This window comes from Topomyia yanbarensis, chromosome 3, assembly GCF_030247195.1.
Source record: "Topomyia yanbarensis strain Yona2022 chromosome 3, ASM3024719v1, whole genome shotgun sequence".
Taxonomy (NCBI): domain Eukaryota; kingdom Metazoa; phylum Arthropoda; class Insecta; order Diptera; family Culicidae; genus Topomyia; species Topomyia yanbarensis.
The window spans coordinates 386,474,690-386,546,778 of record NC_080672.1 but is presented as its reverse complement, the minus strand read 5'-3'; the positions used below and the strand labels follow the sequence as shown (position 1 = coordinate 386,546,778).

Genomic DNA, 72,089 nt, shown 5'->3' with positions numbered 1-72,089 from the left:
TTTTGTCTGCTACCGTAGGAGTCAAGATCTTTTGGAATTAGAAATGCGAATCACACAGAAGGCAAAGAATTCTTCACATTCCCTTTCGATCATGTCTATGTGAGCCTGCCTAGTCCTAGTTTTCCGTTCTAAGTTTATAACTGATTCACTCTAGAATACCTATCCGTCTTTCAATTTCATTGCTTTCGTTTCTCTTAGTCTTAAATTTGCCGAAAATAGCCAACAAAATCGACACAGTATCTTCATCGTTGTTGGCCTCTCCTCGCATTTTTGTACGCAGGGCATTTGAAGCCGCCCGTCGTGTGGTCATTTCCGACCTCCGGTTTGCATATTATGCACCTTGGTTCCTTCGTGCAGTTTCGAGCAACGTGCTCCTTTTCTCCGCATTTTCTACACAGTGCAGACCTGTCCTCGCCTGATGTGCAAACTCCAAGAACCTGAAGCATCGCTCCATCTGCTTGGTAACTGGCGGAACGACTCTCAAAGAGCACATCGACCATCCGACTTTTATATTGCCGGTCTCCGCCAGTTGGATGACAATCGCCGGATACGGTTTCCAAATCCGGATAGTCACTCTTCGGCTTTTTTGGGTCCTCTTGCTCTACCGGCGTGTCCCTCTCTCTTTTCTTCGAACGAGTATTGTGGTGACTCTTCGGTGTCACCTCAGTTTCTGCCGTCGCATGTTCTGTGGCTTCCATCAGAGTTTTTTCGGCTGATACAGTTCCCGTAACAGCTTAGCTCGCATTCAGCAGCTGTTACGGCCGATTTGATACTCGTCACTAGCTGCTTGACTTTGATGTTGTGCTTATCCCTCACGAACTCATAGAGCTCGTTGACCTTTTTTCCTCACCTCCGTCAAGTACGACTTCCCAAGATGTGAGTTATTCTGGGTGGTGTCGCTACCTGAACTCGGGGTGAACACTGGATTCGGTAACCCCGTCTCACGTTGGTTTCCTCGTGGCTGACTCTGTACCAATCCGCTGCTGGTGCTCGCTGCGGCTATCAGTGGCGTAACCGGTGATCTTTGCAGCTTACCGCTTCTTGCAAACGCAATCGCGTCCTCCTCATTTGATATGTGTGTATGTGTCAAAAATGTCGCTCAGTTTTCTCAGAGATGGCTGAACCGATTTACCCAAACCTAGTCTCAAATGAAAGGTACAACTTTCCCATCGGCTGTTATTGAATTTTGTGTGGATTCGAATTCCTGTTCCGGAGTTACGGGTTTAAGAGTGCGACCACGTAGAAATTTACCATATAAATATATATTTTTAAAATGGGTACAAAATTACAGTCTAGATCACCAATGCCAACCCAAAGTCGCTTTGAGATTGACCACCTACGATGTTTTGGAGTTGATAGAAGCAGGAACTGAATATTGTTCAAAGGGGGAAGTAAAGGAACATGTAAAAATCGGATTTTTATTTTTGATGTTCAAATGTCTTTACAATGCATGAAACGTCGGGATTTTATGTAAGCATTGTCTTATGAAAAATCAACACAAATTCCTTTTCATAAGATAACCTTCGGATTTAAATAAATTCTTTCAAAATTTGCCACATTTTTTGGCTGAGTCAGAAATAAGATATAGACAATTTAATTTAGTGCAAAAATACCGTTAAATAGGAAACGGTACGACAAGTTTCGTTGTGATTTTGACCACCCACAGATACTATGCTCATATTTGGGTGATACATCTTTAAAATAGCTCGTACAACAAAAACAACACTTAAAGTGTCGATCCCAATTTTTCCATATTCCTATTATTTCTACGCCTTTGAAACGCCTAGAGCAGCATCTGGTATCCCTGTCCGCATTATAGACGCAACTAAACGGGTTAAATTAAGCGACGTTCTATTCGAAGTCTCGTTTTACTCGAACGTAAATTAATAGTACTACTGACCCACGGTTTTCTACGATACTGTTTCTTCAAAAAGGGAATTATTGTTATATGCATCAATCTGCTCGCAATCCATCGACTAATTAATACCAACCTAGTAGGTCTAAAATTGGCAAACTACCATATTCATCGAGCTCTTTTTTTCGCGTCTGGAAATCAATTGCGTCCTATTGGACGTCCTACAAATTGCGTTGCACTTCCAAATACTTCTCCAGACATCTTGCCTCGTTTCTGCAATCTGCATCAGCAGCAGCAGCCAGCCACGAAATAAACCGTCGCTTCCAGTCGTCACTCGTTCTATAGTTCCTTGATTGCATAATCGTAAAGCATTCGTTTAGAATTGTATAATACTAACACACATTTCAGCAGCAAATTGGTTCAAATCGTTTATGCAACCGACGTTGGCGACGCGGCTCCTAATGCTTCCCAAATGAATAATAACGATGCATTTTTGCCCGGCCGGGCTTCCCGCTTGCGTTTAGTCTGCACCGGGCAGTTCCAGTATTTTTAGAACGCGCCTTCCATTGCATTGTTAGGGTATCAGTAGCACACAGCAGGGGTCCATCAATTCGGCTGATGTCTGTGCTATGGCAGTGAGATTCCCCCTACGATGCGATGGGGTACGACGGTATGGTAGCGCGAGGGGGTGCATCTGTTCCATTCCCGGTGCTGATCGAACAATTCAGCTGAATATGCAACTGTTTCCTACTTGCACAGACCTACATATGCAAATACATTTGCACCGTCTCCGTTGACTGTCTGTGCAGTCTCAAAATCTTGCATATGCGGATGTTATAATATGTGCATCTGCAATCTCAGTCTTCAGAGACAGGTCTTCCAGCCGGTGGTGGATGGAGAGCATTATTCCAAGAGTGCACTCTATCGTTGCAGGACGAACACCTTTACGGCCGCTGAAAACAATAAGTCGCCCGTCGAACTTCCTTCCCTTTTGCACCAATGAACGACTGTATATTTACGGGTTTCGAATAACACTGGATCAGAAGGTATCCTGAGAACTGAATATGGAACATCTATAATAGGTACGTTTGCATTGGTAGTTACTTCACGGATGAGACAGTCGTAAACGGTTCCTAGATGGAGGGACCTATCTTGTTATTTCTTAAACCAGTATTTTGCTTCCTTCTATGGGCTTGGAGTTTTTTGCACGCTAAATTCTTCCTACTTTTAACAGTCAGGACATTTGTTCAAATAAACCAGAACTGATATTTTTAATAATCCAGCTTCGATCTGGTACATACAAGGAATGGTAGAAACGATCAATCGAAAATTACAACAATACATTAATATTGAGAATAAACGAGAGTAATTTTTTCATGTTTTACTGAATAGAAATAGTTTTATCTATTTATTTATTTATTTATTTATTTATTTATTTATTTATTTATTTATTTATTTATTTATTTATTTATTTATTTATTTATTTATTTATTTATTTATTTATTTATTTATTTATTTATTTATTTATTTATTTATTTATTTATTTATTTATTTATTTATTCTTATTTTTATCGTGACCTATGTATACAGGAAACGTTGTTAAATGGGAAAACTCAATTTATGGATACACTTCATAGATCCTGAGATCCTCAAATGCTGTATCGAGCAAATGATAGCGATCGATGTACGGTAGTAGTTTTGCTGGGTTACGTCAAGTTCTAAGTGAAATTCGGAGGAATCTTGTATCCACTGCTTCTACTCGGTTGATCCAAATGGGTGCTGAAGCTTCCAGAACAAGTGAAAAATAGAGTTCTCGCAAACAGTATGGCTTAGTTAACTCTTTGGCGATTCTTGTAATGAAGCCGAGATTTCTATTTGCCTGTGCTATAATATAAGAGTAATGCTTTTTGAATGTCAATTGTGAGCCCAGGAGTACTCCAAGTTCTCTGACACCTGCCATTCTTTCTAGCGATTCCCCGGAGCTGGTGTAGCTTCAGAGTATTGGATTTTTTTCTGTGTGTAAAAGATATTATAGAGCATTTGGATACGCTGAGAGCCAGCAAGTTACGGTGACACCAATTGCAAAAAGCATCTAAGTGTGGCTGTAGTTCCATGCAATCTTCTATTGACCGAACAATGAGAAATAGATGGAAATCACCGTCGTATATACCTGAATATATAACATAGCAAACATCATTGAAGAACAACGAGAAAAGCAATGGTTCAAGATTAATTCCTTGAGGCACTCCCGACAAGTTGATGAAGCTGCTTGAATCCTAATCTAACAGTTAGAGAGCGATTTACGAGAAATGATTTAAGCCACCCTACAAAATGTGACGAACTGCGCAGCCGCTTTAGCTTTGACAGTGATCTACACGCAATGAAGTATATATAGGTGTGGCAGAACACACTGTTTGCTAGTGTTGGCAACCAAAAATATATAAACAATCCAGAAGCACAACGGGTCGACGTCATAGCGGTCACACGATTCAATGGGAGCGGAACGACCGCTATGATGAAAGCAAGTCGATTTATACTGTGATCACTCACACCACTCATATAAGATTCATCTTACGAATACCAAAGCACCATTTTCGCCAGACCTATATATACGACATTGATCTACACGATCGAATGCAGCTTTGAGATACATGTATACATATTTCTATCAGACTTGTTATTTGCTCGCACCAGTGGCGTAGTAAGAAAATTTTTCGGGGGGGGGGGGGATATAATATTTTTTTGCATGTATATGAAAAAATGTTCAAAAACATTCTGAGCAGGAAAAAAAGTTCAAAAACCAACACCTCAGGGAACGGGTTTGGGTAGTCAAGGTATGAAAAGCTAGCTGTCGGTAAAATATAAATGCTCTTCCCCTACGAGGACAAGCTGGGCGGCAAACTTCAGACTGTCTAATTTACTGAGCCCTTTAGTTCCCTTGTGCTATTCAGTACCACTTCCTCGTTGAGCTTCCGACTGGTTCGCAAACTACTCGGTCTAGTCCCCGACGATAGATCTAGCCTACTCCGACGAAAAGTTCCCCGGCGAGAGAAGTTCGAGCCAACCAGCCAGGTGCTGCGGTCAGTTCGGCGATTCCGATAGAGTAGGGCATCCGGTTTGCTGGAGCCCCGGCGCGACTGGTGGTGTATCGTCGCGGTCTACGCGGTCTCGTTCCCGGCGGTGCATCTGACTGTAAGCTGACGGAGAGGTCCCAAACGAAAAATGTTCTCCCGATACCGATTCTTATTTGGTTTCAGTACCACAACTGCTTGAGCCCTTTGACTCCGTAACCGGTGACATTTAGCACCGCAACTCCTTTAAGCCATTTAGTTCTCTTCTTGGGCCATTTAGCACTACTTCCTTGATGGTCCATTCAGTCCTCGACTTGTTCGCGAACAACTCGGTCTAGTCCCCGACGATGGACCTGACCTACTCCGACAGAGAATTCCCCGGCGAGAGAAGTTCTCCCGAGATCGAGCCAATCAGCTAGGTGCCGAGGTCAGTTCAGCGATTCTGGTGAAGCAGGGTATTCGGTGCACTGGTGCGTTGATGACCCGCGACTAGTGATGTCTCGTTGCTGTCTACTTAGTCTAGTCCCCAGCGGTGAATCTAGCTTGCGCTGACGGAGAGTTCCCTGGCGAAAAAAGTTCTCCCAATATCGATTCATCTTTGGTTTTCGCTATTTTTCTATCGGAACAACCGGTGGGGTGTCGTGGTCGGTCTGGCGAATCCGCATGGAGCGTGACGTCCGGTTCGCTGGCGTTTCGACGACTCATATCCGATGCTCTGTTGCAGTCTATTCGACTAGTCCTCGGCGGTGGATCTAGCTTATACATGCGGAGAGTTCCATGGCGGTGATTGCTCTCCCGAAACCGTTGTTCGATGTCCATTCCGCTGTAAGACGGTCATGATAGATATCACACTGGGTTGCTGCGGACCCCCACAGATAAACATCAATTTTGTGTATTATCAATATGTTATTTTCAATTTGTTAGGAAACAAGATTTGAAATTTCAATATGCACTAGGATAATATATTTTTCTTCGCGGACTCCCAGCAATGACTTCACGGCCCTCTAGTGGCCCGCGGACCCCAGGTTGAGAATCACTGATCTACATCATATCTCTGTTTACTGCGTTCCATGTATCTACGTCGCTTGACATTATTCGGGTTGATGTCCGGTCCTCCCGTTTTAAGTAGCTCCCTGCACGTCACTTCAAACCTCGGACATTCAAAGACTTCAAACCTCGGACATTCAAAGACGCTCCAGGCACAGTGTTGAAGTTGCGTACCCACACCGATGAAGATACTCCTTAAGCAGCCGTGGCTCGGTAGGAGCTATCTCTCCGTGCTTTCTATTGACCCACGTCGACAGGTTTGTATGAGCCGGTAGGTCCACTTGCCTTTCTCCGTATTATCTCATTCCTGCTGCTACGTCACCATCGAATCGATTGTCATCATCTTCCTCCCTCACGTTTCTGACGTTTCATTGATTGTAGCACTTGATATCCTCCGTCAGGGTAATGCAGATGGGGATCATCTCGGCGTCAAGGCATACTGCCTCCGGTACGCTATCGCAACTCGTACGACCAGCAGTCGAAGCGTTCTGTTCAGCTTTTCGCGGTTTCACTTGGTTTTCAGCGCCGCACCTCCACCAAGAGCCCCATATCGCAGTATCGATTACGAAACACAAGATAAAGACCAGAAATTTCGCGTGTGCATTCAACGTTGTTGTTTAAGCTCAATCAGTCGTCGATTATCACTCCCAATTGCTTCAGTGCACGCTTCACCTGCCCTTCGATGGTGATCTGTATCCGATGAACCGCTTTGCAGTTGCTGTCCAACAACAAATCCGTCTTGTAGTAAGCTATTTGCAGCTTGACCCGTTCATCCAGCACTCGATCGCATCGATTGTCTCCGTCACCGACACCTCCATTTCTTCAAGTGCCTCACCGTTAGTGACACATTGTCCACAAAACCAACGATTTTCAACGAGTTCTATCGAAACACTTTTATTTTTTTTCTGGGAGCTACACATTTGCATAGTCGAGCTATTTTTTATTACGAGTTTTTCATGAAAACCACAAAATGACTTTCATTGGCTTATTACGAAACAGCTTCATTCAGCAAACGAGTCGTTCGCTGTTATATACGAATATCTTTATAATATTTACGATCACCATTCGTCAAACCGTCCACGTCAAAAGAGCAATATGGAGCCATTGTTGCTATACGTCAGATAATTGTTGTTGTCTGACTATTTAGTAGTCGTATCCGTGTCCGCCCGTTGCAGGAAGATTTCCTGAACCTCTTTCGCTTCCAGTTGATTCAGAATCTGGAGCAGTACAGAATCAGTTGAGCCGTCGCGAACTACTCGTTGATTTTGTATGAATAATTTTGAGTTTTTCTCTGCCGGAGCAATATCGGTGCTGTCAAACATCGATCCTAAAAGATCGAATGCGACCAACGAAATCGTTTGTAATATACATAAACGTTTATTAAAATAAACGAAACATTTCGAAAAATAATGTCGATAACTTTCGTGCAATGTAAAAGAAATAAGTAAAATTTATGAAAGCTTTCGTTCATCAAGCGGCCATTTCTTCGTACCAAAATAAAATCGATTTGGCCACATCGATTTTTTTAAATAAAAAAACGATGTTATCAAACATCGATCCCAAAAGATCGACTGAAAACAATAAGAGGTTAAAATACGAAAACTTTTCTAAGATAAACGAAAAGATTTCGTGCGACCAATGAAATCGTTCGTAATATATACAAACGTTTATTAAAATAAACAAAACATTTCATTTCATTCACGAAAAATAATGTCGTTATCAACGATAACATTCGTGCAGTGTACATTAAATGTGTACAATTTACGAAAGCTTTCGTTCACCATACGGCCATTCTTGTTCATGAAATGAACGAAACTTACTATTTACAATGCACGAAAATACTTCGTTGCAGAAAACGACGAATGAATTCGTGCATTGGATGATTCATTATATTCACGAATTTATATTATCAGTGCATCGTACATCCCATTCCAAAGTGTTGGACAGAGAATGGAGCCCTGAGTAACACCCGCTGCGACTCGCGTTGCCTTCTGCCTTTTTGTTCGTCTGGTACAGCAGTGTTCTACTCTGGAAGTAGCTCTTCAGGATCTGGCTCATTCTTTTATGCCACGCTGCGGCATTGGTCTATACGAGGCTGGATGGCCCGGTGACTTCCCTGACTTTGGCAGCAACATCAGCTTCTGCACCTTCCTCATTTCGGGGATTAGCATCGTCTAAAGACTTCAGCAGTAGCATCCTGAACATGTCCAGATATGCCAGGATCGCAGCTTTCAGCGCCACGGTTGGTATTCCATCCGGACCGGGGGTTTTCTTTGATTTTAGTCACATCGACGCGTCTTTGAGCTCGTCGTTAGTCACTTGCCATTCGACTGTGTTACCTGCTCCTTCTTCGCCGTACGGTGTCGGTGACCAGGTTGTTGAATCGTGATTCGGGAAGAGACCCTCAACGATTATCTTTAGCTTACCCGGGCATATTTCAGCTGGAGTCGACGGACCCTCGTCTTCGTTATGTCGACTCAGTACGCATCCCCCAGGGATTGGCGTTTATTTCTCAGCACAGCTACTTATGGCAATTGGCTTGCTAAGCTTGATCTCCTGTTTTAAAGAGTCCTTCTAGATACATCGCTTGCGCTCCTCTCTCACTCTCCGATCTTGCGCTCTGAGCCCGCCATCTGGCTCTAAGACAAACAGCGTGTAGCGTACTGAGTTGCTCATTTAACCAGTAAGCTGCACGCCGTCTACTGCATGGCTGCATGGTTTTCGTGACATTGTAACGTCACAAGCCGTCACAATCCTTCTTGTTAGGCGTCAGCCGTATCAACGTACTTGATTCCGTTGTTCGCCGAAGTAATTCAACAAAGAGGTTTTCGTTAAAGGCTTTCGTCTTCCACTTTAGCTTGCTGCCCGTCCTTCTTCGTGCTGCAGCAGGGTTCCATTGACCAATGCGGTAGCGAATCGCCTGGTGGTCGCTAAGGGGATACTTCTCGCACACTCTCCAGTCCATGTTCGCCATCAGTCAAGGACAACAGAATGTGGCGAAATTTTTCTCGGTACCGATATCCGTTTCGTGAACCATTAAGCTACTAGCTCCTCGCTTCGCCGCGATCTACTTATTATAGTCCTCGGCGGTTGAGCTAGCCTCCACAACTTGCCGACAGATAGGTGTCGAGTCTGCAGTCAATTTTCACTACAATGAAATATTTTCACAAGATAACTTTTGCAAATGAAACTTTGAGAACTTTATTTAAAATATTAGGCATATTTTTGTTTAACATATTCAATTTTTTCAAATTTCTCCAAAATTTTTCGGGGGGGGGTTTCGTCCCCAAACCCCCCCCCCCCCGCTACTACGCCACTGGCTCACACAATGTGTCACAAAGAGCGAAATACACCGATGAAAAATAGAGCAGCACAAAAACACAGTGATGCACGGTGGCAGATTTACCTAAAACCCTGGCCAAAAGTCGAAAATGGTTTTGATTGACCTGCAAAGGTACATACCACGGTTTTTTGCGACGCAGATTACGATTTTGATGTCAGAATTCCAAAAAATCAAAATGGTGTATACAAAATGGTCGACATTTTAATCTAAATATAAGTAAATTTTCACGAAAGAAGATTTAATGGTTCCAATGTATGCCAATAATGTTATTAATGTGTCGAATTTTGCATGGTGTGTAGTTAAATGATAAAATTTGTTGATATGCACGCATAAAGCCGTTTGGGTCTCTTTATGATGTACCTATTATGAGAATTGATGTTATTAGTCATTTCAAACTATGTATTTTGAAATATTATACAACATAGTTACAAAACTTTTAAACTCTCCGTGTGATTATTATTCATTCTGTATAATTTTTATTCAATTGCTGTCCGAGGCACATATTTTTAAAAAAACGAAAAATAGTATTTTTCTAAATTATAGAAAATAAGCCGATTCTGCAAAGAAATGCATGGAGTGAAAATTGACAACAAGTTTGCATGCAAATTGCAGTAACTAAAAAATGAATATGACAAAAATACGAAAGCAAGTGAAATTCACTAAGATTCATAGTATTATTTAAATTGTTAGACCGAGGATTTGTCCAAAGTCCATTATTACGATGAAGCGTCCATTTAAATTCATGGGTTACGCTTGCTCTGAACATGCTTGTACTGCTTCCTGGTATAGTTTTGAGCAACCACGTTTTGTTGTCATACTTGCCGACACACTACGACTGACAACCTTCTCGCAAACAAATTCGCCAAGCTGGAGTATACGCCAAAGTGAGCTTTTTGGCCAAATCACGGTCGGAATTCCCAATATTCTTTTTCACTATTCTACTGAAATTCGCACGTTGTATCCTGTCATATATTCCTCCTCTAGATTTGTTTTGCTTTGCATGATCAAACGTCATAGTTTCCTGGTAACGTTTAAGCATGGTATTCAAAATCGATTTTTGAAATTTGGAACCTTTGGCGATCACTTCTGTTGACCTCGTTGGTTTTCAATATGAACGACCAGAATTATTTACGTCTTTTTCATTCCAGTTTTGATAACTTTTGAATATGTTTATGAATCTTGATGAAATTTTCATCACTAAATTCACAATTCTTTCTGATCAAAATGCAGTATTGTGTGACTCGCTATGACAACCAGAGGTGCAGCAGTAATTGAAAGTACGAGTCCAAATTTTAAACTGAAAATCTTATAATCAGTCTCCGTCTCCACTCAATCAATAATTACTCAAAAATGGGCGAATTCGGGCAAGAATTCTATAATGTTCCAAATGGAGAATCGTTCATGGAACATAAATTGCCTTGAAACATAGTGGACATATGTGGACAAAAAAAGTATTTCAATAATTCAACAAAAATGTGTGTTAAAACCGTCTGCAACAAAAGCGTGAAAATTATTGCCATTTTCTATAAACAAACAAAATAATATCTTTTGCATTGAATACATATAAATAAAGTACATACCGTCAGCATAACTTTCCATTATTCCACATTAGAAACCGGCACTTTTATCAAAATCCAGCTGCACTTGAATAATACTGATATTTCGAACTCTCGATAAAAAAATATGAGCAAATCGCGATGGTTTAAACTGTTTGGATGTGCCAACACCTCTAATATGGTAATTTTGGAGCGTTTCACTTAAAATAGTATGAAACAGCACCATCTGAAGGAGAAACATATGTACTAGGACCCAAAGTACTACCATGTCATTTTCGACTTTTGGCACGGTTTTTAGGCAAATCCGCCACTGTGCGATGTGCAGAACGACCGCACAAAGAGAAACTTGGAAACGAAAAAGAGAAAGATCTGTGCACCAAGAGCTGCACAATTTCACGCAAAGAGTCACCTTGAAGAGCCACTTTGTTGTGCCTCCCCTCACTGGCAAGCAGGTAGGAAGGCGAATCGAACTACAATTCAGATAAAATTTGATCGGAAGAACGCTTTAAAAATGTTTTTTGATTGCCTTCTCTGCTTCCGTGCGCGTGTGACCAAGACTCACACTAAAGAGCCTATTTAGTTCTACTCTTTGAGGTGTGCAGTCATGGAGTAGAATACACGTATGGGAGCAACATACATCGGCGTGAAGAGGTTTATTGTGAAAGAGAAGAGCGGTGGTTCGCATGAAAAGTGCAAAGAGCATTTTTTATTCTTCTCTTACATCCATGATTTCTATCTACAAACGCTAGAAATAACCACCGAACAATTCAAAGTTGTCTTGATCATCGGTGCAAAAATTTTCATTTGCGCGAACCTGCAAATTTTCTAACTTATAATTATCGGATCGAAAAGCGATACATTGAAGACCCGATTTTACCAGCACCCGATTTTATCAGCCCCCGATTTGATCAACCCCCGATTTTATCAGCATCATATGAAAATCGAAAGTTGGTAGTTTGATGGGCTCTAGACGACGAACCAAGTTGAATTCGAGTAAATCCTTTCTTGAACATATTTTTCTTATTTTAGAGAACCGAAATAGGCAAACAATTTTTTTTTTATTTTTCACTGTCAGAACTCCTTAAGGGAAATTTAAGCTATATAATCAGGAAAGGTTATGTTGCTATATCTAGGTACTAAAAAAAGAATATTTTAAGAGCTTCGGTTTCTTAAAAAGAAAGAAAAATATATGTCCCGATTTTGTCAATGTCCCCGTTTTATCAGCCTAAAATTCAACAAGGGACTGATAAAAACGGGTCTTCACTGTACCTCAAACTCGTTTTCAAAGCACCCAGTTGATCACCGGAAGGGCCGATAACACTAGTTTACAACATTTCTGAACTAAATAAGCAGTGGTCATTTTCAATGTAATATCGTGTGCTGAATCCGAAAATGAGGTCCAATAAATTTACAGTAGAACAGTTTTCGAGTTACAGTGAAAAAATGAATTTTACCTATAAAATTAAAAGTACGTTTGGTAAAATCCAAATATCTTCGGTTGTAGTGCATCGATATGAAATATTATTATGTTGAATTGAAGGTAATTGAATGCACATTCGATCGTTAGAACATTATGTTTTAGTGAGACTACTGGTTCTGACGTTATTTATGAATCTATTGAACTTTTTCTTAATTTTTCGTTATTTTTTGAAGAAAAATGAGTGTGTGCTCAATATTTTCGCCAAGATAAAGCAACCCTAAAAATTATATTTTTATGGGAAATTAAAGCCTACCAATGGAAATAAGCACTTATTAGTTTAAATCGGATGGAAATTGTGAAAGTTATTCAATTTTTGTAGAATGGAGATTTTTGAGTTTCTCGGTCAACTTATTGAACCGTCTCGATTCCATTTTTTCTAGGGATAGTTTAATCATATATGAGGAACTCTCTGTCAGAATTCTGTTAAACGAGTAAATGGAATAATTTTGAAAGAATTAAATGTGGGGTAATATTCGAACTCGTTTATCCAAATGATTAAAGATTTCTGATAACAATAATTTCAGGCTCAATGGAGTAATCTCATCAAAAATTTGGCATTAAAAAATACGCATAATATTTACATGTGTCATACGGAATCGTTAATGTACAGAATACGTTATAAACTGCACGGTTCACAATGCCTTGATACATACATCGGAAGCTTATGACGGTGCAAAATGCTAAATTCGGGCACTAGCTTCACGAATGATGACTTATCCATCTCTTTCATCACGTTTTGTTCTACTAACAATTTATTTCACATTATTAAAACTTCTAGAAGTTTATAATTTAAAATTATATTGGATTCACATTGGTTTCTATAATGCACCGATTTTACTGTACCGGTTCACAAAACTTTAACATACTACTATTGCGTAAAACATCTAAGCTCAATTACAAAATATTCTACGTTCCTCAAATCATTCTTAAGTTCAGATTTTGAGATTTTAAACCCAAAATAAGTCTTATTCGATGTCCTGCATAATTTCAAAACACCAACTGCTAGATGTTCTGTGGAAGATAACAAATTAAAAGTTTTACAAATTATTAATTTTATAATACTTGACGTATGTAGTATCACATATTTCGACGGATTCGTATAGTTTGTAATAACATTGTACAAAACCCAGTTGAGCAGCTAGCGTTTCAAAATATGAATTTTAAAACGTGTGCGGGTTTAGTTTATAACGAATTTCGTATCATAAGCGTGTTATTTTATGTAATACACTAGTAAATATTACACGCAGTATTGCATGCCAATCACTCGATGACATAATTTCATTGAGCCTGAAATTATTGTTATCAGAAGTCTTTAATCATTCGGATAAACGAGTTCGAATATTTCCCTACATTAAATTCTTTCAAAACTCTTCCATTTACTTGTTTAACAGAATTCTGATAGAGTCCCTCATATATTAGGAAACAAGCCCTAGAAAAAAATTGGAATCGAGAGGGTTCAATAAGTTGAGAAACACGAAAATTGCCATTTTACAAAAAATTTAATAACTTTCGCAATTTTCATCGGATTCAAACTAACAAGTGCTTATTTTCATTTGTTATTAGTAGGTTTTAATTTCTCATACGAATATAATTTTTAGGATTGCTTTATCTTGCAGAAAACGTTGACCACACGGTCATTTTTCTTCAAAAAATGACGAAAAGTTAAGTTCAATAGATTCGTAAATGACGTCAGTCGCTTCAAAACAAAAATGTTCTAACGATCAAAAGTGCATTCAAATACCTTTAATTCAACATAATAATATTTCATATCGATGCACTGCCGCTCTAAGCATAATTGTCCCATGTATATAGGGAATCCCATAGAACATGGGACAAATATGCTTATATCGGCAGTGCACTACAACCGAAGATATTTAGATTTTACTGAACGTACTTTTAATATTGAAGGTAAAATTCATTTTTTCACTGTAGCTCGAAAACTGTTCTACTGTAAATTGGACTTCATTTTCGGATTCAGCGAGCAATTTTACATCAGAAATGGTGATCGAATATTGAAGTTCAGATTTTTATTTTTATTTTGTAAACTAGTGTAATAGTAGGTAGGTACTGAAAAAATTGGTTTGGTTTGAAAAGCTTTTGTTCGGTTAAAAACTTAAAATCTACCAACGAAATTTTAACATCCAGACGAGTATGAACAATGCTGTCACATGGTTTGTTTCAATTTTTATGACATTCGACGTACTAACGTTAATCCAAATTGTTTTCAAATGCTCTACATAATCGTACTAATAATAACCTGTCATTATGAAATAAATAAAAATTTGATTTCTAGGGAAAGTTGTGGGGTGTCGGTTTTACCCACAGTTTCGGTTTTACCCATAATTCCCCATTCAAATAACAGATTAAATTGTTCAGCAATGTTGAAGTTTATACAATTTTACACAAACTTCTCGCTTACTGTGTATGTATCAATATTTTGCTTTTAAAAAGAGTTATAGTAAATTTTCCGAATTATGTACACATGATAAAACACTAACGTAAATGGTTTTGTGGGGTACATTTGTACCATAGACAAACTTTAAGCGGGCACTGTTAAGTTGGTCAAGTGAAACAAATAGGTTGAATCTGCTTTAATGGAAGTTTAATAATCAAATCGATTTATAATAAAGATTGCTTGCAGTTAAAATAAACCGTAACAGGGATTGCAAATAGCTCTGGGATACAAATGAACTCCACAAAACCGTTCTAGGGTAAAGGCCTTTCCTTTCTTATGCAAGACACTTTTTAGGCATCAATTACACTCAAGTTTTTTTTACGCGGTTTTTTTTTGCGCGGTATTTTTTTACGCGGTTTTTTTACGCGGATTTTGAAATTTACGCGGTTTTCATTTACGCGGATTTTGAAATTTACGCGGTTTTCATTTTCGCGGATTTTGAAATTTACGCGGTTTCCATTTACGCGGATTTTGAAATTTACGCGGTTTTCATTTACGCGGATTTTGGAATTTACGCGGTATCCATCAATGAGGTTCCCTTTATCGCGGATTTTTAAATTTAAGTGGTCTTCATTTACGCGGATTTTGAAATTTACGCGGTTTTCATTTACGCGGATTTTGAAATTTACGCGGTTTTCATTTACGCGGATTTTGAAATTTACGCGGTTTTCATTTACGCGGCTTGTATCCCCCGCGTAAAAAAACCTGAGTGTACTACCATAGTTAAAGGTCATGAGCGCGGATCGGATATGAACGGAGTCGTAGCGTCACTTTATGCGGGGAAATTAATGCGCAACACTGCGGCCAGGTCCGTTTTGTCAATTTGAATCGGTTAATTCCAAATTGCTGGAAAAGAAAAGGAAACGCCGTCACTTTAATTTGGCCCTTGGTTAAGTTTTTCCTACAATTTCTTTTCTTCATTATCATATTTCAATTCAAGACAAATTTTAATAAATCAATTTCAGGCAAGTTCAACATATTTTCATCAAATATTGATAGTGAAATGTTTCATATGAATAGGTGAAAATAATCGAACTCTTTTAAAAATTAATCATGAAAGGGGCGCTAAATTTAACTTTTGGCCTCGATCGGCAAAAAAAACCTCGCGCCGCCATTAAGTCCTTTGGATCCGCCCTGAACGATTGTGAACCACTTTTTTAGATTTGGACAATGAAAACCAGCTAGATCGACATTCAAATAATGTACACATCAGAAGCGTGCCTAATGCCTAATGCCGATTTGATCGATTTTTTCTCAGAGGGAAACTTTTCAACAATCGCCTAGATCGTATGCAACAAGCACATCACTGTGAATGGTCTGGGACAAAGAGAATAGGGAAAGAGACGAATAGTGTGAAGCCAAAAATACCTTATTGAGTAGACCAATCGTGCAATGTAAATAAACATTACTCATGCCTGAATTGGAGGAGATAAGTATTGTACATCTATCAAAAAAGAAATTAGATTTTCGTCAGAATTTAGTTCAATCGTGATTGTGTAAGGTCCATTCTAGAGTATATGTATGAGTAAAACAAGCTTTAGAATTATTTCATCTCTTTGTTTCGAAATGCACATCGTTTGATAAACAAATCCAACGATCGACATAGCGTTTGTTTTCAGAATATAATAGGAGTCATTTAAAGTGCTGCCTGTGGAAGCGGTTGCCAAAATTCTAGTGTTGAAATCATCATAAAGAGAGTGTTGCCGTTTTGACTGATTTTCACTCTTCGTCTCTTTCACTATTCTCTTTGGTCTGGGAAAGACAAATTCTTGAGCGTTTTTTCAAAACGACATATCTGCAATGAGTTACTCTCTTTGTTTACTTTCTCTTCTGTTAATAATTCGGTCACTTTAACATTTATCCCTCAACTCTTTGCATAATATGCTAGTTAAAACCACCGTTTTTCGATCTGTACTGTAAAATAAGTGAAAAGTGTTATAGGAGGCCATGCATAAATGACGTAGCATTTTGGGGGGTAGGGTATACCAAATTTGTGACGAAGTGTGACGAGGGGGAGGGTAGGGTCAAAAGTTGTGCGACGTAGCATTAATTTTAAAACCCATTGTTTAGAGAAAACAATTTATTGATCCTCCATTCCCAAGAGAAATGAATTTAAATTCAAACAAGTTACTTTTGATGCGGTTTTTCATGAGGTAAATTTTACGATTCGCGGAATCACAATAATACGAAAAGATTTTGTATGCGGATTTAACTTGCTGCATTAGTTAGCTAATGTTGCTAACTTGTCTTCATGCTCTCTTTGACATATAAAATTCAAAACAAAACTATCAACACTATATTCGTTATGAAATGGGTTTATTTTACATGAAATTTGCTGTTATAATGAAAATGTTGATAAAAATCGTCAAACATTTTGAAAGGACATGAATTTAAAATAATTGCAAAACATATAATTTTTTTTCATCACCCGGGCGCTGTGCATGGAACGAGGGGGACGGGGTAAGTAAATGCAACGTTATTTACAAAGGCGAGGTTAGAATTTTGTGACCAAATGCTACGAGGGGGGAGAGAGGGGTCAAAAATCGCAAAAAAAAGCTACGCCATTTGTGTACGGCCCCTAGTGACGCCGTAAAAATCGAAAGAGAAAGTAAACGAAGAGAGTAACTCATTGCAGATATGACGTTTTGAAAAAACGCTCAAGAAATCTCGAGATTAAGCTTTGTTGGATTTTATTTCTAGAATTTTATGAAGCTTGAAGTGATTTTCTCGTTATTTTAGTTTTACTAAACTTGAGTGATACATGAATAACTAATCAGTGGGAGCTTATTTGAAGATCACTAATATAATTACTATTGGGGAGCTTGTTTAACATCGGAACACCAACAATGACGAGACAGCACGAATATCGTTTTTTTCGCAATAAACAGTAAATGTTGTTTCTTAGATGTCTGGTTTGTTTGTCAGAAACATGTTTTGGAGCGCTCTGACGCACTGCTAAATTTTTGATAGCAGCAATAATTAATTAATTCAAGTGCACTATTGTGTCAGTATACGTGCCTGAAGAACGTGCGTGGTACCATTTATAAGATGATAAAAATTGGTAACATTTAGTGACATACTATACGGGTGTGGGAGAGTTTTCCAAACGTAGTTTAGCAGATCGTTTCAAGTCTATAGTTCATTATCAAAGGCTACACCTAGAATGAAACCGAATCTACCAGTCAGCGGCTACATATCGAGCAAAATAAGCAGTTAAGTTTGGTGGATATGCACGAGAATATAGCTGTCGTTATAAATAATAATATGTAACCATTATGTTAACACACTTAAAAAGCCAGATTTATTATCTGATATTTTGGTTTCAATTTTGAATGATAGTGATTAAAGAAAATTCAAACAAAATCCGAAAACTATTAAGGTTGGACAGACAATGGGCAAAAATCGAAAACGAAAAAAGGAAAAAAGCAGTTTTTTCCACACCGTGAGTTAGATCTTCATAAAAATCAATCAGCTTATGTAGAAATTTGTTACAGCACTGCTGATTGATTTTTATGAAGATCTAACACACGGTGTGGAAAAAACTGCTTTTTCCTTTTTTCGTTTTCGATTTTTGCCCATTCTCTGTTCAACCTTAAGATTTTGTTTAACTCCGTGCGAATTTACTTCGTAAAGTGGTCGAATGAACTCAAAGTTATGGCAAATATTCTTGGGCCTTATTTTAACAGTCACGTCACCTAGTGACTAGAAGGAAATTTTGTTCTAGTCACTAGGCAACGTGACTGTGAGAATAGGGCCCCTGGTTGCCAAAAACAAAGAAATGGACTAATTTTATGCAATTTCGCGCATTCCTTTGTACGGTACTCATACAAACTCTAGAAAACAGTGGCTCCTCACTACCAACCATGCGTAGTTTGACGTGTGCGCTCGAGATGTAAGGTAATGAGTCTATTTTGATCATAATCGGGAGTGGGTCGCGCAATTTTTTTAACAACGTAACCATCCTCAGAATAAAGTATCTGTGTACTGTTTCTTATACCCAAGAAAGGATTTACTCGAATTCAAACTTGGTTCGTTTGTTAGAGCCCATCAAATTACCAACTATCAATTTTCATATAAAGCTGATAAAATCGGGTCAAAAAGCTGATAAAATCGGGGGTAGATAAAATCAGGGGTTAATAAAATCGGGGGATGTTAAAATCGGGTGCTGATAAAACCGGGTCTCCACTGTATATTATACTTCTTTAGCAGAAATGGTTCAATTTCCAGTATTAAAGGAAAAGAAATGTTCTATTTCCACTGCAAAAATCCAATTATCACCTCCTTAGTGTGCCAAATCTCACCGCATCGAAACTAATCTGGTTGAAACGCAATGTCCTATATTCCATTGTATCAACAAATTTCTAACTTGGTATCCCGATCACGGACGCGGTCGCATGATTTGTAAAACGAATCATTCCACTTTATTCACCCGATCAAAACAAATATAAACATCACACACGTAAAAGATCCTCAGCTGATAGAAGAACTCCCAGAATTGTGCTCACAGGAAATAACCATGCGAAAAATAACAACTGGTAATGACTATCTTCATATGAAACATTGCAGATTTTATGTGCAGATGGGAATAATATCTCCGCAATCAGTAAATCTTTTGAATAACTTGAAATCACTTATCACTTATGCCGGAAATTGCATTAACATATTTTTTCAAGTTTATGTTGTAGTTTGGCTGCACTACTGACTTGATGTAGAAACACACCTAGAAAAAATCATGTAAATCTATGTCTCCTGGACCTGACATATCCGAGCATCAAAAATGACTTAGTTTTACGTTTGATTTAAATTTTACATCACGTTGAATTTCGTAGATCATGTAATTTTACTCCACATATGGCGTTTGTTCTGAATGGCAGTAAGTGTAATTTAATGTCATTACGCATGTAATGTGTATGTTTCATGTAAAAATAAATGGAACACGGTGATGTTTCGTCTTTTCGTCAATTACGGTTTGTTAAACTGTGTCAAGTTTACAATTACGTCAATGATCAAATTCATATTTTTTTGTGTGAAGATTGTTCGATTTTAGAAGGGCATCTGCAGCAAACATTGCGAAAAATGACATCTTCGTATTTCTGTATCACGTATTAACGAGTGCATTTACAGTGAATCATTCATAAATGGATTTCCAGCCAAAATAAAGGTATGTATCAGTGCAAAGTTTAATACATTTGTAGAGAAATAACGAGATATGAGGTGCTAAATGATGGCTCTAATATTTGGTCTAGCAAAGCGCCGTTGTATCCTACTTCAGTGCACTATGTAAATGAGGTGAAATAGCAGATATCTCAAGAAAGTAGTTTTATTTTAGCCAAATGTTGAATGTCGCCGATAGATCTGAATAAATAATTAAATCTAATGAAAGATGTAGGCACGAAGAGGTGCGAAATAGGGATAAAACAGGGTCGACTGCCATAACAGACACAATACCCTATATCATCGTTCGCAGCATGAAAAAGTTTACTTATTGCGTTTTAATCGACTTTTTAAATGGTAGTTTAACCATTTAAATTAATAGCTGGAACGTCGGCTATCTAAGTAAACGTATTACAAAATTATTTATTGAGCTGATAACCTTAGTAGGATCGGAACTAAATAGATAATAAAACATTTGGATTTCAAACCGAATTATGAATTTTGGTATTATAATCGCTCCGGAAATTTCATAACTTCGTACAGGAGTGAGAGTTAAATTTGCCTTGACTGAATTGTTTCATCAATGTCCGAATGTCTTGGGATGTCTTCGCCGAGCGTAACCTTTTATTTATTTCAATGGACTTATCGTAGATTGTTCTGTCATTCATAAATTCAACTTTTATAAAACGCCAAATTAGTTTTCTTTCAAACAATGTCTTGAGCGCAATAAATCTGTCATCTTGCGATAAGATTCTGATTAAATTATCGCCAAGAACGCGTCAATGATATACGGAGAGTAACTGATTCACTTGTACTATAACAAGGTCCACTATCCTTTCCGTTGAGCTGTAGAAATATCGACTTAAACTTATAAGAGACTAGCGTTGATTGCAGTTAATAAATTCGTAAGTCAAGTACATTACTCAAACTATATCTGGATTTTTCATCACATAAGTCAACCTCTTCATATCGCAACGGTCAAATTCTTTGCTATCAGTATCATTGCACACACGGGTTTCTTGTCCTTCATCACATGCATGCACTGGACTGTAAACCGATTATCGTCGTTGCGTGCAAATGTACTGAACCCTGCAAGTTGTTAGAGATCGCCATTCGAAGTAGTGATGCACTCAAAAATAGATATTAAGCAAAACACGACGCGTATTTTATATTGTAGATTCATCCTTAACTTTATTGGACGAAAACTTTTTAAGATATTCTTATATACAGGACCTCAGTGCGATTATTACGCTTGAGTTTTATATCCGATTTTTACATTTTAGTATATGAAAGCGAATTTTACGAAGCGTGTTATGTTCTTCTGATTTTTTTTGCTCGCTAATTCGTGATTATTATACGTACCTACTGTTCCATTACACCAAATTTTACTTCTTTATTGATCAAAAAATATAACGAGGAAATTTTTTGAATAAAAATGTCTGCGATAGCTTTATGAAATCGACTTACCCAGCTAACGAGTGGTCTATCGATTGTCTCCGTGATTGAAATCGATCACAGCACAAAGTACCTTCATTATCGCGACGATTGTCGTGGCTATCTGGGTAACCACTTGTCAATCTAAGTGGAACCGTAACAATTGATGACGCCAATAGGGTTCGGAGTTATTTTCTTTTTATACGTAGATACACGATACGGTGAATATGGGTGTATTCCAAACGTCTGCAGCGCTAAGACTGATGAACCATACCTACTTTATTTACGCGAATGAAAAAAAATCTATGACATTGTGTTAAGTGATATCCTGTCGCGAGTATTTACATCCTGATCAATAGTCTGAAACCTATCCGCAACGTATTTTCCTGAACTCTATTTACTGGAACGCTTTGAGGAGATAGATACAAATTTGAGGGTTTAAGCAAATGTTATTTGCAAAATGCGAAAGACAATTTGTTGGAAGTACTATCGAAGAAGAAAAACAGGCCTCGAAGTGCGTTTTTCGCAGACACTTGCGGTGAACACTATCCAAGGAGAACCGCTCAACTAAAATAAAAAAGTAATAAAATTATTGAAGAAAATGTATTATGGTATAGTTGAACGGTTTGCTTCCCAAAAATGTTCCAATAAAAGAAAATAAAAGCGAGTTTTGAGATGTCCAAAATTTTAAACATAAATTCATCCCAAAGAATCGAAAATTTTTGGATGGAAAATGGAATCGTTCAAGTACACGGCATTGTGAATACAAACAACTTAAAAAAAAGTCTTTAAAATCGGTTAAAGAGGTTTTGAAATATCTCGTTCACCACAACGAGACTTTTCAAAAAACTCCATTCCGAGATACTCGCGTTTAATATTTTGTGTACCAAGTGCTTATGGCTGGTATCTTAAAATCTAGTGCTCCAATCTGAATGAAATTTCGCATGGATATTTTCGATTTTCTTGAGACCCAACTTTGTATATAACCTTAACAGCGAAAAGTTCACTAATCCGAAATACAGTTCTAGAGAAAATTTTCAATAGGACGTAAGTAACATTGCCTCTCTTTGTTTACTTTCTCTTTCGTTTATCACGACGTCATTACAACACTTTGCACTAATTTTCCAGAACATATCGAAAGCCGACGGTTTTTACTAGAATATTATGCAAAGAGTAGAGTAGTAAATGTTGAAATGGCCGAGTAATGAACAGAAGAGAAAGACCCCAAAGAGAATCTCTCATTGTTACTTACGTCCTATTGAAAATTTTCTCTAGAGTTAGTCATCAACAGATAATTCTAAATTCGAGTTTTTTGACGTAGGACTACGTCTTTGTTTTCGATATGAAGGTGCATTTTGCGAATTCTGCAAAAATTGTATGTAACAAAAAGTAGTTAGGTTTTAAACGGTTGTAATTCAGTCAATTCAGGATGAATTTTTAGAAATTTTTGCACATATCACCCAGAAATACTTCTAAGAACAGATTCCAACAAATAAAACCATAGATTTTAGAAATTACGGCAAATGCATTTTAATAATTCTTAACATAGTCACACATTTGCACGTAGAAGGAAGCGCTTTCCAGGTCTGGCAGGACAGGTTGATGCACCTAGCGTGCTACGCTTCTATAAATGACGTATCATGTTCGACTATTTATGGAACAGATTTGGTCGGACACAGCCCGGGGACAACTTGACAGCTCCCATATATTGAAGTCATAAGCAAATTTTGTGGTGCTTTGATGATGTCATGGCAGCTCGAATGGAGCAAAATTTGAAAAAAGGCGCATCCCGTTTACTATTTTCCATATCTAAAAAAAAAAACAATTTAAGCATTTCTATCATCAAATTTATTTCGATGTTCACATTACAAACTGTCCTCATTCCCCCATACCTAAACATAAACATAGATTCCATTTGGAATTTAAAAAAACCAAAAGAAAATAAAGCGATTTTCGGATATACAAGAAGATGACTTTCAAAATCAAGCCACTACCACTTATATTGGAATTTCCGAAAATCTTCCGAATCTAATCAACATCTCCTAAGGCATGAAATTCTCCGGTAGAGCCGAGTAAAATGCCAGAATAACTCTGAAGGGATCCATACCAAAACCATCGCAACATCTTCCGGACAATGTCCGCAAAAAAGTCGATCAAAACTCTGGCAGGAGTCGAACAAAATTGTACATTCCTGGCAGCATTATTGCGGAAACCGAGCGCTACCGGTTTGCTGCCAGAATTCTGATAAAAGCTCATAAATTTTATTCAAAACCAATTTAGCTAAATGTGTAGAAAATCCTACATATATTGTTTATTTTCCCGATCAAAATACTAGAATTCTTGACGTTCTTAATGAACTTGAAACAAGATGTCGCAGGTTCACGAATTGTTAAGCTTGGTGATTTACTTTCATTGGCCAAAATGTTTTTCATTTATATTTCATTTATAGCACCAATGATTTACCGATTACAAACTTCATACAACAAGAAAACCAAAACATTTTTAGGAAGGAAGAGAGCCGGTTGCTAAAAACAACGACTTCCAGCTAAATTTATAATAAGATTTATGTAACTTTGCTGACGGTTTCCAATCGGGGATAAATTTATTCTCTAATAATAGTTTTCTTTATCCACATTTTGGAATACACTTTTTTGTTGTTCTAGCCACATTGACGGCGTTCATAACACACGTAACGAAACACGCCTTTCTCTTGAAACTTTTTCGTGTCGTTGTTCGTGGTACTCGTACAGAGAAGGCATATTAGCGCCACCATCAAATCGGTGGTACATATATGAAACAAGCACTATCTGTCAAGTTGTCCCTGGGTTGGTCGGACAAGCTCAGTCGCCTGTTGAACCCATGCAGTATATACAGGTGTGGCTCAGATGGCACTTTGGTATTCGTAAGATGAATCTTACATGAGTGGTGTTAGTCATATCAGAATAAGTCTTGCGACTTGCTTTCGAAATACCGTTCGTTCCACTCCCATTGAATCGTGTGAACGCTATGACGTCGACCTGTTGGGCTTCTGGATTGTTTACATAATTTTGGTTTCCAACGTTAGCAAGCCGTGTGATCTGCCACACCCATTTATACCACACTGTTGTTGAATGGCAAGCAGAGCAGTGCGCTGCGTGCTTCGACAGCCAATGAGCAAACTTATCACACATCGCAGAAGACTTGTGGAGATACGCTACGCAGTGTTCTGCTCAACAACCAACCAAACGAACATCAAACACCATGGTTTCCCTAGTTCTGTGGTCGTTTCATGAACACATTTTATGTACAATCTCGAATGAAACACGTGCACAAGTTCAAGCTTTATGCGCGTACATGGTAAGCATAGCGTCGTGGCACAAGTTGTCTCTTTCGCTTCACCCATCATTACTAGCGTTAACTCATTTTGCTTGGTGCATACGTTCCATTTGGCTTGGGTTCAATGTTTCGAAGGGAATCTGTATGACAAAGCATATCCAATTTGTTTGCGATTGCATGAGTGTATGATAGTAATCCGTGCTTGTGTTTCACAAAGACTAAAACTTTCCTTAGCGACACATTTACGCGAACCGATCCAAATTGCAACGAAGTTTTATTATTTACATTCGTTGCATTCGTTGATTACGTGTGTTTCATTTCCCCGCAGCCTATCCTACGTTGATACTGGCGATACATACTACACAGCCAAGGAAGGAATACACAAAAAACGCATCTAAGTCCATACACAAAATTATTTTTAATTCTTGTCGCATTGCTTCGATATATGTTTAAGATAACTTTTGGTATATGTTTAAGATAACATTCGCTACATTTATAAATGTACAGCTCAGATTCGTTAATTGAGTCACGACCTCGCCCCAAATAACAAACGCGCTAGTTGGTTCGATTGACAGACGTCAAAAACCGTCGAAAGAGAACGATAGGAGTGTAGAATGCAAATGCTCACATGTTTACCTATTGTCTGCTCAACTGTCAAAGTAAATTTGACATGAGATTTTGACATCCACTTGTCTTTTAGTTGGGGTACGACCCAATTAATGAACACCAAACTAACGAATTTGCGCTGCGCTTTAGACAAGCTACAATAATGGAAATATATAACTAGAAAGCGTGAATGTGACTACAGTCGTGATTCGCTGGTGACTTTTTAATCCGACCGTTATGTCAAATTCACTTTGACAATCAATCTGACAATAAATAGAGATGTGAACGGACGCATTTACACTACTAGCGTCTCTTTTGGTGAGTTTTTCACATTTGTCATTCAGTCCAACGGGACTGGAACGGGACGTGCGAATATGAAAAAAAAATCTAACGTCAAATGCAGCCAGTCCATATCAAATATATGAGGCAGAAAGAGAGGCTATGCGACACGAACAATAAAATGAACAGAAAAAAAAGAAAAAGAAAACATCTATCCGCAGGTCCCGTCCTACACTCTTAATTTTTTCTACCGAGTTTTTTTCGCACCTTTTGCCGAAATCTCAACAGCTGAGATCCCTGACTACATCTGACTACACATAAAATGACCTGATAAGCAAAAAGATTTGGGTTCAACATGTAACATTCGACGTTGATTGGTTATACAAAAACCGTAGGACAGAATACATTTAATTTATTATTAAGCCAAATATACTAAGAAATGAAATATTTCATACTAAGTGGTGTTCGTACATAGTTTCATGCATTTTATTTCAATTTGAGCAAAATAGCAAAATACACCTAAATTGGAGTGTGTACCTTAGCCGCGATCGGTTGACTGTTTTGAAGCTCCTCGCTAGTTGGTCTAAAATCGTAGTTTTTCGGTACGGATTATCAAACAAAAGTGTTTATAAATACGAAAAACGACTCGGTGAACAGTTTTCGTAAATCGGAAGTGGAATTCAGTGATTTTTTTGGAGTTTTTCATCCCGGCGTGAAGTGATTCAAAGCCACACAGCATTAGTGTCAAAAGTGCTCCCCCCGCAATACGGGCCGCCTATTCCCGATACGGGTAAGAAAAGTGTTTTAACAACGTAAATAATAGTAGTGGAGATCAAAAACTCACAAAAAAGTATTTTTTTCCCAGTGATAAATCTTTCCCAAAAAGTGAAAAATTTTCGGCGTCACTTGGTGAAAAAAGTGGCGATTCCAAATTATCAGCACGTCACTCGTAGCTATCGCCCGATAGGTGTCGCACCAATTTCTTAGTTCCACATTCGGCAACCTGCAGGTCAGTTTTTCTTTTTCTTCCGACATTTTCCAAACCTTTTTCGGGTCAGGACCACGTGCGTGGTCTGTGGAGTCTTCTGTATCTGCTGTATGCATACTGTTGTTGATAAATTGCGCTGTACTTGCAAACGTGAGAAAGAGAAAGGATTGCTCGAGCTGTTTGATGCGTGAGAAAGAAGCTGGAGATTTTGAGGATATCTGGAGAAGGTTTGGAATGGGACGAAAAATGAATAAGCAAGTACCAGTCACTCGCGTAAGTAGGAGATGAGGAAGGAAATAGAAAAACGGGTATAATTTTCTACAGGCACTCTAATTTATATACACAAAAATCAAATAAATACACTAAATACGCGTCGATTTCTTACCTCATGTAAGGAATCGAAAGTCTTATTGTAATGTTATAATCCATTTGATACAAACATTACAGTAAGGCGGGGCTGGTTGATGGAACGATGACCTCGGAACATGACTGGCGCTGTACACGAAATGGGTAATCGGAAAGACAATTGAGCTAACACCTACCTAAATCCTTGAACCAAGTTATTTGCATGGATATGTTAAAATACATGCAAACATCTTTTTTTCTGTAAATCACTACCAGCTAGTGGGAGTTAGGATGGTTAACACACACACACACACACACACACACACACATGTCGAAACATAATTTCTGGTATGTTTTGAAAACCGGTATTTTTTTTCTAAACTCTTGGGCCCCTCCAGAAACTTTTTTCTGGCTACGTGCTTACGCCATACAGAAGGACACACCCTAATTATAGTAAGTAAAGAGATTTGCGTTTCGTTCTCGTCTCCGCAGAATCTGGCACTTGACGCGCTGGCTGACCAAAAACATGGTCGATTTTAATATGTCTCATCAGCAAACAGAACTTCTTCTCTCCAGGGAAATCGAAAGTTAGAAGTCATTTATGGGTGTTCAGAAGCAGTTTTGCAATTTTGAACTAATGTATCGGTTTTGTTGGCTATTTTCGGCAAATTTGAGACTAAGAGAAAAGAAAGCAATGAAATTGAAAGGCAGATAGGTATTCTAGAGCGAATCAGTTATAAACTTAGAACGGAAAACTAGAACTAGGTAGGCTCATATGGGCATGATCGAAAGGCGTCGGCGGTAAAACATGATGATGAGTTATGCTCTACCATAGACCATGCGGTAGACTTGGGTGCAACGCCCAACTCCTACTAAGCAGAAGGCAAAGAATTCTTCACATTTCTTTTCGATCATGCCCATATGAGCCTGCCTAGTTCTAGTTTTCCGTTCTAAGTTTATAACTGATTCGCTCTAGAATACCTATCCGCCTTTCAATTTCATTGCTTTTTTTCTCTCAATCTCAAATTTGCCGAAAATAGCCAACAAAACCGATACAGTAGAACTTTGCGGCAAATAAAAAACAGTAACAATTTTGAACTAACGTCTGTCTGGTACCTTCACAAAAAAAAATATTTTGTGATTTAAATTTTTTTTTTCATGCTCATATTTGGAGCATGAATATAAATATAAAATTAAGTTCCACCACAAATACACACAACTTGTCGTGCTTTCTTCAACGAATTTTATTATAATTTTACACGTTGATTGAAGATTACAGTTTCATTAGACGGGATACCAATGTACTTTAATTTATTTTTAATCCAATATTGCTGCAATATAAATGACATGTAATATTACACAAACGAAAGTGTAAAATCATATGCTTTTTGATGCTCCCATTGAGTTTATCGCATTCAACTTAAGTTTCAATCATATTTTTGATTCAAGCTTTGTATGTTTACATTCGTTTTGACTTACATGTCGTTTAAATTTCATTATTTTTAGGTGTGTTGGTTAAGTGCCAGGTTCGGAGGAGTCGAAGCCGAAGCAACAACCGCTTCACTTATTAAATCATATCGTTTGGAGAGTACGTAGCATTTTGATTGCTGAAAATAAATAGCGACTTCATTTATCAGCAGATATGGACCAAGTACGGGAACACATTTTTAAGTTGCATTTGCGAGAAGTATAAAGCTTGTCAGAGTTCTACAGGTAGGGAGTAGTAAGGGCTTTGTCTTCCGTACTCTGTATTCCTAAGTAACTTCGTAAATTCAAGGTACCTATAAACTATTAAAGCTAAGTCTGACGAATAGAAATTCTTGTTGAGGGCAGATCATCATGCCCTCGAAGTTGTCAATCATCCAGATAAACTGTCACGTACATGAGATGGAATGCAAGAAAATTTCTTGTGGCGTTAAAGCAGTTAAAACGCGCGATAATGTCTATCATATTTGTAAATATAGAACCGTTATCGAACAAACTCGTTCGATACATATGGATAAGCTAAGAATCTTAAAAGAAAATGATTCGTTCTCCGTAGGAACGATGTGCTTAATAGTCACCACATTATTCTATATGGCACGAATTGTCGTCGTTAAATCTTGTGGTAAAGTTTCTACACGATGTTTCTGATTTAAAACATAACTTTAATGCTTGCTTGTTGTTTATTGCTATTATACTCACCTTAATTAATCTGATTTCATAGGACCTTTGAATTTAAATGTTCTTTCGGTGAACTCAAATATTCTTTTATCCTGTATGTATGATTAACCCTTTATAAAGCAGTGGCAACTATATTGCCACCTTTTCGTTTCGTTCCTAACGCAGAAATATGAAGTGAGAAGGAGTCTGGCAACTCTTCTTATTACTTTTTATTGAAATACAGCGAAAAGTGTCAAATTGGTAAAGAGCTTTTTAAAAAAATACGGCGATTTCCTTTTGGATAATAAAATTAGCTCGATTTTGAAAAAAATGCTCTAGACCCTATAAGTTGGTGATGCAAATTTGTAAAAACTACTATTTTTAATCCGAAAGTTTGGTTTATGAGTGGTAAAAATTACAAAGAAAGACATTAAATGAATGAATGAACGTCTGTAGTCTGTGGTCTCATTTTTCAACTTATCCTCAGAATCCAGGGGTTATTTACTGTTAATCAGGTAATAACCAGTAACTCACCTTAATTTCTTTCTGAATTTCCAATCCAGCTCGATTTGTCTTTATATTTTCACCAATCTCGTTGGAAATACATCAAACATTACGAAGACTGACGTTTTCTAACGGCGGTACCAAGTATATTTTCAAAACATTATTTTTTGCGAAATAAATGTAAATATTCACAGGTATTTAACGGCTTTCTCAGTCTTAATACTTTAGGCAAACGATTTGATTTTAGATTGCCCGACGTTTCGGCCGTTTTTGGTGGCCTTTTTCAAGGGAAAACTGTATTTTAGACATAGAGAGGTGAAAGTTAGAATGGGATACAAAAAACATGGACTTTTAACATTAATATACACATAAACGTTTAACTCACTCTAGTTTTGTCGTTTTTGTCGGAGTCGTTTATTACCAACGGTGGGAGGTTCGGTGGTTTTGCGTGGTTCCATGTACTGGATATTGTGGGGATTTTTCACGATAAACATTCGTTAGCACTTTTGGTCACGGAGCTCGATGTTATCATCAACCGGTTTTGCAACGTCTGGTTTAAGGATGGTAACCCGATGATATCTATCCATCGTGACCCAAAAGTGTGCCATCACTTGTATCTGATGTGGTTGTATTATTGCGGTGAGTGTAGGTTGTTTTGAGTGAGTGCAAAATTCCTGCGTAGGTTGCGTTGAGTCCATCATGCGATGATTTACGGTGTTAGCTGTGTTCGTGATATGGCACATTTCCAATATTGGGAGCGCCATCGACCGATAGGTTCTGTCAATGATTTCTACTTTGCTGAGATCGAACGTATTTATTGTGTTGTACCATGTGCTCGATGAGAGCAGTTTTCTCTCTGAGACTGATCATCTGTTCATCGTTGTTGTTTACTCCATCTGCTTTTAATTTTTGGTATTGGTTTATGTTGGTTTTGTGACCATATAGTCTGGTTTTGAGCTGGTTGCGTGTCATGCCCAAATATTTCATTCTACAGTCCTCACATGTTAGGCTGTAAATGATGTTGGATTGTAGTAGCGGGTCCACTGGATCTTTGATGTTGTTTAGTAGGTTGGCTGTTGTATTGATTGGCTTGGGTGTTATTTTTATGTTGGGGTAGTCTGTTTTAAGTATTTTTGTTATGGATGTGCTGAGTATCGGCACTTGAGGCAGAGACCTATATACCTGTTCGAGCAGTGTAGTTGCTGTGCTGCGATTGTTGGATGACGTATTTCGTTTGCCTAAAGTATTAAGACTGAGAAAGCCGTTAAATACCTGTGAATATTCCGTAACCAGTCGACAAACACCCAATCATAAATGTAAATATATTCTAAACTAAGTGAAAAAACCGTGTTTCTATTAATATAACATCCATTAATAGTCCCAAACTCTGGGCCTTATAAAGGGTTAAGCTGTGTGGGGAAAAATAACTATAGTAAAGTGAGAGCATCCTAATCACTTTCAAGTTGGCGGATTTCAAAATTGGCCTGCAAAATTCGAACACCTTTATTTCAAATCGATACTTCTTTATTCACCAACCTAAGTTATAAACTACTCTAGTGTGGCTAGTATAGGTTAAGTGTTGACATATTTAGCATTTTCGAACATACATGAACAGCGTGAGATAAGTGCACTGTAAGTATTTTTTGCTCCAAAATGACTGGAAAATGATTGAGCGACTGTGTGTGCTGCATGAATAATTACTGAAACGAACAATTGCGACTTACGCATAGTTGGGCATGATTTAAGATTTTTTCCTTCTTTTAATTCAAACAAACCTCTCACCAATTTACATCTCTGGCCAGAAAAAGTTTACATGACCATTTGAAGATTTTTGTATTTGCCTTTGCTTGTGAGTATTTTAACGACTTCACAGTATTATTAGACTTGATTTTTTCTAATAATACTGTGCTAGCCGAAACAATGTGTATAATTAATCTTATTTTCGTAGCCTCCCTTTCAAATAGCGAAAATTCCAATTACTAAGTTTGTTCAAAACTACTGCAAAGTTGTAACTGGAAAACTTTAACTTAGGCTAGATTGAACTACCAAAATATCATAATAAAATGTACCAACCCTATCACCGAATCATGGCGAAGTGATACGGCCATTCGACTAGACGACAAATTACGAGTAGGTGCTTCGCACGGAATCATTACCACACACACACACACACACACTCATCCACTGACGACTAATGTTCATCACCCACTATAACAAATGAGCCTACGACCCGTCAACTGCAGCCGTGTTCGGACGTAATCAGTAGGTATAGTATACACCTTGCCAACCACGAAAACGTCAGTCATTTACGCGACTTCCATTCATTCGCTAGCAAGCAACATTACACTACCGACCGCGTCGCCGAGTTGGGTCGTTTTGTGACCGAAGGTGAACCCCTCTATGCAAAGTGAATCATCAATGTTTTCTGATCGTCGCGTTGATCGGTTGCGATTGGATGGACGCTCCGTAGTGGCCACTCGGCGAGACCGTCAGTGACTTCTATGCGTGGGTCAGCTGGCAGTGAAGGAAGAAAGTGAATTAATTTCATTGACTTGGTGAATTTGTTATCTGTATACGTAGTATTGAAGTGTCACAAGTGTGCAATTACGAACAACAAAACAACGTTAGACCCAGAGGGAAGCATTCATTGGAACACGCATTTTGAATAAAAAAGTAATTAGAAAGTGTAGGTTTTGGGTAATTTGGAACCTGATAGAAACTGGTTTTGTCTAGCGGTGCAAAAGTTGGTAAACAGGAATCTCGAGGACGTCAACCGTGCAGAAGTAATTCTAGGTGAGAAGTAAGATAGGTTTTTCAACCACATTTCTGTTAAACTGAATAAATCGGAAAATAGCAGGAATTTATGATTCTGTTACCATTCTTCCGGGTGGACCACAAATAACAGTATCAACTTCCTAGCAGCACCAATCTTTCACACAGCAACTATAGAACTGATAAAGATAACAATACTCTGAGATTACGGTCAACACGTGAGGGAGGAGTAATGAAATTCAGTATGAATTGATTGTAATTTACAACTAATTTGTTCAACGTGAAAGAATCGAAATCAGTCGGCAGCACGGCTTATCGCCGCAAACAAGATTGCTTTGTATGATTTTGTGATCGAGATAAAATTGCCACTTTGTCACTACATCAAACGTAAATGTGCCAATGGTAATTTAATCGAATGTCGCTTAGAGCCACCTTCAAATCGAACAATGTCGAATATTGTTCTTCGACGGGATTTCCAAAAATAAATTACAGCCTGTCAAGTTTTGTGATTTGTAAATTTTTAAACTTTGAATTTGAAAAAAAAAATTGACATTGATCGAATTTTAGGGCCGATTTTGCACCTTTTTGCCTTTTAAAGAATGGCAATGTAATTACTCTAAAAAGCGACTGTGGCTAAACTGTCACACAGGTCACACAGCAAATTCCCATATAAGCTAGGAACACCATGATGTTCGAATCACATAATACATATTATAATGGGAGCAACATTACTTGGATTTGTGAGTCTAGATCACTAATGATCATTCAAAGTAGGTCAAAACCACCCATAACGGTTCTTGATGTCCCCGGCAAAATCACCAAGTTTCTAAGGTAATATCACACCTATTTTCCAGCGAATTCTTGATAAGTGTTTACATACTTGCTATCAAATTAAAGATACAATAATGCCATTGACTGCTATTGACTTTTGTTCGGTTCTGACTTTTGGTTCCGGAGTTACAGGTGGCTTAGTAAGGTCACACTGGCATTTCCCATAAAAACCGTTACAATCGTAAAATCTCACCAAACTACTTCAATTCGCGGGTCTAGATCACTAAATGCAATCAAACATTTTGTGAATATATTATCCACTACCGACAATTCCGGATATTCCACAATTAAAGTCACATCGGTTTTTCAGCGATGACTGAACCGATTTTCTCAAATGGATACCACCTACCGAAATAAGATGAAGGATTTCTGGCGCATCTTCCATTCTCATTATTCTAAACCAATCCCCCCCCCCCCTTTTTCACTTTCCAAACCCATTCTAGCTTTGCGCAGTGGCGATATCGTAACCAATAAGGTACAACCGAGGTGCGATTATTGCTAGTCAAAAAAACCCATTCTCCCAGCATTTCAAAATATGATCACATAAAGATAATGTTGAACTCATGCTGATTAAGGTAATTAAATAATACTTTTTTGTTTAAAGTGAGCCAGCGTGGTGTCGTGGGATACGTGCTAAGTATAATAAGAATGTAACATACATTTCACAATTATATTGAACATAGCCAGCTAATGAATGATAGTTTGGATATATGTGAAAGACACAATCGCACCACTAGGTGGATTAAAACAGGGTTTGACTTTTAGATTTTAGTTTTGAAGCCATAAAAATACATTGGCGACCTTGGACCGACATTTATTACATTGGTGTTGAAATTGATGCCGAGTAAGACATACCCCTATGTTTTCCCGAGACAGCAAAAACTACCGTAAATCGTCAAAAATAAACAATATCACGGATCTAGTATTGTAAACACTATCGCACAGATAGTAGACGCTACTCTAACCAACGGCTTGAAAAAAGTAGGCGTTAATAGAAAGCGGGCAAAAATGGACTCATTACCCTACATTGAAATCTTCACTCTTTCGCAGTTTTGTAATGTGTTCAATCCCAATAAAGTTCAGCCGGAAATAAGCCGGAATTCTGGCTGATTCTTGTTAGTATTCCGGCTCAAGTGACCAGTGGCGGATCCAGAGGAAGGGTCGTGGGGTCCGGACCCCCTCCGAAAATTTTTAATTTGTTGAGAAATTTTAAAATAATTTCTAATTTGTTTTATTCTAAACTCAAAATCATTCCAAATCAGATTCGATCACAAAAATGATTTTAATTAAATGAAGTTATTACATATTAGGGTGAAGTGCCTATTTTCACCATACTAAGCAGGGTGTCTCACTAATTCATTAATTTCTTGGCCTACAAGCAATGGAATGCGTAAAAATTGACATCAACAGTTTTGCTTCGTTGTTAAGAACCAAGATAATAACACAAATGCTCCGAAAACAGTTAAATGCTCGTGTTTGAGCACAACGAAAACTTGAATCGAGTGCACCTATTGTTGCGCTACCATTTGACTTAATGCGTTGAATAAAGATGGCAGACACTGCTCTAACCAACGGCTTCAAATGGGTAGCGTGATAATAGAAACATGGCGAAAATGGGCTCGTCACCCTACATATTGTACAATGAATATTTCAAAATCGAAATTTAGGACCCCCTCTCCAATATTTTTTCTGGATCCGTCCCTGCTAGTGACTAGGTTTCGTAGTACCGATCCTTTTTGGCGATACCCGGTACAACGGTACTGACGCCCTCAGTGTCGATAAAATACCTATAGCCGAATATTTTCTCCAAAAAATGTGTGTATTTAGAAGATTTTTTTCTAATGCGGTAAATTCTTCCATTCCTAGGTCTGGCATACTGCGCAACTTTCATTGTATTCGATAGCTGGTAGATGCGAAACTGAATGGTTTAAAGTTGGACAGAGAATGCGCAAAATTCGCAAACGAAAAAAGCAGTTTTTTTCCACACCGTATTTCAGATCTTCATAAAAATCAATCAGCGTATATAGAATGTTGTTACAGTACTGTTGATTGATTTTTAGGAACATCTGACATACGGTGTGGAAAAAAAACTGCTTTTTGCCTTTCTCAATAGAAAGGTATTGCAATTGCTCTGAAAACCGACTTTTTAACGGAGGCCCGGAGGGCCGAGTGACATATACCATTCGATTCAGTTCGTCGAGTTCGGCAAATGTCTGTGAGTGTGTATGTATGTGTGTGTGTATGTATGTGTGTGTGTATGTGCGTCTGTGTGTGTGTACGCGAACACAATCTCACTCACTTTTCTCAGAGATGGATGAACCAATTTTTACAAACTTAGTCCCAAATGAAAGGTGCAACGTTCCCATAGGCTGCTATTGAATTTCTAATGGATCCGACTTCCGGTTCCGGAATTACAGGGTGATGAGTACGATCACGCAGAAAATGTCGATTTTAAGAAATTCTGCAATGAATGTATAATGGTGAAAATTTTTCCAAAATGTGACCACAACTACTTCGATTTGTAGTACTAGGTCATTAACAGCCATTCAAAGTCTCTTTGGTCACATTGGCCACCATCATCGGTTCCGGAAGCCCCGGCGGAAGTATCCAAATTCAGACTAACAGTCACATCGGTTTCTCGGAGATGGCTAGACCGAATCAACCAAACTTAGTCTCAAATGAAAGATGATGCGTCCCCGTAAATGGCTATTAAATTTTATCCCCAACCGACTTCCGGTTCCGGAGTTACGGGTTGTGGCGTGCGATCACATAGCAAATTGTGATTCAAACCGATACTCCGATGAAATCAAAAAAGGTAAAAATTTCGCTAAAATGTCTCTCAAACAACTTAAATTTGCTGTTCTAGGTCACCGACGGCCAACCAAACTTTCGTTGATTACATTGACCACCATAGACGGTTCCGGAAGTGCCCGGGAAAAGCGGCCATCAGATGTCTATAAAATTTCGTACAGATCGCTTATATGGGTCCGGAAATATAGACTAATCCGTCCGGTCACATATGAAATTCCCATATAAGCCGGAACTCAAATTTTTTTTCAAAGGGGGGACTCCATGAAATTTCAGAAATCGAATTCGTATTTTTGATGCCAAACATCTTTAAAATGCATGAAACGTCGAGATTTTATGTTATCTCGAAATTTTTTTTTATGAAATTCGACTTTTTGGGACTTCGCACCTGTTTTCAGTTCAATATTACCGTAGCTGTTTTTTCTTTTTCAAAATTGTAGAACTCGAATAATGATTTATTTTCCTGTATATAGTTGTCATGTGATGTATAATAATAAAATGTAATATATGCATTTAAAAGCTTTTAATGAATATAAACAACGCACACATTCTCGTGATTCATGATTGAGAAAGGCACAATTGCACCGCTAGGTGGATTAAAATAGGTTTTTCGTTTGAGAATTTCACGCTTTCTCTGTCCAACCTTAATGCTAAAATTTCTAGGTACTCAATCGGTGCTCGTTCTGCTATTGATAAATATCAAACAGTAAATCGAATACAGATGTAACTAAAGCCACAGAGAACAAACATATAAGCTAGAACAAACTTTCCCGAAAAACCTGTGTAAACATTTAAATAAAAAATACGTTGAAAATCACCATCGCATACAGGTTTGCATGCGTGAGTCACCATTGTATCCAAGCCTGCGCACAAATCCCGTATAGCGACTGCTGGCCGATCGAAGCGCCGGCTAATGGCAAGTTGCTACTTGCTGTTGTCATTTCAAAGTCACAGTTTTATTTCTTACACAAGTTGAAAACTTTTCTTGTATGTCAGTTCTCAGTGCTAAAGCCGCAAACTAATTGTATCGGCACACTGCGAATAAGCGGAACTAATCCGAGCTTCGCTTATGAAATATTCCAAAGAATCAATTAATTTCCGCTCGTTGTAGGTACCCTGAAATAAAATTCAAGTTCATTCTAATTATGTTCGAACAAATAGTTTTGGAATATTATAGTTTCAGTAAAGGGGAGTTACTGAAAACTTATAAAGTCACCTTGCTGGTAGATTTTTTGAAACAGACCCTTATATTGACAGGTTTCACCTGACGCAAAATATGTCCACATTAAAGTATACTGTTATAGTTTCCTGTTCGTAAGTTGTGAGTTAGCAACTACACGCTACTAAGAATTAAAAGTCTGACTGCACTGCCCTAAGTGGGCGAAATCAAACTCTAAAATTTTCAGTTTTCCTAAGGCGACGCAGTCATTACATTTGATTATATGTATGATGATTATATAAGCTTGTTATCGTTCCTCCAACAGTGTTTGAATAGCGAGGAACGCAGACAGTCGAAGAGTGATCGCCCGCCTAGCTGTGGAGAGTGAACGATAGTACGAGTGAATGGAGAGGCGTGATATAAGTTTATGAGTCCGACGATGGCTGAAGAATAGTAAGCCGAAACGTTACGTGTAAAAGTAGGAAAATTTGCTGTTTCATTTTCACCGAGAAAAATCAACAAGTCCACGAAATAAATATGTTGCGATGACCATAAAATCTTACAAACCCTATCAAATGACTAAAAGGTATAGCACAGGAAATGGGGTATACCCCATTTGGCATAAATACGTCAGGCATACGGACGTTTGGCATACTTACGATAGGCATAATGGAGATTAAGCATAAATTATCACTTCAAGAAAATAATTTTTTGGCGGTGATTGCCTAAAATGGTAAGAGCGTAACTGTTTGACCTTTTTAGATGTGGTAGCATTACTCTGGAAGCTGATCAAACTCGAGCAACATTTTATTCTACTGTATATACTTGAATAAATCTGAACTTAAATAAATAAAGCAGACCGAATGCGTGGTATGCGGAAACTCAGATTTCGTTGATTTCTCTACGTACAACCTATAAATTTCAAATGACTAAAATAGCAGTTTTCTTTAGACTGATATGAACACTGAAGAATACTACAAGTGATAGTTGAAATACTAGTATCTGATTGATAGTGAAAAGCAATGGTTTTTCATTATTATTAATATAGTGGAATTAAACGGAAGGCTTAAGAAGATTAACTGTAACATTCCGCCAAGTCGCTCAAAAAGTTTTGAATGTTGTAAAAAAAATGTAATTCAACTTGTTTTTTTTTCTATCTTTGATAGTACTCCTAAGGAATTGTCTTTCGCTTTTTCAAATAAAATTTGCAGAAAACCCTCTAAAAAAATCACGAACTTAGCTCATTTTATCGCCACAACTTTGTAGATAACCCCTTAAGGTATGAATAACACACATCAACTTAGATTAACCCTTACATACATTTATGGTGCAATAGTCCAAGAAGAAAATGTGTGCTCTTCAAAAACAGTTCATGAAACAAAGAATGATGCATTTTATTTTTTGTTCAACGAATATAAGAATATTGCTGCTTCAATATTATCTCCAATATTATTAAGTTCAATGGTTGTATTCTTGAGGCCATCAAAATAGAACTACGGAAACTGTCTGATACGAGAGAGGGAGATAGAGAGAGAGAGAGAGAGAGAGAGAGAGAGAGAGAGAGATTATGTGTGTACTGTGACGAGGTACCGAAACGAAAAAGGTATCGCCACAAACGTTAAATCTGTAGCCTAAGGCTGATGCTGTACATAACAGTGCAAGTTTCCATAGACTCCAAAACTTAATGTTTGTTCATTATTTGGCTTTTTTAAATATTTGGATACAACTGTATTGGTTATACATATAATTGGCTTGATCTGTGCTTGTACCAAACTGTTGACTTAAATCAAGGGATACATTCTTCATCTCGTCCACGGAAAAAAATAGAACAAAAAAACTTTTTTTTTCCTTTTTTTTCGACTATGTTAGTCACATTTTATTTTTTACATTTTAACAACATTCAATTAGCTAGAGATTACTAGGTAGGGAAAATTAGAGCCATAGTACTCAAGTGAGAGCGAGGACGTGAAGTAAACAGGGCCCCGTGGTGGTGGAGGAACGCTACGTGGGAAGCTGAGCTGCAAGCAACCGGGCGGGTCATAGGTGGTGGATAATGCTTAATCGCGATAGCAACTAGTTGTGATTCGCGACCCGAACCAGCAGCGGGGGCTGACTGCGGGTGTGGTAGGACGAGGTAGTGGGCCCTATACGTTCTAGGCCTAAACACCACATGCCCTAAAGCAGCCCTGACAAGGCGAGCCTGCGCCGCCTTTAAATAAGCGCTTAGCCCAAATCCCTCTCCTCCCGTTATCCTTCCTTCCTTCCTTCCTTCTGCGGCTGTTCGCCCATCTAAATATGGAAGCTGTTCTTCAATGTCAGCTTCTTTCACCGAACAGCCTAGATAAGCCGTGTAGTGTCGGTAGTGGTTGTTTCAACCGGCTAAGAATTACACTACGGACTACCTGTTTCAGTGGTAAAAATCTACCAAACAGGGAACCCCAATTCCATAGTGTCATGCGACCCGTGCTATGGGTAAAATTGTTGAGGGGGTTTAAAACATTCTCAATGGCGAACGGAGCCTGGGAAGAGTCGGGCGAACTCCCCAGTATACTGCATTACGCAGCGGAACGTTCACTCTACACACCGATTTTTTCACCGATGATCCACTTAATTTTGCCGAATTTTTGTTGGCTGGGGGTTTGCTGAGACTCTCGGCTGATGGTAGTTCGGTGAAGTTTTGTTGAGTTTCGATTATCAAATTTCGATGTGTACAGATGAACCTGCCCAGAGGCCGTGTGGTATCCGGCCTAGAATTGAGCCACTGGAGTCCTGCTGCCATGTCGTAGGAGGCGACTGAAAGTAGGAGACCCTAAGTCAAGGTGTAGTTCCGTGCCGAGGACTTAATGACTGGAGGGTCTAAAATATGCCAGTCGCGCACGGAGCATTTTGGGTTTTGCCCTTACTGTGTTATGCGAATCTCTGACACAGTGGACCATTATTTTCTTCGCAAATCGTGGGAATCAAATGATCATGTCCCATTTAAACCTGATATGGCTCGCTAAATGCGTTAACATCCCAACTCGCTTGGTGTCCTCTAGTTGTTGTGCAATTTGTGTTGGAGATGAAATGTACAGTTCTCTAATCAACAATGGTTAGAATAGCACAAGTCAATCTCCAACATAAACGTACAGCAACTATGAATTTATCTCGACTCATGCAGGAAGGCAAAGCTTCCATAGCATTGGTTCAAGAACCGTATTTCCATAAAGGAAACTTCTATTTTGGAAAGTTACTTAACACTGCCTTCATTGCTTACAACAAGACAGGCATGACTAACCCACGTGAAATGCCTCGTGCTTGCATTCTTGCAAATAAGGCTATTGACGCGTGTCTCATATCGGAGCTCACAACTCGCGATATCTGTGTTGTCACAGTTACATTGACTGTCGGAAACGTAGACAAAAAATATATATATTGTTCAGCATACCTACCGCATAACGAATCATCTCCTTCTGATGATTTCAAAAGCGTTGTAGCATATTGTAGCAGAAATGGGCTTCCGCTCATTATCGGCAGTGATGCGAATGCTCATCACATCATTTGGGGCAGCTCAGACATCAATCTGAGAGGCTCTGAACTGATGGAGTACATAAGTAGTACAAATCTCCATATTCTGAATGTGGGAAACCGACCAACTTTTGCGAGGTCTGGGAGGGAGGAGGTGTTAGACATAACACTTTGCTCTGATAGAATTTTGCATGAACTGGGAAATTGGCAGGTTCAAAATGAAACTGAACCGTCTCTATCCGATCATAAATATATATTTTTCGATCATTTTGATGTCACCTTCAATGTGGTGACATATCGTAATCCTAAATCTACAAACTGGGACCTCTTTTTGGAAAACTTGACGACTAAATTTCATGGATATTTTCCAACAATTAGTCAATTAGACGACTTAGATGACGTCGTGGATACGACAAACTCATTCATATTAGCATCCTACGAAGAAGCTTGTCCACTTCGTACTGTTAAATCGACTAGGGGAACCCCTTGGTGGAGGGCTGAGCTTGAAAGAATGAAGAAAGTTATGAGAAGAGCTTGGAACCGGCGTCAGCGTGATGACTCCAGGGCTTTTAGGTCAGCTCGTAGTGCATATAAGAAATGTCTTAGATCTGCAGAACGGGCTGGCTGGCAAAGCCTATGCACTAATGTCTCTAGTCTGAACGAGGCTAGCAGATTAAATAAAATTCTCTCCAAATCGAATGATTTTCAGATGAACTCCTTGAAAACCAGAGATGGTGTTTATGTGACGGACGAAAAAGATGTTCTTAATTGTCTCTTCGACACACACTTTCCAGGTTGTATCGATCCGGAGTTGAACAATGTTCACAGATCTCATTCTGGTGATTCGAACTCGTGGGCGTTAGCACGCACATTGGTTTCCACTGAATCGATCAAGTGGGCAGTTGACAGCTTTGCTCCATACAAATCACCCGGAAAAGATGGAATACTTCCCGTGCTACTGCAAAAGGGATTTGATATTCTTAAACATGTCTTGAAAAAGATTTTGCTTTTTAGTCTTGCTACCGGGTATATCCCGAAAGCATGGCGAGAAATAACTGTTAGATTTATTCCCAAAGGGGGGGCGCTCAAGCTATGAAGAAGCCAAGAGTTTTAGGCCTATCAGCTTAAGTTCTTTTCTTCTGAAAGCTTTGGAACGGATAATCGATCATCACATCAGGAACGTTAGTTTAGTTGAATATCCACTGCACAAAATGCAACATGCATATCAGTGTGGGAAATCCACAATAACTCTGCTTCACGATGTTGTTTACAACATTGAGAAAGCCTTCTCGCTCAAGCAATCTAGCTTGGGTGTATTCCTAGATATTGAGGGTGCTTTTGACAATGTGTCCTTCCAGTCTATTCTGGAAGCGACGCGCGGTCATGGGATACCTGCATGTATCTCAGGTTGGATAAACGCAATGCTTAGTAACCGCATACTTTGCTCGTCACTGCGACAGGCTGAGATACGGAAGTTGAGTATTTGCGGTTGTCCTCAGGGCGGCGTTCTGTCACCTTTGTTATGGAACTTAGTAGCTGACGGCTTGTTGAAGAAACTCAATGAGCTTGGATTTCCGACCTACGGGTTTGCTGACGATTACCAAATACTAATTACTGGATTTTGCATCGGAACAATCTTTGACTTAATGCAACAGGCATTAAGCGCTGTCGAACAGTGGTGTCGACAAGTTAAACTATCAGTTAACCCAAGCAAAACTTCAATGGTTCTTTTCACGAAGAAGCGAATAACAACCGGGGTTCGTCCCTTGCAGTTCTTTGATTCTGAGCTACTGTGCGCAGATCAAGTCAAATACGTTGGAGTCATATTGGATTCCAAATTGAATTGGTCTGCTCACATTGAGTTCAGAGTCAAGAAAGCGTGCATGGCCTTCGGGCAGTGCAGACGAACTTTTGGAAAGACCTGGGGTCTCAAACCTAAATACATCTATTGGATTTACACGACAATTGTACGTCCAATACTGTCATACGGATGCCTTGTGTGGTGGCAGAGGGGAGAGGTGGTGACAGTCCAGTCAAAGCTAAACCATCTGCAAAGAATGGCGCTCATGGCGTTGACTGGTGCTTTCACCACGACTCCGACTGCTGCTCTTGAGGCACTTCTAAATATCAAACCATTACACATACACTTAAAACAAGAAGCACTATCATGTGCATACAGACTGCAGGTTACTGGGCTTTGGAACAGTAATCATGTTGATCTTGCTACCAGTCATACACGATTGTGGTCACAAATGGTTACATGGGGTGAAGATATTCTTGCTCCCAGCGATATTACACTCACTTGTAGTTTTCCTTACAGGACATTTTATGTGAAGATTCCCTCTCGAGAGGAGTGGTTGTCTGGCTTTATGGAAAGACAACAACAAACGCAAGTGGTTTGTTACACTGACGGTTCTCTGATGGAGGGACGTGCTGGTGCTGGTGTCTACTGTCGTGAAATGAGATTGGAACAATCTCACTCACTAGGTAGATACTGTACTGTATTCCAAGCAGAAATCTTTGCGATTATGTGCGGGGTGCAATCGGCCCTTCAACTGAGTTTGTCCGGCAGAGTTATAAACTTCTGCTCCGATAGTCAGGCTGCAATCAAGGCTCTTAGCTCAGACAAATCCCGGTCCAAGCTAGTGATCGCGTGCCGAACCCAAATCGAAGAACTAAGCATTGTCAACACTATCTACCTTGTCTGGGTGCCCGGACATTGCGGTATTACTGGAAATGAATGGGCTGACGAATTGGCCAGGGCAGGCTCAGCGATTGACTTCGTTGGTCCTGAGCCCGCGCTGCCAATTTCGACAAGTTGGATAAGGGAAAAAATACGGTCCTGGGCTTCGTCCGAGCACCGAAATTATTGGAGAAATCTACAAACGTGTCGCCAAACAAAGGCGTTTCTAGAACAACCATGCCCAGTGGTTTCGAAAAATCTCTTACATTTTTCGAAGCTCCACTGCGGCATGCTGACCAGGGCTTTAACCGGCCACTGCAAACTCAATTATCACATGGCAACTATTCAGCGCGCTGAGTCTTTTTCATGTGATCTTTGTGAATCCGACTACGGAACCTCATATCATCTGATATGCAACTGTCCAGCGGTAGCGCAATTGCGATTTCGAGTCTTCAGCCGTCCTTATATAGACGAAACCATGTTTGGTCGACTGAAACTCAGAGACATACTAAAGTTTCTTATCCAATGTGGTAAAGAGCTTTAGGCTTATTCGCAGGCAAGTTGAACTACTTGTGAGTTTAACTTACCTGTTGTTTATTTTTGTTTTGTGTTGTTATTTTTCCCTCCCTTCCAATTCTACTTCCCCACACCTCCTTGTCCTTTCCTTCCGCTCAGGAAATGATGAAAACACACGGCAAGGCACAAATCCCCGACTATGTCCGGGGAACGTGCCATTTGAGCCAATATATTCTGATTCCTGATTCCTGAAGGGATACATTCTTCATCTCGTCCACGGAAAAAAATAGAACAAAAAAACTTTTTTTTTCCTTTTTTTTCGACTATGTTAGTCACATTTTATTTTTTACATTTTAACAACATTCAATTAGCTAGAGATTACTAGGTAGGGAAAATTAGAGCCATAGTACTCAAGTGAGAGCGAGGACGTGAAGTAAACAAATCGGAAAACTAGAAGTGGCAGGGTCATTAGAACAAGCTTAATATCGTGCGGGCTTAATCTTTGTCTTCTGCTAATGAGGGTCGAGCTTGGGCAGCATAACTACGAATCACCCGAGTTCACTAGAAAGTGTCCTGGTATAGACAACCAGGACATGTCTATACCAGGACACATGCTAGTGAACTCGGGTGATTCGTAGTTATGCTGCCTAAGCTCGACCCCCATTAGCAGAAGACAAAAAGTAAGCCCGTACGATATTAAGCCTTTTCTAATGACCCTTCCACTTCTAGTTTTCCGATTTGTTTACTCCACATCCTTGCTCTCACTATGGCTCTAATTTTCATAACTTTCCCTACCCAGTAATCTCTAGCTAATTGAATTTCGTTAAAATGTAAAAAACTCGCAAGGGATAAATATTTCGCATGGTATTTTTCTGTTCTCGTCTAGAGTCTCTCGTTAAACCCGAAAAACAAGTATAATATTGATATCTCTATAATAACGAAAGCCTTGCTATTACTTTTACATTTTTGTGAATTGTGCATAATGGCTAAAGTATATTATGCCAATCGTCCATTATGCCTAATGTACGTATGCCTAACGTATTTATGCCAAACGTCGCGCACCCCAGGAAATGAATAAAAATTATAGACGAAACAGCAGGTAATCATGTTCGTTAGCTCTCCCGTTATACATCTCAATTTTTATATTCTCCAATTGTGCAATTTTCTACTAGACTTCGTATAAAAGGTTACGCAAGAGCAAATCAGGCAGTCATTATCAAACTAGTGTTCGAGGACGAACCTCAATAAACTTTGCCATGCTTATCATGCTTTTTCGATGAAATAAAGTCGCTTTGTTTAAAGTTATCGGCGCGTTGATATCAGTGTCCTTTGAGTATCCGCGGAAATCCCAAATCCAGATTTAACCGTCTTAGCAACAAGTTCCGAAAATACACAATCTCTAACAGTCTTCAATAAAATTTTATCAAATGTACCTTGTTAAACGAAAAAACCCTAAAAAATAGAATAGAAGTAGATTTACCATCGGTAAAATTCAAATGCATTAGATTTTATTTAATATTCTTTAATTTACTATTTCTAGCGCTAAAAACGCTCAAATATCACATGATAGATGTTTAATTTCAGAAAAAAATATAAGGGCATTCGATAAAATAAGGGGTTTTTAGACTAAATGTCAAAAGTCTGATGTTTCTAAATATTACTTGTAACGCATCTAGCTTTTATTGGACACACTGATAAAAGTTATATCCTCAAGCAGGAATCGAACCTGCGATCTACGCGCGATCCACTGGTGCTGAAAATAGATGTACAATTGTGTGAACTTTTGGTAAAGGTGTTAACCAACCACATTCTGGACAAGTTTTTTATATGGTTTGTTTTTCAGTTTGAGTGAAATAACGATCTGAACGTGCGGAAATGCAGAAAAGTAGTGATTCCCATACTATTTTTCATACACAATTTAAACGTAATGCGCAAATCCGAAAAGCAACCAATCGCTCCCAAAATTGAAATAATTCCATAGTTAATAAACATAATACGACTCTAAACTTCTCTAGTTTAGAAACATATGATGTTCATCACCTATGGAATTTCTGTATATCTTAATTGTAATTAACCAAATAATGTAAACAATTGGGATGAAAAGTCGCCGATTATGACCCAACACTCAACATATTGAATAGGACATGTAATATTAACTAACTATAATCATACAAAAACTATTATATATTAGAAAAGTTCAATACTATTATATGCATCTATACTTAAATAACTTTTTTTTCAATTGTAGCCATAGCAAACGAGAAATTCGAAATGAGGTAACCGATATCGAACTCCAAAGAAGACTGATGAGAATTGAAGCCTTGCCGAAAAACTCACTACAATGAGTGGAATTCAGAACGACGCATTCGATCATGATGTGGTAAGATAACAGTTTTAAATAGACAATTAAATAAATATTGATAAATTTAGAAATGAACAATCCCCTGTTATGTTCTAACTGGTGATACTATGTTCGACGTCCTACAAACATTTCTAATCTTATCAATCATGCTGAATTTATTTTTCTCTCGTTTTATCACTCTCAGAATGGCATGCAGATATCCCATCGTAAAAGCGGCACTCCAACAAACAATGAGGTACGTCAAACGAGTCGCGTGTCATATTCGAAATACATTTTAAGTTTTTTTATTTTGTGTAATCATATTTGAACTTGATTATTTACGCACTTGTTGAATTGATTGTAACTTCCATCAAGTACATAGTTTGAAGGCAGTACTTCGCAATAATCTCGACCGCATCATTAATCACTCCACCCGGATACGAAGTGTCAAACAAGTACCCCGACACTCAATCCAACCAGCTCACCTAACGAGTACCTTCTTATCTCTAATCCATGGGTGGTAGATAGGAACCACATTTGCTACTGACTGATGATATCCCCATTGATTGCTCGTTCACATATACCCATGGTACAACCTCATTCAGCAAAAAAAAGTTCGTCAAAATGCACGTATAAGCATTGTTATCATTATTATTTATTCATAATTCACCTAGATGCCCGAACTACTTCCACCACATCCAACGGAACCGAAACCCGCAGCCAGAATATTGGACAAAATTAATCGGATACTGCACGATAACAAGGCACACATTCGGATAGCGTGGATTGCGGCACTCAACGCGGCGGTTATCGTGTTTTTCGGTTTTGCCACTAATCACTACATCGAGAAAGGTGGGTGTGTTTACGTCTGAACAACGTGTTCACTATATTCGGATACACTTTCGGATTGTGTTAAAATAATATTGAATTTTTGGTTAATTCCTGGGTGTATCACTCAATCATTGTAAGTAGGGGAGAGTGAGGACACTTGATCCTTGGGATATTTGATTCCCTGGCCATATCTCCTAATATATACGCATAAAGTTATCACAATATAAAAAGAAAATTAAGTATTTGGTCGTTTATGATTTTTAAAAAACAAATCTGATGTATTACATTTGGTTTAGAAAAGTTGTATAACATTTTAGAAAATATGTATTTAAATCCATCTCGAAGATCTTTTCGCAAATTTTTTGAACGGTTGTATGAGATCGTCGAACTAATTATTTATGAATATTTTAAAGTACGATTACTTTTTAAGGGCATTTCCCTATGAAAACCCATTTTTCTAATAAAATATTTCACAACACATACAAAAATAAATAAATTTTGTTCACCTCATACAACAGGTATCTTTGATTCCTGTAACACTGGGTACCATTAGTTCTATCAAACACTTTCAAAATGTATAGAAATAGAAAAACATCATTTTCATAACGTACCTGGCACTATTAATTGAACTAAAATATTTTTCCCGTGAACAAACAATGAAGGTTGAAAAAGCCAGTTAAACAGCACTGATTTACCACAAATACTTGTCTTGACATTCTACCTTGGTTAAAGTTTGTCGTGCATCTAAAAAGGTAGACTTATTAATTAATTTGTCAGGATAGGTGGTTAGCTGAACTTTCGTGTCCATAGTAGGCGGGGGATCAAGTTACCACACGTTTTTACAAAAACCTCGTTTTGGCATGATTTTCAAAACTGTGACAAGACATAGTATTTGGATTTACACAAGGTTCATAGCTCATACAATTACAAATGTTGCAATTGAAATTTTTATTTCATTGAAAAGTTATGAGAAAAAACAAAAGTGGGATCAAGCCTACCCACTCTCTCCTAATATCTTAAAATATTTTAAGCATCTAGTATGATTAGGTAAGTGGCTAAATATCGCACTGAACGTTGTCCTTTGTGTCTGATTTGCGCTCTTACAACAGCTATAAAAGTAGAATGAAGTGTTTCCGAATATATTGAACACGGTGTATGAAATTTTCACAACGTGGTTTTGTACACAAAGGGGTGTCTGAAATAAACGACGGATACGACATACAGTCTTATCGGCAGAAGGATTGCATTTACTTAACTGTGCTCCAAAGATTGGAACAATTGAAAAGTTCGATAAGAGATTAGTGCTAGCTGTACAATATCGTTGAGTCCGAAGGCTCCATTTGGATGCGAAGGGGAAGTGCTTCTGATAGTAATTAGCCGCCGATGGGTGAGGATTTGGGTACAATATAATACGCTGACTAGGCAAATTAAGTAACGCTGTTGCTAATCTTGGTGGAATGATGGATGGTTATCAATAACACAATTGAACATGATTTTGCTACTAGACACGAGTGGGCGGCTGAGCATTCAAAGCAAAGGCGGCGTGGGTTCGGATTCAGGCTGTGCTGAAATTTTCTAGTGAGCCATTTCGCCTGCTTGGAAGATAATGCGTACATGCGGCTTTCACCTTTCATTAACCTTTCAAATAGCTGTTTTATAATTTTGCCATTTGCATCCCATCGACAAAGACCGAAGTGTACAGATTGGTAGTAAAGAAGTTTTTCGTCAGGGTTTGGAAAAAAAAACAACAGCCAACGCACTATGCTATATTCCTCCCTGAGGAAAAATTGGGTAAATTCCAAAATTTCTCCCCAAGGCGAAACATTTTCGGTGAAACTACTCTTTGTACGGAAAGGGCACAAATCCCAACTTAACAACGTCATGGGTGCGTTTCGACTTCGTCTCGTCAGAAACCGACTTTAACTTATTGGCGGAATAGATTAGCGCCGGCTAGACGCCAAATCCCTAGAACAGAAACACACTTTGTGTTACCATCGAATGACTGGTCAAACGTGATGTCCCGTCCGAGCAGAAGCGACAATATGTTGGTGTCGGTTTCTGATGAGACGAAGTCGAAACGCACCTATGACCAGGGTTGCCACTATTTTTTAAATAATATCTGGCAGATCAACTAAAAATGTCTGGCAAAATCTGTCACTTCACAGCGACCTCAAAGTCATCGAATCTTATCAATCGATTTTTGTTGAATTTGGGAAAATATGCCACAAATTTCCAAAATGTGTATGCAAACACTTCTAAAATTTAAAAATCTGGCAGAATGAGAGGTTTGTCTTTTTGTCTGGAAGCTGCGAAAAACTCTGGCTGTGCCAGATAAATGTGGCATAATGGCATCCCTGCCCATGACTTTGTGAACGGCCTAAGGTTGATCAATCACGCCATGGCTATCTGTAGCGAGTGTACTCCATTAGGAATAAATACGATATTTATGCCTAACGTATTTATGCCTAATAGATGGTTAGCGAAATGGAGGTTGGGCATAACTCATTTTCGATTGCACACAGGTTTTTACGCGGTTTTTTGCGCGGTATTTTACGCAGTTTTTAAAAATTTACGCGATTTTCATTTACGCAGATTTTTGGATTTACGCGGTATCCATTAACGAGGTTTTCATCAACGTGGATTCTTAAATTTATGCGGTCTTCATTTACGCGGATTTTGAAATTTACGCGGTTTCCATTTCCGCGGATTTTGAAATTTACGCGATTTTCATTTACGCGGATTTTGATATTTACGCGATTTTCATTTACGCAGATTTATGGATTTACGCGGTATCCATTAACGAGGTTTTTATCAACGCGGATTCTTAATTTATTCGGTTTTCATTTACGCGGATCTTGAAATTTATGCGGTTTTCATTTACACGGATTTTGAAATTTACGCGGTTTCCATTCACACAGATTTTGAAATTTACGCGATTATCATTTACGCGGCCTGTATCTTCCGCGTAAAAAAAAAATCCGAGTGTACTATGGCGCCGGGTGGTAAGAGCGTGCACTACTTATCTTGTAGAAATACGCTGTAAACTGACCAAACTCGATCAAAACTTCATCCTGCTGCATAAACTTGAAGAAATTTGTGCTCCTATCAATGAAGCGAATGCTTAGCATGGGGAAACTCATTTGTATTTAGGTATAGAAAATACATATACACTTTGATTAATAGTTACATACACACAATCGTCTGAGCTCTCGATCGAAACAGATCGTTTTTCTTGTGCTGTGCATAGAGTAAATCACTATATATACATTGTGAAGGTCAACCATTGTTTGAGGCTGGCTTTGTTCGCCGGTGCCTAGGTTGGTGAAGTGAATAGTGGAATAACCGGACAAGCCGCTAAATAAGCTAAGTATCTTTTTTTTCATTTCCCTTTCCCCCGATCGGTCGCTACTTCTTAGATCCCTTTCCCCTGAATATAAGTTTCATCTCTCGTTTACACCATGTGCTATCCTCGTGCCTAAATGGCCGAGGGCGAAGTAACATTGGATGGGACTGATATTCCCATGGATATACCGGATAAACCCGAAATTACTCCCTCCCCTGATTCCCCCAGTCCTCCCCGTATTAAAACATACCCAGCCAGTTCGACTGGACCCTGGGTGGTCTATTTCCGGCCCATCACGAAATCGCTTAATATTTTAGAAATCTCACGGGAGCTGACTGCTAACTACCCGGCCATAGCTCAGATAACACGCGTTAGAGCTAATAAGATACGCATATTAGTGAATGACCTCGACCAGGCAAACCAGATTGCACGCAGCGAGCGTTTTACAAAGCAATTTAAAGCGTATATACCTTGTTTAGCTGTGGAGATCGACGGGGTCGTCGCCGAGCCGGGTTTGAAGTGCGAAGACGTGTTGAAGTACGGAGTTGGTTGCTTTAAGGACCCCTCACTTGAACATGTGAAGATTCTGGAATGCAAGCAATTGTATTCCGCAAAAACTGAGAATAATAAGACAACTTATTCATTGCCAGACTCGCTTCGGGTGACTTTCTCCGGGTCTTCCCTCCCCAACTGTCTCCTCCTGGATAAGGTACGTCTACCTGTTCGCCTGTTTGTACCGCGGGTAATGAACTGCAGCAATTGCAAGCAGCTGGGCCACGCAGCCACCTATTGTGACAATAAGAAAAGGTGCGGCAAATGCCAGGGAGAACATGAGGATGACTCTTGCGGTGGAGAAACTGAAAAGTGTATTTACTGCGGGGGCCTTCCGCAGTAAATACACTTAAATCATGCCCCGCGTACAAACAGCGCGGGGATAAAATTAAGCGCTCCCTTAAGGAACGCTCGAAGCGCTCTTATGCAGAAATTCTTAAGAATGCTTCGCCATCTGTCCCTTCCGAAAATTCCTTTGCTCTTTTGGCTGGCGTTGAGCAAGAATCTGACGACCCACAAGAGGGAACATCTTTGGTTAACTCAGGGGAGTCCAGGAAGAGGAAAAATCTAACCTCCCCTAGATTGCCTCGTAAGGGTGCCAAGGTGTCGTCCACTCAGAGTGCGCCAATTACAATCAATAAATCCAATGGAAGTGATGCACTAAAGCCGAAGCAAGTTGCTCCAGGACTTGGAAATTTTAATTCTAACAAGGAGTATCCACCACTTCCAGGGACACCAAAAACCCCAAGTGTTCCCTTTTTTCAAACAGATACTCAGTCCAGTAGCGGACTAATGAAATTTTCTGACATAGTGGACTTAATTTTCACAGCTTTCAATGTTACTGATCCTCTTAAAAGCTTTCTGATACATTTTCTCCCTATGGTGCAAACATTTTTGAAACAGTTGACTGCTAAATGGTCCCTCCTTGCAGCGATCGTATCCTTCGATGGCTAAGTCATCAAACGAGGTCACTGATTCGATCACTGTCCTACAGTGGAATTGCAGAAGTATCTTCCCGAAAATCGATTCCTTCAAATTCTTACTAAACAGTTTAAAATGTGATGTTTTCGCATTATGTGAAACTTGGTTAACTTCCGATATAAATATCAACTTCCACGACTTTAATATAATTCGTCTGGATCGAGAAAACCCTTACGGAGGAGTACTTTTGGGGATTAAAAAGTGCTATTCTTTCAACCGAATTAACCTCCCTTCGACACCAGGCATTGAAATTGTCGCTTGTCAAGTTTTAATCAAAGGTAAAGATCTTTGCATTGCTTCCATCTACATTCCTCCTAGAGCCTCGGTAGGGCACCGAACGCTTTGTAATATCACGGAATCCTTACCGGCTCCGCGGCTAGTTCTGGGAGACTTTAACTCGCACGGTACGGTATGGGGCTGTCTTCATGATGATAATAGATCAACATTAATCCAAGATCTTTGCGACAATTTCAACATGACCATCTTAAACACGGGAGAAATGACGCGGATTCCTACACCACCAGCACGCGCAAGCGCGTTGGATTTATCGCTATGCTCGACATCGCTACAGTTAGATTGCAGGTGGAAGGTGATCCCTGATCCCCACGGTAGCGATCATTTGCCTATCGTGATTTCAATTGCTAATGGTTCAAGACCATCGGAAACAATCAATGTCTCGTATGACCTCACACGGAACATTGATTGGAAGAGTTACGCGACCGCGATATCCGTTAAAATCGAATCCACTCAAGAACTTCCTCCGGAGGAAGAGTACAGGTTTTTGGCTGGCTTGATTCTCGACAGTGCGAATCAAGCTCAGACTAAACCAGTACCCAGCGCGAATACCCATGGACGGTCTCCCACCCTGTGGTGGGATAAAGAGTGCTCAGAGCTGTACGCGGAAAAGTCCACTGCATATAAGGCCTTCCGGGAAGACGGGTTACCCGCTAGCTATCTACAGTACGCGTCATTAGAAAGGCGAATGAAGAGTCTAATGAAAGCCAAAAAACGCAGTTATTGGCGCCGGTTCGTCGACGGGTTAACGAGAGAAACAGCGATGAGCACTCTTTGGGGTACGGCTCGACGTATGGGTAACCGTAATAGTACCAACGAGAACGTGGAATATTCAAACCGTTGGTTATTTGCTTTCGCCAAGAAGATCTGTCCGGACTCTGTCCCGGTACAGAAAACGTGCCGCGCCGCGTCTCCTCACGATACCGCGAACGAAACACCGTTTTCGATGGTGGAGTTCTCACTTGCTATCTTATCATGCAACAATAACGCCCCAGGGTTAGACAGAATCAAATTCAACTTGCTGAAGAATCTAACTGACACTGCAAAAAGGCGCTTGTTGAATTTATTTAACAAGTTTCTTGAGGTTAACATTGTCCCTCATGACTGGAGGCAAGTGAAGGTCATCGCCATCCAAAAACCAGGAAAACCAGCCTCCGACCACAACTCGTATCGGCCGATTGCAATGCTGTCCTGTATTCGGAAGTGTTCGAGAAAATGATCTTGTTTCGCCTCGACAATTGGGTTGAAGCAAATGGCTTACTGTCAGATACACAATTTGGCTTCCGCAAAGGCAAAGGGACGAACGATTGCCTTGCGTTGCTTTCTACAAAAATCCAAATGGCCTATGCTAACAAAGAGCAGATGGCATCAGTCTTCTTGGATATTAAGGGGGCTTTTGACTCAGTTTCTACCAACATTCTGTCAGAGAAGCTGCACCAGCATGGTCTTTCACCAATTTTAAATAACTTTTTGCTAAACCTGTTGTCTGAAAAGCACATGCACTTTTCGCATGGCGATTTAACAACATCGCGATTTAGCTACATGGGTCTTCCCCAGGGCTCATGTCTAAGTCCCCTGCTCTACAATTTCTACGTGAATGACATTGACGATTGTCTTGCCAATTCATGCACGCTAAGGCAACTTGCAGACGATGGCGTGGTCTCTGTTACAGGGCCCAAAGCTGCCGACTTGCAAGGACCATTACAAAATACGTTGGACAATTTGTCTGCTTGGGCTCTTCAGTTGGGTATTGAGTTCTCCATGGAGAAAACTGAGTTGGTTGTTTTTTCTAGGAAGCGTGAGCCGGCGCAACTCCAGCTTCTATTAATGGGTGCAACGATCAACCAAGTTTTCACATTTAAATATCTCGGGGTCTGGTTTGCCTTGAAGAACAGCTCATGAAATAAAGAATGATAGATTTTACTACTACTCAATCAATGAATATGCAAATATTACAAATTCTTCACGTATTATTCAATTCAATTATCATAATAATTTACCATTAAAGATAAAACTTCGCAAACTGTCTGATGTGAGAGATAAAAAACTCTATGTACTTTGACGAGTTGCCGAATCCAACAAGGTGCTGTCGCGAACGTAACATCCGTAGCCCAATACTTAACCTATCTAAAACCCTGCAAGTTTTCATATGTGCCGAAACTGAATTGTTATTAATAACCGAACCAATTCAAAGCTGAAGACTCCAAATAAAACCTGTTTTTATCTGCCTAGTTAGGAGGTTGCCCGCACGAAACATGTGTAACCGTCTTACCCCAATGCTTCTAATTATACAAGTTTGGAATTATACCTTACTCAACATTCCAGAAAGAGGCTGAAAGCGACTGATGAAAAGTAGCAATTGTTCTGTATAAAATAGGGGAAACTATTGAAGATAGGTAAAATATCCTCATGTAACGTGTGTACCCGTTTTGCCCCACTTCTTCCCATAACTCAAGTATTAAGTTAAATCTGACGGCGCTTCTTGGAAAGACGCTGAATGCGGCCAATGAAAAGTAGCAATTCTTCTGTTAAAACTTCCGAAGATCGATTGAAGATAGTTAGAAGAACCGCACGATACATATATACCGGTTTACCTCAATTCTTCACATAATGTATGCGTAAAATTATACCTTACTCATCATATCAGAAAGAAGATGAAAGCGGCTCACCAAAGTAGTTTTTCTTATCTAAAACAGTTCAGGGAATCGATTGAACACACTTGGAATGACCGTACGAAACGTGTTTACCCGTTTTACCCCAATTTGTTTCCTTATACAAATGTAAAATTATACTTACCCTCCCTTTCAGAAAGAGGTTGAGAGTAACTTTTGTGTTACATTGTTCAGGGAATCAATTGAAGGTAGCTAGAATGCCCGCACGAAACATGTGTAACCGTTTTACCCCAATTCTTCCCATAAATCAAGCGGGAAGTTAAACCTGGCTGTACTTCTCGAAAAGAGACTGAAAGCAGCTGATGAAAAATAGTAATTCTTATTTACAAAAAATTCACGTTCACCCTGTTTCCGAAATGTAGTCAAGTTTAACTGAAAACACGAGTTATAAGAAAAAGTGAGGTAAAACGGGTACACACGTTTCGTATACTACCCATGATCGCATAGTTGTCCCGTTTTCTATGGGATTTCCTATCTTTATGGGACTGATATGCGTAATCAATTCTTTCGGATTTTTATAAATAAGAAACATTAATTTTGCCGCACTCAGCCTTTTTCTTAACTGTTGAGCAAAAATTAACTTCAAACTTAAGTTCTGGGAACTGGGGTAAAACAGGTACACATTCTTCGTGCGCTCGTTTCATTTATCTCCAACCGATTTCCCGGAATTTTTCGGCTTATTTCTGAAATAAAGGCCCAGATTTAACTTCACAATTGAGTTATAAGAAAAATTATCATTTTTCTTGTTAAGCAGCAACCTTGAGATGAGTACACGGTTAAAATACAATACCCAAAAATGGGTATTAAAAGTACCCAGTTGTATGTTCCATTCTAGCTGTCACAAATTGGGTGCTTCTACAAATTAGAAACTGGGTAAAATACTACCCATCTCAAGGTTGCTGCTCAACAAGAAAAATGAGTAAATTTTTACTCATAAATGGTTGAAAAATACTTTGCCATTTTTTTTTAAAGGTGAAATCATCGGGACATGGTACAGTTAGAAAAAGCATCTTAACAAGGGCTAATTTCACTGTGATTATTTTACAATGCAACTGTTCCGCCCAATCCGGGACGTCTCGTCAGTATAACAGTTCCCCCTTTCTCCAAATCCTTCTTGAAGCCTAATTTTTCTTTCCTTCCACATTTCGCCAACAGAGGAAAAATGCAGAAAAGACTGCGGCATGCAGTGGTGCGATGGCTACGGAATGCTGATTCTGCTCCTCGGAGCGATCTACCTCGGTCTGGTGTACTTTCAGATACTGAAACCACTAACAGGGAAAGCTTTCTCGCGGTTCATCGCTGAACCATCGACGAGGTTTATGCGTGGCCTGTTCGAAAGCTTGTGAGTATCCATGACAGCTCGAACTCTTATTCGTCTCATTACTTTTACACTTTTCAGATATGCCAAACTTGTAGCAGTTGGAGTAGTTCTGGTGGCGTTTGCCTTGTTCTGTTTCTTCGAGACCCAGGACGAACCGGAACGATTGATGTCACTGGTCGGCATGGTAACGCTGTTCCTAATCGCTTTTCTATGTTCCAAGAATCCGACAAGGGTGATGTCTATGCATATTTAAACTGAGGTCAGTAGAATTACGACTACCTACATTGCAGATCAACTACCGCCCGGTGATATTGGGAGTGATCTTTCAGTTCCTGCTGGGTTTGTTCTGCATTCGCTGGGATGTCGGACGAAGTATATTCAGCTGTATCGGTGATAAGGTAGCAACCTTCCTAAACTACTCGGCGGATGGAGCGGAATTCGTCTACGGTCAGTTCATTGTCCGCCAGGAAGCAGTGTTCGCTTTTGCCGTACTATCTGTGATATACTTCTTTAGTTTCTGCATCTCAATCTTGTACTACTTGGGAGCGATGCAGTGGGTCGTGCTGAAGCTCGGCTGGATTCTGCAGAGCATTCTGGGGACAACGGTTTGTGAAAGTGTTATCTCGGCAGCCAACATGTTTCTCGGGATGAGTGAGTCTCCCCTGTTGATCCGGCCGTACATAAAAGACTTGACTCACTCGGAGATACACGCCATTATGGCTTCCGGGTTCGCAACTGTGTCGGGTACGGTTCTGGCAGCGTACATTTCATTTGGAGCAGAGCCGGCTCATCTCATTACGGCTAGTGTGATGGCTGCCCCTGCCGCGCTATGTTTTTCCAAGATAGTCTATCCGGAAATGGAAGAGAGCAAGACACGGTCAGATAACATTCAGATGGAGAAATCGTAGGTTTTTTTTCAAATTTGGTGCGTATACTATACTTCTATAAATACTATCTTTCTAGAACCGACTCTTCTGTACTGGATGCGGCCTCGAATGGTGCCAGTATAGCTACCGCCCTGGTTCTCGGAATTATTGCCAACCTGATAGCATTCGTGTCTTTCATCGCATTCCTGAACGGAATTTTGAGCTGGCTTGGTCTTCTTGTGGGCATTGAAGATGTTACGCTAGAAAACATCTTCGGAACCATCTTCCGTCCGTTGGCCTTTGTATTGGGTGTACCTTGGGACGAGAGCTACTACGTAGGAAAACTAATCGGTACAAAGACGATCGTCAACGAGTTCGTTGCCTACCAACGACTAGGAGAGTTCATCAAGGAGAAATGGTTATCGCCTCGTTCGGCAGCGATTGCTACGTACGCAATCTGCGGATTTGCCAATCCCAGCTCTCTGGGTATATTGATCGGTTCACTCAGTGCCATGGTGCCAGAGAAGCGCAGCGTGTTCACGGCGGTTGCCTTCCGAGCGTTTATCACCGGTTCGATCGTGTGCTTCATGACCGCCAGTATAGGGGGTAAGTATTTTCTATCTGTTGCAGTTTAGATGATAGGCTACGCTGTCACCTTCTTCGATCTTGTGAAGCAGCTTTTCGGTTGGCAAGAAACGACCATCAGGTGATATTTTGCAGGCTCGTGGTATTTTTCAACAAATTGTCATTGTAGAATGCTTTGAATCTATAAGCTGAATTTCAAAATTCCAGCAGAAAAGCAGAGTGAGATTCATAACTCCCGTTGTCCAAGTTGTTGCACCATTTATTCGAAAATATAACCATTTTGCATTAAATGTCAAAAATCGTAAGACTAGCAAAAGTAACGGAAAATATATTTTTTGCTCAGTATTTTGTCTCAACTATTTGGTGATTACAATTTCGCTAGGCCTTAACTTGTCTACATAAGCTTATCACACCAGCAGTCGTGGTTTTATCTACCTTTAGGCGACCGCGTGAAGCTTTATGTCGATTTCGCCTCCTGATGTGCACTCTCTGAGCTGCGTGACTTTTGAAAGGTTAATATCTATGCCCCAGCGAGGAAAATGGTAATAATGCAAGATGAAGAGAAGGTGGTAACATTTGACACTTTTGAGTGTATTAGTATTATACTTGCAAAATTAAGCATGGCGGCCGGGGCCCTTGAAGTAAACTTCAACATCCGAACGAGTATCCTGATTCTTTGGCGCACGATGAAAAGTGAGAAAAGGCCGAGCTTCACTTCGGATCTATCGATTAGAACACTTATGGACACTTTTTACCTTGAAAAAAATCGATTAAATTAACTACGACCGAAGCGAAACAAAAGTTTTGTTACAAAACTTATGGCAACAGAAGGGCCCGCTACGTCAACTGTTTGTGGTTTTCTTCTTCATATCCTCTTGTTTTTTCGGCTTCACCGCAGAAAAATGACAACCGCACTCACACACACACAGAAAAAAACGTGCACACCTGTGTCCGTCTTGGTAATGATGCTTATAGGAGACACGGGAGCTCGAAGAATCGAAGAAGATCCGGACAAAGTTCCCAGTATGCTGCATTACACAGCTAAATGATTGCTCCACGCACCGATTTTTTCGCCGATGATCGGCATTATTTTGCCGGAGTTTTTTTTGGCTGGAGTTTGCTGAGACTTTCGGCTGATGATAGTTAGATGAAGTTTTGATGGGTTTCTGTTATCAAATTTCGATGTGTATAAACTAACCTATTCAGAGGCCGTGTGGCATCCTACCAAGTATTGAGCCACTGGATTCCTGCTCCCATATCGTAGGAGTCGACTGAAAGCAGAAGTCCCTAGGTCAAAGTGTAGTTCCGTACCGAGAACTTAATGGCTGGAAGGTCTAAAATATGCCAGTCGCACACGGAGCATTTTGCGTTTTGCCCTAACTGAGTAATGCGAATATCTGACACAGTGGATCGTTATTTCTTTGCAAATCGTGGGAATGAAATAATCGTGTAAATCTGATATGGCTCACCACATGCGTTTTTTATTCCAACTTGCTTGATATCTTCTAGTTGTTAGACAATATACATTGGGAAATAAATGTACAGTTTTCTAATCAACAATGGTTAGAATAGCGCAAATCAATCTCCAGCATAAACGTACAGCAACTATGAGTCTACCTCGACTGATGCAGGAAGGTAAAGCTTCATGGCATTGATTCAAGTACCGCAATCCTCCAAAGGAAACTTCTATATTGGAAAGTTACTTAACACTGTCTTCATTGCTTACAACAAGACATACATAACGAACCCACGTGAAATGCCTCGTGCATGCATTTTTTTGCAAATAAGGCTATTGGCAGGTGTCTCATATCGGAGCTTACAACTTAATCTGAAGATTTCAAAAGCGTTGTATAATATTGTAGTAGAAATATGCTTCCGCTAATTATCGGCAGTGATGCAAATGTTCTGAACTGATGAAGTACATAAGTGTTACAAATCTTGATATTCTGAATGTAGGCATCCGACCAACTTTTGCCAGGTCTGGTAGAGAGGAGGTGTTAGGCATAACGCTTTGCTCTGCAAAAGTTTCTCATGATCTGAGAAATTGGCGGGTTCCAAATGAAACTGAGCCGTCTCTATCCGACCATAAGTATACATTTTTGATCGTCTTGATGTCACCTTCAATGTGGGAACATATAGTAATCCTAAATCTACCAACTGGGATCTCTTTTCGGAAAACTTAGCGACTAAATTTCTTGGAGATGTTCTTTATTGTCTCTTCGCCCCACACTTTCCAGGCTGTATCGATCCGGAGCTGAACAAGCTAAAGATTATACTTACCAGTCATGATACCGGGTATATACCGAAAGCATGGCGAGAAGTAACTGCTAGGTTTGTTCCCAAAGGTGGGCGCTCAACCTATGAAGAAGCCAAGGCCTTCTCGCTCAAACAATCTAGCTTGGGTGTATTCCCAGATATTGAAAATGCTTTTGACAATGCGTCCCTCCAGTCCATATCGATGTGTCTTGGGGTGAGTGAACGCAATGCTTAGTAAGCGCATTCTTTGCTCGGCACTGAGACAGGCAGAGATAAGGAAATTGAGTTTTCGTGGCTCTCCTCAGGGTGGTATTCTGTCACCTTTGCTAAGGATTTGTGGACTTTGCAATACTCATGGAAAGCTGTCGATCAGTGGTGTCGCCAAGTTAAACTATCAGTTAATCCAAACAAAACTTCAATGGTTCTTTTCACGAAGAAGCGAATAACCGCCAAGGTTCATCCATTGCTGTTCTTTGATTCTGAGCTACTGTGTGCAGATCAAGTAAAATACGTTGGATTCATATTGGATTCCAAACTGAATTAGTCTGCTCACATTGAGTTCTTCAGCAGAGCTTTTTACGACAAAGTTATAAACTTCCGCTCAGATAGTCAGACTGCAATCAAAGTCCTTAGCTCGGACAAATCACGGTCCAAGCTAGAGATAGCGTGCCGAACCCACATCGAAGCATTGTCAATACTATCTACCTTATCTGGGTACCCGGACTTTCTGGCATTACTGGAAATGGATGGGCTGACGAATAAGCCAGGGCTGGTGCAGCGTTTGACTCCGTTGGTCCTGAGACAGCCCTGCCAATTTCGACAAGTGGAATAAGAGAAAAAAATCGGTCCTGAGTTTCGTCCGAGCACTGTAATTATTGGAGAAATCTACAAAAGTAACGACAAACAAAGGCGTTTCTTGAACAACCATGATCTCAGTGATCTCGAAAAATCTCCTATCATTTTCCTAAACTTCACTGCGGTATTCAGGGCTTCAGCTAGTTCGTGGAGTACTCTGTTCTGCTGCCCGAATGATAGCACCGAAGAATTCCGTCGGTATGACTTAACGAACACGGTCAAAAATGATCATAGAACTATCCTCGTAAGCAGCACTGGTCGTAGAGCCTTCGCTTGCGCCATGCGGCCAACGAAGAGTGTAATCATAGGATATCTCGATTGGAAATCTATCACAGTTTCCCTTACCACCGACCACTCACTCTAGCGGTATATTGGAGCAAGATTATCGTGTTGCTCTTCTCTGCTATGTCTAAGATTGTTGACAGTTTGGTGGGCATTGATGTCGCCCATGATCATAAACAGTACCCTGCAGTTGCCTAATGGGTTCCCGTAGATTTCTTTTGACATCGCAGACTGCCTGATGGATGTAGAATGCCGCGATTGTTATTCGTCACGCAATCGTAATAAATTCAGTATCCAACTACACCGGATAAGAGGGGAGATGTGCCCTAATGGCAAGATCGACCTTGTGATATATAGGTTAGCCCCGACACTGGAACGCCACGAGAAGTGACTACTGAACCACGGTGACGGGTCAATGTTCTTTCTCAAATGGATCTCCTGCAGGTCGAGGCACTTAGTTCTATTGCGAGTAATGATCGCTGATGCGTAACCTAAAGCCGTTCATGTTCCATTGTACAGCTAGTGTACAACTGTCCTTCATGACTAATGAGACTGGCTGTAACTGGAGAAACTGTTATTGGTAGGTCGGTTGCTGCAGTTTGACGGAATGGCGAGGAACGCTTATGTTATATATCTTAGCTGCGAAGATCGGAGGTAGGAGACCAGCAGCAGGATAGACTTTTCCAGAGAGGCTCCGGCATGATTGTACCATTCATCAGGCTCAAGATGTAGAGAAGGACTCGTAGTATCGTATTTCCTGATTTCCGTTTGCGTGACAAACGCGCTGGTGACTGGATCTTGCTGTACTGTAGAGAAAAACGGGAGAACGGTTCATCGTTTGCTAGAATGTGTCATAAATAGTACTCACCCGGGAGGCATCCAGGTTCCTCGTATCAGCAGCCACTGGGAGATCTTCGGTCATGTCTGCTACTTCCCCGGATCAGGACGATACAGGGATGGACTTTTTTGTTCCGAGTAGGATCTATCTTCCTCAGCTCACAATTTTATTGGATCCGGAAAGTTACTGGGTGCTATGAGCAAGCGACAATCGGACCACCCCACCAATGGCTGCTTGGAATATGGCAAAGAGGTTCCAGTATGTTAGGTATCAGAAGTTTTCTTGCGTGTCGGGAGCGATTCGAGCTGTGGTTAGAGTTGATGGTCTGTGTGTGATCTGGAAGGTGAACAGGGGCATTCAGCTATTCAGGGTTTGGGTTTGTCATTGACAGACTTAACCGGGCGAGAGCCGGTTCCCGTGCTACTGGAAGCTCTTGGATTAGATACGAGACATCCAGACAGGGCTGCGGTGTGGCGTATCTGATGGTCCACAGTACGATGGTACTGGACTGATGGACAACCATCCCAGGAACCTCCGTAGGCGAGGGATCTGCGAGACATGGGATTGCGAGTGTTAGTTGGCTGATTCTAGAGTTTTCAGGGTACTGTGAAGAGCCGGGTTTTCTGCAAATCTGTATCAGTCTGCTCCTGATGGGTTTAAGGTGGTGAATTTGTTTAGATGCTTGACTGTGGTTAGGGCGGCTAGGTAGTCTCCCACTGGGGCTTCTCATTTGATTAGAAACCGTAATACTTGACTACTTCCTTTCCAAAATAGTATTTCTCTGGGTTGATTCTCACATTAACGTCGTGGTCATGCTTATCTTTGGTTCGTCCAAATACTATCACCTTGTCACACCCTTTTCTTGATCAGACGGTTGATTTTGGGATACCTGCAATAATTTCATCTTGGTATCAAAACAGTTATTGAATATGAGAACAAACATCCATGTTCTAACAAATAAGTTTTTATTACTTGTATAAACATTTGAGCAAAAATTCGTTATAACACCAGCGCAGCATACCAGCATATCCCAACTAAATGTTTTACTATGTTGGTCATTTTGAAATCTACATGTCAGCTGTCAATTCTGTTAAACACGGTGGCGCACCTGGAGGTGATATCCGTATTATTTTTGAAGTTTTACACAACTCAAACGCTCGTGATGGGCGTTTGTTCTCTGTACCAATAAGTTTCATTTTAATATTACAGGAGACGTCTATTTCTGTCCAGCTCTTTTTAGTTTGAACTACTTACCAAACAAAAAAAAGTTGGATTTTTGAGTTCCAAATTCATCTCGTCAGTAACTAGCACCAACTTGGGGCCAAGTTAGACGATGTATTTAAACTAGTACTAAATTAGCACTAGCTGGACACTTTATGCAATTAGTCACACCCGAAGCTCTGGTTAGGTCTTGTACGCTTAATGCACAAATTGGTTCAAACCAGTTTTTCCTTTTTGGGAATGAATATTGCATAGTGCCTGGTGTTTGCTTCCTTAGACAAAAACATGCAATCGTTAGTTTTTACTTTCTCGTCAGCAAATCAGAGCTTCTGGCTTTGCTTCCCGGGACATAAGTCGAGACTTGCCAGTCATATATGTCGTGTGACTGTTTGGATACAGTGTCTCACTGGTACTAATTTGGGTACTAATTTTGATACATCGTCAAACTTGGCCCCAAGTTGGTGTTAGTTATTGACGAGATGAATTCGAAACACAAAAATCACCCTTATTGCATACTTACTAACCGTTTGTCTGTTGCAGGATTACTCATGGATGCGAACATATTCAACAACTTTGGGAAATTAGTCGACCAAGTGGTACTCAATACGACTGTCGTTTGAATTATAGCTAGTCAAAGATGTAGCATGTAATGATTAATTTTAAGCTGAAAATAGTAGGTAAATAAATCATGTACTTAAAAATTATGGAGTGTGATATTTTCTTTGCTATGATGGATTGATATATACACGGTGAGTATTTTTTTACCATTGCGTTTGATTTTATTTCCTTTTTATAGTAGCTCTCTATCATGATACATCGATAGTCATCGGTACAGCTAACCTCTGGGATATGGAGTTACATTAGTCTTTTTAAGCTATCGTTACATATCTCAACGTATCTTCACAGTAACATTTTCTTAGAAGTATAATTTTGTAGACAATTATGGCATTTGATGTGTTGTAACAACATGAACGAATCTGCTCACCGAATAGAAGTAATTGGGTAGCTAGTTGTTCATATCTAAACATTTTTCGTATAAATATTTGATTATCTTTGGTGTTCAAAAGCAGAACAAAATTGATCACGATACAGACTTTGCGAAGCTTTCCTAGATTTACAACTGCTTAGCTATCGTTTAAAAAAGCAATAAAAAAACTTCTATTCAATGAATAATACAATAACAAAAGACGGAAACATATTTGATATTTTAATAGTTTTGAATATTTTTTCCAACTAGCTCAGTTTTCGTTTTTTATATAACAACCATCGGAAACAGATTTCGGTAATATCGATATAATATAATGCATGAAAATTTTGAGTGTGAAAAATGCATTTATTGGTCAAATTTAATGATTAAAAATATCGGTTGATCTCAGTAAGTTACAACGAATTTTGTTTAATTCCTCTTCTCTATGGAGTTTACAATTAATATCAATTTTAATACAGCCAAGAAATTACATTCAACTTATTTTATCAATGACTTCGTTCTCAAGCGGTTATAGAAAGTTGGACTTTCGTGAAAACTACTATTGTCTTTTAAGTCTATGCAATATCAATTTACAATCCATTAGGTTTCATTTTAATAGTGTGTATTTGACGGAAACAACAATGTAACATATAGGCAAAGTAACTATTTTTTGCAGTATTGGAAATAAAACTGAAATTAGTTATCATCATTAAGTATGACGTTTATTTAACATGTAATCTGCCGTTGTAGGAGGAACTACCGACGCTGAATCCCTCTGGATAAAGACTCGACACGTCTATCGTTTGTTTACCATTTATCTGTTCGTGTCACTCCAATCGAGCACAAGACCTGTCAATGGCTCTCGTTCCAGAAGGATTCGAAACGATTTTCTTAGGATTGAGTGATAAATAAGAAGAATAAGATAGAAATGCCGAATCTTTATCCGGAGGGATTCAGCGTCTTTAGGAGGAATTTACAAGATAACATAACATATCCTCACGAAATAATAGAACGGCGAATGTAAAAATCGAAAGTTTTGCAACTAGAAAATGCAACGATTAAAGTCGTATCAGTTCGATGGAAGCATATTTAATATTTTCGTTCATTTGTTCACAAGGTTCGATTGAAAAAATCAAAATTTGTGTTGGCATTTGGTACTTTTCACAGTTAATATGCTACGGTGCCGCTGAAGATTTACTTCACTAAGAACATAAAAACGGCGATTTAAAATCTTTCAAGACGGCACACTTTAATCCTAATCACAAAACAATTTTTAGAGATCTTTATCGCAAATATTCAAATTACTAAATTAAAATTTAATGCCATCGAAAATGAAATCAATTTTTGATTTCTAAACAAATACTTTCAGTTCTGTATATCTATTGAACAGAGTTTGGTGCCGTTTTTTACATTATAGTAATCCTCACGTGAGCGACGAAAAAAATCAGAAGTGTTATGTCTGTTTGTGAATATTAACAGAATCTTTGAAAGTAATTCAAGCGATGCAATTTAGTACTGAAATCTGTGTGATCTTGCAAATGGTGCGATATTGAGAAATATATTGTAGCTTCCGTTCCTAGCAATCCAAAGACCGAAATACATATCAACAGCACAACTCAAACGTAGCATACGTTTGGAAGAACAGTCAAACGCCTTTCAAGTAAGGCCAATCCCAAATCTAGGAATATGACATATTTACTATCTACTATTACTCAGAAGAAAAATGAGATCCCAGTGAGGATAGAGTATAAGCTTAGGTGAGTATCCCATATACTAGTGGTTCTCAACCTGGGATCCACGGACCACTAGGAGGCCGTGAAATCGTTGCTGGGGATCAGCAAAGTAAAATATATGTTCCGAGTGCAGGTTGAATGTTCAAGTCTTATTTCCTAACAAACTGAAAATAACATTGATTACATACAAAATCAAGGTTTATCCATGGGGGTCCGCAGCAACCCAGAGTGATTCCTTAGAGGTCCATGGTACGAAAAAGGTTGAGAGCCGCTGTCATATACAGTTTCATCATACACGAAACTCGCAGAATACTGAACTGAATATAGACTGAAAGCTGAAGCCAGCAGGATTGTACTTCGTCGCTGTTGTGCTATCTTATGACAAACGCCATTTTGGGGTGAACTGAGTTAGATATGCCATGTTACTAAGTTTTAAAATCTCCATAAAGTCGCGTTTTCAGAATTTTGAAATTCTGCTGGGTTACTGAGATATAGCGAAACACGACTATGACAAGCGCCAATTTCTCGAGTGATCGAGTTGTGCTATCTTATGACAAAGAAAAAAGAGACAACATTCTAGGTTTGTTGGCTTGCTATAAGCCGAAAAGCTTATAGCAAGCCAACAGATGTCTCTGATGACATAGGTAATTCCTATGCAGATCAACCATAATCATTAGCTAGGTTCTTGTCTCGGGAGCAAAACTTTTCCTACCATAGTTTTTTTTTGGGAATGGTTGGCTTATATATTCATGATTATTGAACAAATTTCCTTTTGCGATTTCCAATTGTTTTGGAAAGTATACCGAAACGTAGTGATGGATTATGCAAGAAGAACATTTGTTTCGTCTAGTCACCGGTCAACAATAACATTGTTTGATATACATTGTCTCTAAATTGTCAATGAAACCAATTTTTGTTCATTGTTTTTCCTGAATAAAGGAAGAAAATTGGAAAAACTTTGTGTTCTAATACCATCATTTTGTAACCTGATATTGCTGCTATCGCATGGAAAAATATGATATTGGACATAGTGATCTATAACGCATAATTTTACGAATCAGTTATAATTCATTTTTATATGAAATCTTCTGTACACATTTGTGACACGTCGTACATATTTTATCATCAAAACACACTTATGACACGTATGTGAGCAACTTTGGTTTACATTTTAAGCAAAAATTGTAAATATAGTCAACCGATCTTCGCACAAATCGAGAGTTTACTTCAGAAAAGATAGAAGCATCGAATGCCTTCTCCGAAAAGCTTCTAACATTTATAAATTTTAAGATATTCAATCTCAAACTTTAAAAATCGTTTTTCTCGAAAAGTGCTAAATGGCGCTTGTCATAAGATAGCACAACAGCGACGACTTGCCATCAACGTTTCGAAGACAAAATACATGAGAGGAAGAGGTTCTGGAGACGACAATTTGATCCTCCCATCCCGAGTTTGGATTGACGGTAACGAAATCGAGATGGTCGACGAATTCGTGTATTTGGGCTCACTGGTAACCGCCGACAATGATACCAGCAGAAAAATTAAGAGACGGATCTTGGCGGGAAATCGTTCCTACTTTGGACTCCGGAGGATGCTCCGGTCGAACGAAATTCGCCGCCGCACGAAGTTGATTATCTACAAGACGCTGACTAGACCGGTGGTCCTATACGGCCACGAGCCCTGGACTATGCTCGTGGAGGACCAACGCGTCCTTGGAGTTTTCAAACTAAAGGTGTTGCGTACCATCTATGATGGCGTGCAAATGGAAGACGGAACGTGGCGCAGGCGAATGAACCATGAGTTGCATCAGCAGCTGGAAGAACCAACCATCGCGCATACCTAAAAAATAGGATGTTTGCGGTGGGCTGGACACGTCGTAAGAATGTCGGACGACGACCCGGTGAAGATGGTTCTTGAGAGCGACCCTACCGGAACAAGAAGACGGGGCGCACAGCGAGCACGGTGGATCGACCAGATAGAGGACGACCTGCGGACCCTTCGAAAACTGCGAGGCTGACGACAAGCGGCAATGGATCGAGTGGAGTGGAGACGGCTTCTGCATACAGCAAGAGACAACAAGGCTCTAACCTCTAACCTAAGTAAGTACTATTAACAGGAAATTACTGTAAAAAATCCTTCTTTTCTAAGAGCTAATGGAGGAAAGAGTTGCCCGAATACAAGCAAAGAAAGAATATTAAGCTTTGCAAGCAAAAGCAACAAGTCCAGAACACTAACACTGAAGACTTTACCACAGAGAACAGACATATAAGCTAGAACAATTTTTTTTTGGAAAACCTGTGTAAACTTTCGAATAAAAATGCGTTACAAATCACTATTGTACACAATTTCGCATACGTGAATAACCATCGTATCCAAGCTTGCACTAAATATGATTCATCAAAAGTTTCGAGCCGACAGTGAGGATTGTATCGATCGAAAAGAACTTGACCGACTGTCACACTGGCGACAAAATTTGATCCCCTAGTAGAGAACTGGAGCGCTTGTTGAAGGATACAACGTGCATCGGTGAATACCATGTTGATACAGTTCGGTTCCAAAATAAAGGGTGTTCAATAAAAAATGGGCATGATTTCAATACCTTTCTGTAATTAAAGTAAAGAGCATCCATTTTTTTTCTATCCAAAAGAATTACTCTCTGGACTCCCTAGAAATAGGTGGCATGTTTCTTTTCGCTCGGGTGCTGTCAGTTCAATCGAAGATGGCGTCGTAACAGCAAGCACTCCGCGAGCGTGTTTACGAAACGCATGATCATCGTGGAAAAAACTTTACGGAAGACCACTTTCGAGACCAAAGCATGATCGTGAGTACAGTTTGCCGGATCCTGGCACCCTTAGCGTGGAGCGGAAGGCCAGTAGCGGCCGTCCGGCGAAGATAATGACGAATAAGAAGAAGGAAGCGTTGAAAAAGCTCTTCGACAACAAAGACGGAACGAGTTTGCGTGACGCCGACCGAAAATATCACTGCTCCCATATCTTGATTCACCGAACCTTCAAGATGGAGGACATCCTCTGTTGGAAGAAGACTCGGTCCTCCGAGTACACGGACAAGCGCAGATAGCGATCGTGAAATCGCAGTGCCGGTGGGTGACGAAGAACTACCGCGGACGTTGTTCGTGCTGGATGCTGAAAGTTACTTTCCGCTCTCGAACACCCACATTCCAGGAAATGACAGCTACTATTCCAGCGACAAGTCGGCCACACTCTCCGAAGTTAAATATAAGTTTAAGCATAAATTTGAAAAAAAAAATTGTGCTGTACATTGCTGTATCGGACAGAGGTATTTACAAGCCGTGGTTCAAACCGAGCGGTCTGACCATCCATCAACAAGTGTATCAGGAGAAGTGTCTTGAGAAGATTCTTCTGCCGTTCTTAAAGGAGCATCATGCGGATGGAAAGTACGTCTTCTGACCGGACAAGACGCCTTCCCATTATGTCAAGAAGACACTGGAGTTCTCGAGCAGAAAAAGATACCGTACGTGCCTAAAGAAAGGAACCCGACCAACTTGCCCCAGTGCCGTCCAATTGAAGATTTTTTCGGTTCCGTCAGTGCCCTAGTATATGAAAATAATTGGCGGGTCAAGGATACGAAGCAGTTGACCGCCAGAATCCGGAATTGTATCCGGAAAATGGACGTCAGTGCTGTCCAGCGGTCTTGCGAGAGCATCGCGACTAGGTTGCGTTGTGCGGCTGACCAGGGCCCCGGTTTTTTTGACGGTTTTTTGAAGAATAAATATTTTTGAAGAATAAATATGTTTTTAATAAAAAAAAACTGAATTCGTTCAACTACATGACTGAAAAAATTCTCATTTTTTATTGAACGCCCGTTATACGAAATATTGCGCTGATACGATTCAATGTTACAGACAAGATCCTCGTGCAAGTTGAAGTTTGTATGGAAAAATGCGCCTATTAAAACATGTCGCAACATGGTGAAATTCTTTCTCTCAAGTATAATAAAAGGTTTTTTTCCTAGATATTATCAACACTGATCAAATAAAGATAATGTGGTTGAAACACTTCATTCCTTCTTTCGTCACCCTGCAACCTAGATCAACCTATTCACAGACCCAAGACGGTAAATTATCCATTTCAAACGAAAATATACGTCGAAAGTGAAACTGCGAGTCATTCACCGTGAGCATGCCGCCAATATATCAATTGACTTCTGCTACCGTCTTCATTTGAGTAATTCAGAATTCAAGTTGAGCTTCAATTGAAAACCACCCTCAAACTAGCACTGTCATTGCCTATGGAAGCATTCCAATGGACCACATTCAAATAAAAACCATCACCAATATGAGTGCCATATGAAAAGTTGTAGTAAGTAGATGATGGAAATTGATGATTGATGCCATTTTGCAACCCAATATGGCAATTCCCGGTTACAACAAAACAGTAAAACCTAATATGGGTGTCATGTGAAAAGTGGTAGTCAATAAGTGATGGTAATTGATGATTGACGCCATTATGAAATGGTTTCCACGATACAATGAAAACTTGAATTTCAAAATGGCCTCCATTATCAATTTTCGGCATCTGGTGACCACTATCTTTCAAATGACACCTGTATTGATGGTGGTATTCACTGTTATGTGGGAATTCCCACCGCCATCTTGAAATTTAAAATGGTCTGGAGGAGGTGGGCATAGCGTAGTTGGTAAATCGATTGCCTTGTACGCAGCGCACCTGGGTTCGAGTCCCGACCCCGCACATAGGGTTAGAAATTTTGCATAAGAGATTTTTCTAACCCGAAGGGGCGAATGACTTTAAGGTTAAAATTTCTATAATCGAAATAAAAAAAGGTCTGTCATAAATTTTGCTACTGGCTGCTGCTACAGTTAATTTAAGATTTGGATTTGATTGTCCTGATGGAGCCAAAAATCGACTCAGGGGTGGGCCGATAGGGTTTTTTTTCTTGGCTCTACTGCTTTTTCTATTTTTATTTTTTGTAAATAGATAAGACCCGCGATTCCAGTAAGCTCACGCATTGGGCAATGTCAAATGAAAGAATTAAATATAAAAAAGTGTTTTGAGTGGCTATAATTCTGCCATTAAACTGCCATGGTTTTCAGCCTTTAAAATACGGCCATCACCCACTTTATCCATACAGACAACAAGGACAATCAATTAATTCAACAACAGAGAAGGGAATGGCATTAAATTCTGTGATCTTCTATCGGACTAAAAACTACAAATAGCTTAGTTAGGTAGACTGTCCGTAGTTGCACTTCGTGATTGACCGAATGACTGAAAATACACAATGAACTAAAAAATGCTGCTTGGAAGTAGCAAATCATTATCACGGTGCATGTTTCTAGCCAACATTTTCAAAAAAATGGTCAATAACGACGCCGGCCAGGCCAAATGCTGTTCTGCTGGGGAAGGAATGAAATGTTAGTTTGACACTCGCTGTCGATAGAGACCGAGACTACCTCTGCATCTTCACGAGCATCACGGGAAAGGGATTGTTTTAGTAGGAAAAGGAAAATAGCAAGAGGTATGGCATGGCAGACAATACATATAACCTTAGCAATATGTACGAAAGCTCACGATCAACTGCCGAGAACTTTAAAACGAGCAACTTGAACTCCGGACAGCCGGCGATCGGAAGTGTTGATTCTTATTTACAATTTACGTTTCCATTTATTTTTTTTTTAATTTTCGTAGGGGGACATACCTTTTATTTTTCAAAAGATCGATATTTTTTTTATTATTTTATCTGAAAGTACAACTCCTTGAGAATATTTTCCCAAATTTTCATAGAGATCCGAGAAATAGATCGAAAGTTAGTCCTAGAATCAACAATACATGAATAACTTATAAATGCATAACCTAAAGTCAAAATTGTGGATCAGTTTGGAAATAAAAGTGAATCGTGCAGGAGCCTTCAGGCCCGCATTTTTATTTATTGGCGCCCGAATAGGGAGCAGTAGTGTGAAAATAAGCTACAAGTGAAAGTGCAAGTGAAACCATCGAATTATATCACAATTGATTGTTCGGGTAAGACAAGAACGCACCATATAGTGAAACTGTTAGACGTATATCACATCTGCACCTATAGTGAAATTAATTCGGATCACAGTAGTATCCACACGGTTCCAGAACCGTGCGGTTCAAGTTTTAGCCGAGCTAAAAACACATTTCTGGCAAAGAGTAGTTTTCAGGACGTATTGAGAAGAAAGAAAGACAATATTCAAAATAAACTTCAAGACGTGAACAAAATCAATATTCGCGACAATCATTTGGAGGTAAACCAGAAGATTTAACTTAACAAACTCTTA

At 39.4% G+C, this 72,089-nt stretch overlaps 1 protein-coding gene and 1 pseudogene across 1 annotated transcript; both read left to right on the top strand.

Moving 5' to 3' along the window:
* Positions 1-31,890: 31,890 nt before the first annotated feature.
* Positions 31,891-63,770, top strand: LOC131690078 (sodium/nucleoside cotransporter 1). The gene is made up of 9 exons (XM_058975579.1): positions 31,891-32,367; positions 46,099-46,230; positions 46,397-46,447; positions 46,866-47,043; positions 56,020-56,206; positions 56,264-56,417; positions 56,476-57,089; positions 57,149-57,657; positions 63,629-63,770. Exons 2-9 carry the CDS (start codon positions 46,192-46,194, stop codon positions 63,706-63,708), a joined length of 1,812 nt encoding a protein of 603 aa, XP_058831562.1. The 5' UTR covers positions 31,891-32,367; positions 46,099-46,191; the 3' UTR covers positions 63,709-63,770.
* On the top strand, positions 33,619-33,778 carry LOC131694345 (U4 spliceosomal RNA; annotated as a pseudogene).
* Positions 63,771-72,089: the final 8,319 nt, after the last annotated feature.

Excerpts from the sequence above, each read along its gene's own strand:
- LOC131690078 (XM_058975579.1), top strand. The coding sequence starts at position 46,192 with ATGAGTGGAATTCAGAACGACGCATTCGATCATGATGTG. Across the intron at positions 46,448-46,865 it reads GCACTCCAACAAACAATGAG|ATGCCCGAACTACTTCCACC; the intron begins GTACGTCAAACG and ends TAATTCACCTAG. Across the intron at positions 56,207-56,263 it reads CGTGGCCTGTTCGAAAGCTT|ATATGCCAAACTTGTAGCAG; the intron begins GTGAGTATCCAT and ends TACACTTTTCAG.